The sequence below is a fragment of the Carlito syrichta genome, unplaced genomic scaffold (assembly GCF_000164805.1).
Source record: "Carlito syrichta isolate Samal-C Ts95f unplaced genomic scaffold, Tarsius_syrichta-2.0.1 Scaffold301962, whole genome shotgun sequence".
Taxonomy (NCBI): Eukaryota; Metazoa; Chordata; class Mammalia; order Primates; family Tarsiidae; genus Carlito; species Carlito syrichta.
In genome coordinates, this window is record NW_007246058.1 from 32686 (window position 1) to 104774 (window position 72089).

General features: G+C 35.4%; 1 protein-coding gene and 1 pseudogene across 1 annotated transcript in view; both read right to left on the minus strand.

The window, feature by feature from the left end:
* Window positions 1-39736: 39736 nt before the first annotated feature.
* LOC103258117 lies at window positions 39737-40854 on the minus strand (annotated as a pseudogene).
* Window positions 40855-69010: 28156 nt separating this feature from the next.
* Window positions 69011-72089, minus strand: part of LOC103258118 (teneurin-1-like) — a 3140-nt gene continuing 61 nt past the window's right edge. Inside the window, exons 2-3 of the mRNA XM_021711254.1 lie at window positions 71192-71452; window positions 69011-69156 (exon numbers count right to left, since the gene is read on the minus strand). Of these exons, the coding sequence (XP_021566929.1) occupies window positions 69011-69156; window positions 71192-71452 (407 nt within the window). The remainder of the gene's footprint in view (window positions 69157-71191; window positions 71453-72089) is intronic.

Sequence of the window (72089 nt, forward strand, 5' to 3'; positions counted from 1 at the left end):
CAACACACCAAAAGTGTGCCCTTTCACTTTCACCCTTCCTACTTGCTGAAATTAAGATGTAGCAGGAGTAGTTTCACCCACTCAGATGATAATAATGGTCTTAGGGTATGATGGAACAACATGAAGAGTTGAATCTAGGCTTCTGCATAGTCACAGACTGTGTGTCTCTGAGGTGTTTGCTCACCCACCATAGACTGTTACATGAGAGAGCAATAATTTTTGTTGGGTTATTTTTGTTACAGTGACTAAGTCTTTTACCCCAACAAATGTAGTAAGTTTAAAGAACTTATTACATATGTCTGCTGCAACCATGCACCTGTGCCAAAGTACTCCTCCCCATACTTTAGGTCAAAACTGAAATGGAGCTTCACAAATCCCTTCCCAATTTACCTCCAAGCTTTCACCAGCTGAACATAACCTTGCCTGCCCTTTTCTCACAGGACTTCTCATTTTCTAACCTCATATTGTAAAGTTTGTTTGTGTATGTCTTATCTCTTTTACCAGAGCAAGCTTCATGAGAGTAAGTTCATATCTTATTCTTCTGTGTAACCTCTAAAGTGCCAGTACTGTGCCTCTCTCAAGAAGTGCTTATTGTCAATAAAAGAGTGGAATATTTGAGTTTCATCCTGTTTGTCTATAATCTACTGTTGTAGTCGAATAAGCCTGGAGCAAGTATACAATTGTCATGGGCAAGAGAATCAGAAAAGAATCTAGGACTGTGGGAAAGGGCTCATTAGTAACAACTTTTGTATCCTTACAAAGGCTTACTAGAGTCAAATGCTAATAGTCCACATACCATTTTGACTCTAATATCTACATCATTATATTAAGCTGCTTTTCTTTAACTTGTCTTCATTTGTCACTACTATTTCTATATGTGGCAGACATCTACATGTTTTATTTGGTAGTAAAGAGAAATAGGCATTGGTTAAAAAGAAATAGGGAGATTCACCTAAAAATTTTAAAGAAATTATTTAGGTTGATGTGAAATCTGGCATGAAGAAGTTACCATTTGAGCTAAAGCTGATCTTCAAATAAATATGCTTTAGAAATATATGTAAATTTAATATAACAAATAAATATGTTTACCAATTGATGCATGAGATCTTGGGCTGAGATTTATCTTTTGTTTCTGCTATCACTCTAAATCAATGTAAAGTATAACATGTTAGAGATGAGTTAGTTGAAGCTCCATGGTTTTATTTCCAGATTCTCTTTTCTGTTCCATTGGTTTATGTATCTAGTTTTGTACCAGTACCATGCTGTCTTAGTTATTATAACCTTGTAGTAAAGTTTGAGGTCTGGAGGTATGATGCCTCCAGCTTTGTTTCTTTTGCTGAGGATTACTTTAGCCATTTGGGTTCTTTTTTGCTTCTGTATGAAGTCCTGTGTTGCCTGTATTTTCCTTTCTAGATTTGTGAAAGATGATGCTAGTAATTTGATAGAGATTGAAATGAATCTGTACATTGCCTTGGGTAGAATGGACATTTTGACGATACTGATTCTTCTAATCCATAAGCATGGGTTGCTCTTCCGTTTGTTTCTATCTTTCTTGACTTCTTTGAGCAATGTTTTGTCGTTCTCATTGTAAAGGCCTTTCATCTCTTTGGTTAAATGGATGCCGAGGTATTTTACACTTTTTTGTGGTTATTTTGAATGGGATTGTGTTTTTGGTTTGGTTCTCAGCCTGTTTGTTGTTGGTGTATAGAAATGCAACTGTTTTTTGCACAATGATTTTTGTAGATTTTATTGAAGTTGTTAATCAGTGAAAGGAGGTTTCTGACTCTCAAAACTCTCCAAGGTTTCTAGGTATATAATCATATCATCTACACAGAGGAATAACTTAACTTCCTCTTTTCTTTTTCGGATACCCCTAATTTCTTTCTCCAGCCTGATTGCCCTGGCTAGGATTTCCAGTAATATGTTAAATAGGAGGAATGAGAATGGGCATCCTTTCTTGTTTCAGTTCTTAGGGGAAATGCTTCCAGCTTCTGCCCATTAAGTATGATGTTGGCTGCATGTTTGTCATAGATGGCTCTTATTATTTTGAGAAATGTTCCTTTGATGCCTAGGTATTTGAGGGTTTTTATCAAGAAAGGATGTTGGATTATATAAAAATGCTTTTTTTTTTGCGTCTGAGGAGATAAGCATGTGGTTCTTGGTTTTACAACTGAAGCAAGCTTTGATTAACAACCATTTACACATATTTTCATCAATGTTTTTATTTCAAACAGAGAATTATCTTAACCTAGGGTTATTTTCTGAAATACCAGTTTTTATTCTGCTCTGATATTAATACCTTTGTATTTATAATGGTTAAAGGACACATTAGAATATCAGCTTTTTGAAACACATTTTTTACAATCCTCAGATCTGTTAGGAGCAAGCATGGAATGGAAGCAGTGCCTAGTATATGCTATACTCCTATACAATACTACTGTATACTCCTATACAATAGTATATTTACTATTGTATTGTTTTAGCCACAACTAAGACATAAATTTAATATCTAGTGAGTATTTGCAATTTATGAGTAAAGAACCCTCTGTGAAGAAAATTTGATGTACTTTCCACCTGCCCTTTTATCAACATTAAACAAACAGTATATTTTAGTACAACTCACTTCTGACATTTATCAGTTGCTTTTATTTGTTTCTCTGCCAACCTCAGCCGTGTCAGCAAGACTTCAGCATTATAGCAACAGCAGTTCGTGTCAATTAGACCCTTTTCAAATAAACTGCTCTTTTTAGAACTATACACATTTGTGGTTTCTTTTGCCCATGCCAGCTCTGTCATGTCTCCCATTTTTTCCTCTCTTCTTTCTCAAGTAAACGTTGAAAAGAAAAAAAAAAGAACTGTCTGTAATGAATAATTATTTTAGAAGTTGAGGGCTAGAAACTAACCTGTCCTGTATGTACCTATACCTCTCCTTATTGAACCAACAGGAAGGAAGGAAGGAAGGAAAAGGATCCACAAAATGCATGAGTGTAAGTTGTTGGTGGTTTGAAACACACCATGATATTTTCTTGTTGTTTGAAATCAGTATTAATGATTACAGTATACTTTTAAGGCCTGAATTAATAACAAGTGATAGAATTCAATTTTTTCATGAATTATTATGAAAGTAGTAGATGGGGAATTTTTGTCTTGAGGATTCCGCCCACACTCTACCCACACACATATGTACAAATCGTCTAAAAAATGGCTTCAAGAAAGTCTCTCTCTCTTTTATTTAGCAAGGCAGCTATGCAGCTTGCCATCCTGGGCTAACAGCCAGAAGAAGATTATGGCAAAAAATAATCACCTTTGCAACATTAAGGAAAACATGAAACTGGCACTATGATTCAGGGGCTTATTTCTTTCCCTATAAATATGATACCACTTTAAAAAATTTTATTTGGGAAATGGTTTCCGCAAGATGTATTTGAAAAAAAAGAGGTTTTCTTTTCAGCAAATAGCTAGAGGTGCTGAGAGATTACCTGTTAAAACTGTGTAAGGCATTTGACTACTTAAAAGAGAATTTAGTGCTGATGAAAGATGCCAGTTTGACAACCATGGAAAATGAAGGAGGCATTCTTTATTCCCAAGACACATCATCTCAGAACGAGGAATCATCTCTTATGGTTAAGAGGGTCACACCTTACTGGTTAATATTCATTGAGAGTACACACATGCCAGTTGATAGAAAGATACACATGATACACAGTTTGTGTCCTCTCAGACATTACATTCTTCAAATCATCATATTCCTAGTCTCTGGGACATAAGATACAAGACCAGTGATCTTGACTTTAAAAGGGACCAAGACAATAAAAACTGGGGGTGAGGGAGTCAAAAGAAGGGTAAAACAGAGCTCAGTTTAGATATATTTGCTGTTTTCTGGACGTGTTCTTTTTCTGTAAACTTAAAATGTTAGGACTGTTTGGACTTGTATGGTATTCTTGTTACTTAATTATAATCGGTGGGCAATATTCATCACAAACCCTATCTAACCCTACCCCTCCTACAAAAAATTATACCCCCTTCTTAAATACTCATTCCTCCACATAAAATCTGAGAAAAATCATTCAGTCCTAGTATTTAACACATAGAAATATCCATGATACTTGGGTCACCTAGATAGTTAGGTGGTCCTGGCTTAGTATAAACTAAGAATGAGTATGGAAAAAATATATGTATATATACATATATATTTTGAATATATATGAATAATTGAATATATATATAACAATTCCCAAGGGAGTTTATTTGTATTAGCGAATTAGAGAGTAGGGGAGAGTCATCTTTGAGTATGTGTGTTGTATGCAAATTTGTGAGTAGAAGATGTTTAGGGCTAGAGATAAAGACTGAGGATGTAGCCTGACATGATACATGTCTTCTGCCTGGCTTCTTGAGTCCATACATTGTTAAGTTCAGCCAAGGAAAGTTGAAGGGACTGAACATAAGTGGTGCTGCTTCAGAAACTGGGAGACAGAATTTGACACAGAGCAGGGGAGGGGGCAGTTTTTCCATTCTTACCTGGAACGTATTATGGCTCTGGTGACACTTTGGAGCCCTGAATGGGAAACAGTCCACTCAAAGAGAGCACCATTAGTTGTGGCAATAGCAATAGTAAGGCCACCTTGATTTATTTCCGTGTAGTAACCATCAACATGCTTTTTAGAGTAGAAACCATGAAAAGAATGGCTTTGAGTATTTGAGATACTTGGTGATCCCAGAAATAACTACAGAGATACAAGTTGTGAGAAGTTGTAATCCTGAAAATTGCAGGGAAAGGCTATGTTTACTAGGATGTTAGGGTAGTTTGAGTACAGATATTCATATGACCTCATTTTTTCCCAAACTGATGAAGGCCTATGGCACTTGTATAATGAAGAAAAAATTTCAAGAAATTTTCTAAACAGTCTGTATCACCACTCCTATCTCTTTTCTACATTAGTATTGTTACAAAATCTGGACGCTGAACTCCATAAGCTCTCCGAGGGGAGCAAAAGCATCACATATATGTCAAAAGCCACTAGAGTTCCACGCTGGCTTTGGTTTGCTTGTGTTCCAAGTTTTTAGGTGTTTTCTTTTTGAGCTTCTGTGGTTAATGGGCTGTGATGATTTAGTGTAGGATCAGTTCAAAGTTATTTTTTGCCTTAAAGGACAATTTTTGAAGATCTGTGTACCCTTATCTTTTTACCTTGTTCTCAAAACAACATTCTTACAACGTTATTCTCTATCTCTTGAGTGCTGTATATCTGGAGACCATTTCTTTAGTTTCACAATCCACTGCACCCTTCCTCTGCCCCTCCTCTAAATTTCTTCTTAGGGCCTTTGACTGAGAGCTTCCCTAGACATCTTCTGTCTCCTAATCTCTTACTCAAAAATTCTGAACAAAACCTACAGCATCTGTATGTTCAGCTGATTTAAGGGAGCTCATTGTATGAGTATCCCACAGGCTGCACTAAATATTGAAGTGTGTTTGTTTGTGACGAGAAATGGTACTCAATAACTTGCAAATTTGGAAGCGGCTTCTTTTTCATTATCATATTTTATTCATTAGCAAACAGAAGGCTGAGACTTTAACGAACTTTGTACTAACAGAACTGTGTTATCTAAGGAACTTCACTCACTGTTTATCCAACAGTCCAGAAAAAAGCAAGTCTGCAGTCTATTAGGCTTAATGAAGAAGAACTTCAAAATTTTCTTTAAAACAGAACAGTACTTCAAGGACTCTAATCCACTGCTGTTTTAAAACAGTGAAGCCTAAAGTTGTCACCTTGAGAACTAACAATGTAACATGTTAGTATAAAACTTCAAATGGATTGGCATTTATTGTCTTATTAAAACTGTGCCTTCTATGATGTCATCTGAGAATAATGTGGGGAAGAAAAGAAAACATTAAAGTAGGTTATGGTATGGCAGCAATCAATGACTTTCTGCTCTCTCCAAATACATGCTTATCTCAGAGAAGTAGTTCACTAACTAGCACTTTGTCACAGGGCTCACTTCTCGTTGTCAATTCAAATGTACCTTTTGTGCTCTGAGGGATCTCTTTGCTTCCCAACGACTTTGCAAAGACACTAAAAAGTTTAGTTACCATGCATAATATACAATGCAAGTTACCTGTATGAATTTTTAATAGTGTTTTTCTTGATCACATCCCAGAGTCCCTCAAGATACAAGAAGAGTGGAGGAGACCTTATCCATCTATCTACCTATCTGTCTGTCCATCCATCTATTTATGTGTCCCTCCTTCCCCCCTCTTTTTTGATGCAACCTTTGCCACTACCCTAGGTGCATATTGATAATAACAAACCTAAACAAGATTTGAGCAAATAAAAACTTATGCACCTTAGGTCAATTGTAAAAACAGAAATAATTGCCTGGACGAAGACTTTAGCAGAGGCAAAATGAGAGAAATACATATTGTAAAGGGGGTCATAATTATACCTGAATAGACAATTGTTGTGAAATGGTCAATATAATGGCAGTGTCTTAGCCAGCCTCATCAGATTGATCAATAACTTTTGTAAAATGGGAATAATAACAATTCTTATCTCATGTAAAGAATTTTGGAACTTACTTATGTAAAGCTCCTAAAACAGTGTCTGACAGAAAAGTATGCAATGAACATTAGGAGTTATTATTATTAATTATTAGAGGTAATAGAAAATATAGGTTGCATGCATTTTTGCCATCAAAACACATATTTTTTTGATAGAAAATAGCAAAAAATAAAAAAGATCTGAAGAAAAGTTCAATGGAAATTATATACCCTGTAATGACAGGTGGAAATTAGCAAGCACCAACAGCTAAATGTTAGGTACACATTACAGGTTAAATTGGAGAGTTTATACCAAAGAAAGTTGAACTTCTATAAGTAGGCTGCATTAGTTCAATAGTTATTTACCAACATTTTTCAATGATAGATCTACCAGTGGTTCCCAATGATCACTCTAGTTCTGGAGAAGCATTTCATGGAAAATCACCACCATACTTTCCAAGAAGTCTCTGCCCAGGAAGATAACTGAGTTGAATGAACCACAAGGGAGCTTTTACACAGCAATGCTCATGTTCTTAGCAGTATCCCAGAGTTGGCAATTGAACCAGATGGACTCTGCAGTCCACTTCAACTTTAGAATCCTATGATTTTTGACTCATAATATTCCTCCTATTTGTATTACATTACTTGCATACTTAAAACATTTCATTAGCTTTCGGTTAAAACCTATGAAGAGTAACTCCTTGCTTTCAGATATCTCAACGATCTTCCTTAACTTTTCTTTGTTTCCCTGGTTCTCTACCCCACAATCACAGCTGCTGTTCCTATTTTTTAAACCATGTCCCCAAATGTAAAAGTAAAAATACGATTGTACACTCTTTTCTCTTATTATTGAGAAACAATCATTTATACCCTCTTCAACTTCTCAAGGGCTTTGACAGCCATTGACAACTTTATCTGAAAATAATTATGGGAGTTATTGGAGAGTATGTCCTTTCTTTCAACCCCTGTGTATAACTGATCACCAAGTTCTGTATGTTACACATCCTAATAGTATACTAATATTAACCATTTATTAAGCACTCACACCAGGCACTGCATCATATCACTGTAGGCTCAAGGAAGTTAATAACTTGCTCAAAGCCACAGAAATAGTAAATGATATTGCTGGCGAAAAAAACAGCTCAGAGCAGTCTGAGCTCTGTGAGGTATACAGGCCCAGAAAGACTTGAGTATGGGACTTCAGGCATACCCTCCGTCATCCATGTCTGGGGGCTATTGTTTGAAAGCCTTTTGTTCCTGAACTGGCTTCCTCATCACTTATGTTCATGTTTCTGAAATTTGTGATATAAGGAACAATGTATAACCAATTTATAGCTTGTGTTTTTTTTCTTTTGAATTGTAGTCTCACTCCATAGCCCAGGCCGGCTTATGTTATTTTAATGCAAATTCTTGGTTAAACCACTGAGGAAGTCCCTCACCTTTCCATTTAAAAATCTACTTGTATCAGCTGCTAATTGAAGTGTATATTCAGAGTAAATCGAGTCTATGCTCCCAGGCTTCAATCCTCATGCTTGGCACAAATAAACTCTCTACTTATATTAATTCTGCCTCAGTTTATTCCTTTTAGGTCAACATTGGAACTGCAAGTTATTTCTGGGAGACTCCAAAGCCCATGCTCACACTGGTGATGCTGCCTTTCCCTGTCACTTTGCTTCATTTTCCACAGTTTTAGTTCAAACCAATATTCCTCATTTGACCAATAAAATAACCTCTAAATCGGCTACCTTGTTTCCAGATTTAATCATCCCTCATCCAATCTTTAGTTCAGGCTGTTGTTAGCTTTAGCTTACTGAAATACAAATGCAAACATGACATTTTTGCATGCTTTCTCCTGTCTTCAGAAGAAAGTTTGAGGTCTGTAGATAAGAGAGAAAGGCCTTTATAAAATAGTTTCTGCCCAGTTCTCTTGCCTTACCTTCCCCGCAGGCACCTTTCACTCTGATTAAACTAAACTAGTTTTACTTTCTTCAATAATTCCATGCCTCTGGGTTTTTGCACATGTGACTTCCACTGCCTGAAAAGGTCAACCCCATTTTTTGATCTAGCATACTTTTGCCTGTCCTTGAAGATTCCTCAGCATATAGAAGGTACTCAGTAAATATCTTTGACTAAAACAACAATAATAAAACTACTTCCTTTTAAAAGTTGACATAGGGATGTACATGGGTAAATACAGTAATCTAATTTGCTAAAATGCTATAAAAAGTACATTTGGGGCTTATGCTTCTAGCAATTGTTTTCCCAGCTTTGACCTCTCATCTGTGAAATGTTGCCCAGTGAGCAGATCATAATTATGAAATATAATATTTAGATATTAGGCAGTAGAATCTTTGCTATGTTCATTAAATATACATTACTTGATATTTATAAATGTTTTATATATATTACAAAATGTTAAAATACATTTCTGCTCTATGAATTAATTCATTACAACATTCGACTCTAGTTTTTATTAACCTCTTACCCTAAGTGTTAATATTTTCCATCCTATTGGGAGCAATAGGACACATTCTCCACATTAACATCTAAGAGGTCACTGATTTGTTTTCAGTTTGTCTGGTCACTGAGAGTTGGCACAGAGTTACCTTCATAAATGATTCAAGTTAATGGGAAATATTAAAATTAAAGAAATAACAGCAAAAATGAGGCTCCACAAGTGAGAAATGGTCATCGGAATATCACTCCGCAGGGGAATCATTTCACGTAGCCATTTGTTAAAAGTAGCTTCAAGGACATAGGAAAGAGGCATAGCTGTTGAATGTCCAACAGGGTGGTTTTTGAGGTAGTGAAGCCGGGTTTAAAATATAGAGTGTTGGCTGTTGAAGGTCATGATAACTTTGCCAATAAAATGATTTTCCATTGACTATAGATGGCTTAGTGATGTAGGTTTAAGGGGTGAGCAGGTGAACATTTAATTACAATTCTATACCATTAAAGCACGTTCAACATAATTTGATATTAAGCATTTCTGTCTAAAATATATTATATTATTCCCTATGCCTACACCAATGCTTTCTATCATAGAATACACATATTCATGGATGATAAATATATTTATGATTATGCAGGATAACAAGTCCATCTTCCTTTTTAATGTATCTTTTCCTTCTAAGTCTCATGCAATACTCTTTTGCTGTTAGTGTCTAAACCTTTCCCCCAACTTCCTAACAGCTCTTACTAAAAAAATGTTATATCTTCCTTCTCATTCTCCTACTGCTTCCCTCCTCTCACTCCTCACTTGGGTACGCTTTACACGTCTGACCACTACCTTTTATCTCTAAATTAAAAGTATACTAAAGTATTGATTTTTTAATACAAGTGAGATAGTTTCCTTGTACTTTTCTACCTCTTGTATATCCAAAATCTAGAAAATTTATAAAAGTTCAAAATTCAGTACATGTGGTACAGCCCCCTAAATATTCTACATCACTGCCTTATTTGCCTGACTGTTGGCTTGTCTCCTCATAAAAGTAGACAATTCTCTGATATCTAGATTTAACATTATTTCTCTGTGTTGTCTCACATTTCAAAATCAGAATCAAAGCATGGTAAAGCTGGTGGTGCCCTTGCCAGTAATCGGATTCTACATTCACAGATGTTGAAATTGAAGCCCACAGAAATGAAATGACCTGCTTAAGAAATCAAAGACCCTCCACACTCTCTCTTTGTTTGCTATTATTTGATCTTTGCTTTCCTCCTACTGCTTTGGTTTTCCGGGTTTTGTCTTTGCTCTGTCACTTTCACAGTATTTGTTTTGGATATTTGCTCTCTATCTGGATTTGGACTCTTACTCTACTGATTCCCATTTGTTAATGTCATGACTTGTGGGGTCAATCAGGTTATGTTCCCAGGTTTCACACCTGTTTCAAGCTGGTATAATGTAAATTGTAGTCTAAGCCTTAGGTTTTGTCATCCAACAATGACACACAGATCTTATTTGTCCTATCATGTCCTGATCAGTTAGTTCAGTGACATAGACACTTATAAAAGAGTTTATAAAACTACTTCCTTCACCTAAAGGCAATTATGTCAAGAGGGGTAAATATTGCTCCATCAGCATAGGAAACAAAGGCAGAAGTTTTCTGCTAGGTGAAAATCAGTCAGGTGTAAAATGGATTATGTTTAAACCATATAAATGCCTCCAAACATTTCATATTACCATCCATCTAGAAACCTTAAACAATTACATCTGAGTGAATGTGACACAGTCTCTTCCATATCAACAATGTCTACTGGGCCTATGGGATGACAAAAAGAAACTGTTAAAACTCACCAAGATGTTGATGATGAAAAAAATATTTTAAATGCAGCAACTTTCTAATTATAGGTTAGACATGAAAAAAAGTAGAAACACTTTTGCAGCACTGCAGAGATGGATGTTAACTGCAATCTTGTTAGGTATAAAAAACCAAAAATGCATTGCCAAACATTTTTCATTTTACAAACATGTATTGGAAAAGTTTGCTCCCTAATCTTATTCACAAACAGAAAATACATTGCTCACACTTAAAGAAAATGAAATCAAACAGGATAAAACATGAGCAAAGAGGCTTCAGACATGTCCCCAGGCATAGCCGCTCGTCAGACTTGTGAAGAAGAGCAGTCCTCTAGCTAGATACATTCATTCCTCAACTGGGCAGACGGACCTGGGAAATGCATAAGCAATTAGCTTTTGTGTTGAAGCTGAAAGAAGAACAAGAGAAAAAGATGTGTGCCACATCAGTACGATCCCAAATAAATCTTAGTTTGCCCTGTACTCATAGAGATACAGTGATATTTTTAGAATTTGGGCAGAATTTTTAATATATTTGGAAGTTATATCAAAGAAGGGAGGAGCACAATATTTGCACTTACAGAAAGTATCTGACTGCTCATTAACAGAGCATAAACTAAAGTTTTCCATAATTTGTTTACATTTTAAAAATTGAAATAAAAGAAAAAGATTAGAATAATTAGAAAATGATAAAGTGAAAAAACAAGACAAAGTGACACAATATATTTTCAAGATATACAACTGACATAGGAACAGTATCTATGTATAAAGATTTTCCAGAAGTCAATTAGAAAAACACAAACTGCTCAAAAGAAAAATGAGAAAAGGACAAAATGAGGCAATTTACAGCAGATGAGACCCTAATGGCAAGTCTTTATGAAAAGATACTTAACCCCACCAGTAATTCAGGGCAATGCAAACTAAAATCACGAGTTTTTATTTTACACCCATTAGTCTGGAAAAAACAAGTCTGATAACACCAAGTGTTGGTAAGGATGTGGGGAATCAGAAATAGTTGTGTGTATATATATCTCTCTCATAGGAATGAAAACAATTACTTTGGAAGACAACCTGGAATACCTAGTAAATCTGAAGATGAAAACAATTGTACTTCTGGTTATCTATCTAGAAAAACACTTGAATGTGTTACCAGGAGATAGGCACAAGGAAGTCCATTGAAGCCCTGTTCATGTGATTTAAAAAGAAGACAATTTCAATGTCTTTCAGTAGAGGAAATAGATAAACTGTGGTTTATTCATACAGTAAAGTATTACACAGCAATATATTGTCTAGATCTCTCTGTATCAACCTGAGAAATCCTCAAATACAAAATTGATTGAAAACATCAACTTGAAAAGTATGTACAATATTTATGCAAATTTTAGAAGCAAATCAGTTTTAGTAATTTATAGTGATGAGTACTTAGATAGTAACATTATAAAAACATGCATGGAATGATACAAATCACATCTAACTTCAGGAGATTGGTTAACTTAGGGAAGAAAAGAAGGGAGGTGGAGCTTTACCCAAATCTGTATTTTTTTTTAAAGAAAGGGTGGTATGAAGCAAATGTGGCCAGATGTTAATATAAGTTTAATATTAATTGCGGTCACATAAGTGGCATATTTTCTGCACTTTTCTAATATGTTTAAAAGGTTTCATACAGAAAAATTAAGTAGGTGTTTGGATGTGTGTGTGTGTGTGTGTGTGTGTGTGTGTGTAGAAAGACTAGGGACAGAAAATAGTGTGCTCTGTGAACAAAAGGTTGATGGAAAGTTGGTGATTAGACAGAAGTGACATCAATAGCTCTGTTCATCTAATGAAAATGTTTCTCAGCTAGTCATAAAAAGGCACCTTATTCAGAACAGAGAAATTAAAGAAACATTATCTTTACAGCATTTTTTCTAAGTGAAGTACTTCAATGGTCATTTTAGGCATGGAAAAAAAAATCCTTTAAAATCATCTGTCCCATGTCCTTCAGATATAATTACCCTCAGTCCACTTTGTCAAATGATTGGACCTTATCTCTTTGGTACATCACAAGTGAAGGAGGTCCTGCTGTTTTTAGTTCTGCTTATAGTAAATCCTTGATGGTTTCACAGCTGAGTGACAGGAGTGGATAGAGTATACAGTATTGGAGCCTTGAGAATTCAATCTCTAGCAATGACTTCTTATAAGTTGGACATGTGGCTTGACCTCTCTGGACCTCTGTTCTTCCATCTTTCAAATGAAGATAATAATATCGACTACCAAGCACTACTTTTAAAACATATTTTTTTCCCTTGAATGCCTGCTATTAGATACATGTAAGGTGCGTCACAATCAATTTATAATAATGATGTCATTGGAATCTATAGCATCATATTCCCTTATGAGTTATTTGGTTACCTTCATCAACTAAAGTCTCTTGGAAGAGGCTCAAGACTGATCTGCTTCATAGTGAGTATTTTGAGAGTATAATATAACTATAAAGTATTTATTATGTTTCCAGACTGATCATTATCTAACTTGGAGCATTAGCTATTCAATTTGCAATGAGACTTAATAATAAACATAGCAGAGACACTACAAAAAATCAAACATTTATTTAACTTTAAGAGTTTCTGAGTACAAATTACAGGCACACATTATGTTAGATTCTTAGCTTTAGAAACAGCTTAAGACTAATCCCTTGAGTGTACATTTATAGATAAATGCACAAAAAATAATGAGGAGAGGTATCATATAACTGAAAACTACATGAATCTGTGAATGCACATGGCACAACATGAAATGCCCTATGTTCATATCAGAAACTGCTGATATGTTTTCTTCAGATTAATCAAGTCCTGCTTAAAATGTGTGCTAATCAGTACCTAACTACCTATTTGAACACCTCAAGTGAAACTCTAGATGCTCAACACTAATTAAATTTGCCAAAGAAGAGCTAAAAAAAAATCTGGGTGTATTTGTGTATAAATATATACATATAATTTTATAATACAATTTATAATTTTACTTAGGCATTAGTGTTACAGCAAAGTTAATATGTCATTTTCCTTTTGCTTTTCAGTTCAATTTCTCTAGCAGAACAGGAATGAGGTTGGAATATAATTTACTGTGCTTATTTCAAGGTGATTTACACTTTTCTGTTAATCAAAATAGGGACATAGTTACCATGGAAAAGATATTTCTATGGCTAAAATTACCTCAAGAAATTTTGTACCTGAGGGTTCAGAAGAGTAAAACCTTGTCATATAACTAGATACTTTTTCGTACAATGACAGGAAACGAAAATAGTCAGAAATAGTTAGCAGTCTCTAAACATTACCCTCAGTTGGATGGAGAAAGTATTTCCCCTTGTGCCCTTCTTCTTCAATGGAGAACACACACACACTCAGATAAACACATCATTTTTTGTCCTTTTGGTTAAAGAAAGGGAAAACATGAAAGCAAAAAGATAAGCAATAGAATTTAAACCAAAACGAAACTCAGCTATAACAGTTAGGGAGCTTGGATTTTGTAAATGAAAGTGAGGACTCCTGCAAAAGCAAAAAGACTTCCTCGGCTTGCAACATGTGTTCCCTGTTATTAGGAAAGAGTGGACAAAACTCAGCGCAGAGGAGTACCAATCATGCACAATTGCTTCTGTACCGTTCCTGGTAACCTGGGGCTTCTCAAAAGCTCTGCATGTGCAGCATAGGTTGTGACCCATCTTGGCTAGCAGGTGAGTAATCTGGCTGCCCCTTTCTGAGGATGATTTTTTTAAAAAAGGAATGGATTTGGAAAGGATTCAACAGATATAGAATCAACATGCCACCTACTGGTCCTTTTACCTGTAGTCAGGATTCACTGTCTTTATCACCTCATATTCTCTTAAACCACTGACCACTTACTGAACAGGAAGGCATATGATCCAGTGTCATCTAGACGGAAACAGAGGCCCTGCTGGGGATTATATAAACTCCAGATGATCTCTAAACAAAATCTACAGGACATATGGAGAACATGTTGAATGACTTTATCTTTCATGCATAATCACCCCAGGTTGACTTTTTTGTTGTCCATTTTTCAATAGCAAGTTATATTTGTTATTTAACAATGGGCCTCTAGAAAGTCAACTTGCAAGTCTCATACTTGAAGCGTATCAGGGCTGAGTATAGCCAAAATCATGACATGGGTGTTTCCCTTCACTATCCCTCAGTTTTCTATTTCTCTTTTAATACTTCCTCATCACTCATTGAGATTTCTGTGCTCTGTCTACTGCCTAGAACTCCATGTTACCATGACCTAGTACCTATTGTACTTTCTGATGCAAAGTATGTGATCAACAAATATTTTTGAGCTGAAAAAAATGAACAAATGTAAAACCCCTGAAGCCTGTCAGAATTTCTCAGGGGTCTGTTAAATGACAGGAGAAACCAGTTAAACTCATGGGTTTTAAATAATCAAAGACAACAAGCAAATGTCACCTATCTTGATTTGCAAGCAGCAGATTCCTTTGCTGATACTCTATTTTTGAAAAGGAAACAGCTGGAAATTGAGTGAGAATTATGCTGGGTCTTAGGTTGGGCTACCAGAACAAACATTATAGACTGAATGGCTTAAACAACAGACATTTATTTTCTCACAGTTCTGGAGGCTAGAAGTCTGAGATCAGGATACCAACATGGTTGAGTTTCTGGTGAGGGTTCTCTTTCTGGCTTCCAGATGGCCACGTTTTTACTATATCCTCAGATGGTTGAGAGAGAGGGTGTAAGCTTTCTGGTGGCTCTTTTTATAAGGGCACAAATACCATCATAAGAGCCCTACCCTCATGACTTCATAAACTTAATCACCTCTCAAACACCCTATCTCTAAATACCATCACATCAAGGGTTAGGGCTTCAACATGAATTTTGAGAGGGGTACAATTTATTCTATAGTATGCTAGTTTAATTTGCAGGCTAATTACCAAGGATTTCTAGCCCATAGATCAGAGTATAAGGGGACTATGATCCTGGAAAACAAAACAAAACAAAACTCCACCAGTTTTTTTCCTGAGTCAACTGAACTCCACAGAATTCCCTGGCATCATATTGTCAGTCATTTTATTCAAGGCTCCTTGGATCCAATGATGCCATTTCCTGCAGTCTTACTTCTAGGTCCTTTCATTAAGCATGAACAAACTCATAATAGTGGAAGCTTCAAATACAGTTTGCTGTCATTCAGAGTATTGTTTTTGATTTGTCCAAGCTTGAATGCAAAAACAAGTGATTATGTACTAGGTATTCCTAATGACATACTAGCCATATTGGAATTAGTTAGCCAACAGTGCACCTGTAAGAAACAAATAAAACTTGTTTCCTTTAAGTAGTGCTTTTCTCAAAAAGAGCTACCATTTTTATCCAACATGCATTTTTGTCCACTTTTCCAGACCTATGCCAACTTCATTAGCCTCCTGAGTAGCTTTACTAAACATTCTGCTCATCTAGAGGCCCTTGTTCTGGCTGCTATTTGCAACCCCTTCAGTACTTGAGAGTCTAAAGAACGTGCTGTTTGCCACTCTATGCAGAACCTAGGAGTATATTAACTATAGTTGCTTCCTGTTACCTCCTCACTTCCTCTGCCTCTTTCACCATCTCCCCCATTTCAGAGATCTGTTCGTCACCTCAAAAATCCTCCTTATTTGTTCTTCAGCTGTTTTGAGTAGAAGCGAATACATTTATTTTTCATTATTGCATAAAATACTGCAACAGCCCATTGGGAGAAAATTCAGATATTTTTCTTATTTTTTCAATCAAAAATTTCTTTTGTTTTAAAGGAGGGATCCAAACTTGATTGTGTTTCATTTTTATAAATCAATAGAAGTCATGCAGCAGACCTCAGTTGGATTTCCCTACCTCTTAAGCAGTAGCACATGGTGCTTGTTGCTTCATTCACTGGGGTGCCTGCTTTGTTAAGTGTGTTTTCTTCATTTTGTGTTGTTTAACTTTCTCGAGACTTTATATTTTATGTTCCTCTCTTCCTGGGATGCCATAGGAATGCAAGGAACAGATACATTCAATAATTCATTACCATTAACAGCCAGAGTGGAATCAAGAACTTCATCGTCTTCCAGCTTCTCTGTTTTGTTCACAGGAAAACTACATTATGCATGAGTGGTTCTTCTCACCGTTCTCTCTAGATGCACAGTTCATGTAAGATACTTATCTTCTTTTAGTTCAACTCTGTGGAATCTTTACTTAGACATAGGCAAAGCTGCTCCTTTACTGCTGTCCCCAGAGTTTATGGCACTGGATATTTTAGCCAAGTGGAAAGCAATTTCGAATACACAAAAATAAAGAAATATTTGGCTATTTGTAGCAAACAAACTATTGTCAATGTGTATTCCAGGTTATCTTTCTCAATGTATTTAATTGCTCAATTCAAGAATCTACTGCCAGGCAAAAATCACTTAAGTTCTTATAAATGAGTGGGCTATGGTCTATAGAACTACATTAAATTATTAAGAGAAAATTCCCATTTTGCAATATTGCCTTTGGTGCTCCAAGCAGTAGTGTCTTGGTCTCGATGGACTGTGTGGTTGTTGGCTGTGGTAGTGGTGGAGGAGATGGGTGGATCATTTTTGTGCTATGTTTTGAGTGCTTCCAGTAAAAGATTATGTACACTAAAAACTAATGATAGCTAAGGCTTTAACCATAGACCCTTCCACAGAACTAATATTTCAGGTTGAAAAATTATATGTCACTGGTTGTGGAACTTTGACAAACGTGAATAAAGGTTGTGCTCAAAGTAAATTATGTTCTTCACCTGGTGTTCTGAAAATAGACTATCTGCCATTGGTGCTGTATTTTTAGGGAAGTATCTTTGATTAAGTTGATGCAGATGGTATTTATTTTAATATATTTATATTGCATTTCCTCTCCCTATCCCTCCTGACACCCAACTGTTTCTCAAAATGCGGTCCATGGACAACCTGCATTAGAATAACCTATGCAGCTTGTTAAAATTGCAGATGCATGAACCTATCATCGGCCAAGAAAGAATATCTGAAGCTGTGGCCTAGAAACCTGCATGTATGAAAAGCACCCGACTGGGCTCAGTGGCTTAGTCTATAATTCCAGCACTTTGGGAGGCCAAGGAGAATGGATTGCCTGAGCCCGCGGGTTTGAGACCAGCCCGGGCAACTTGGCGAGATCTCATCTCTATAATAAATCAAAAATTAGCCGGGTATGGTAGCGCGCACCTGTAGTTCTGGCTACTTAGAAGGCTGAGGCGGAGATTACCAGAGCCCAGCAGGTCGACGCTGGGGTGACTGTGAGCATGTGTGCCACTGCACTCCAGCCTGGGCAACAGAGCGTGACTTCATCTCAAAAAAAGAAAAGAAAAGCACCCAATGTGATTAGTAGACCCATTATTATTGGAGAATCACTGCATTCTTGTAGGAGATGGGGTAAAAATAAGACATATTTGTAATTATTTTAAAATTTAAAAATTATGGTTTCTTTTATTTTGAAAAGCAACACAGATTAACTTTGGATCTGAGCTTATCAAAGAGTCATACTATAGCAAGAAAATAAAATGTAATACTCTTTTATTTTTTCACATTTTAAACTAAGGCACATATCTAGCACATTGCCAGTATTTTTCCTGGACCACTGCTTCTCAAACTTTAATGTGCACACCAATCATCTGGGATTCTTGTTAAAATTCAGACGATTCAATAAGTCTTGGGTGGGTCCTAGATTCTGTATTTCTAACAAGACCTCAGATGGACCATCCTTTGAGTAATAAGATCCTTTAGTACCTAAGGAAATGTTTTTGATTTTTAGTTTGTGTAAATTTGCAGAAGCTCTGTGATATCTAATATATAGTAACATTATTTTCTGTGAACAAAAAACTGCATTAAGGTCATTTTTATTCAGGGAATCATGTAAGTTCCTTGTTTTCTTCTTTCTCTGACTCAAGTAACCCAGTGAGGTTAACTTTGCCTTCAACATCCTGAGTGATTAAGGATGGGACCTTACATGGGACCTTAGAGTGAAGCAAGGAAAACCTACCAGGACTTACCTCCCTCTTGCCTTTTTTTTTTTTTTTGATAAGATGGAGAAATTACAGGGTAAAATTGGGTGTGAATGGAAGGAGGTAGGGTAAGCGTCCGGAGAAAGTGGCATCTAACTTGAGATCTAAAGAATGCATAGAAGTCTGGAAGGCTGGAAACGTTATGGGTGAGTGGATGATTGGGAAGGGGGAGGTAAAGAGAAGAGGGTAGCATGTTCTAGGCACTGGAAACAGATTATACAATGGCTTAGAAGTAATACAAGTTTTGCATGAATATATACTTGGTCAAATTGTGGTCTTCACAGAAAATATACCTAATTTATTCAGACCCAAAGGAGAAGGCAGTATAGAATTCCAGGTCTTGTGACAAAAGTATAAATATTTTTCTTCTTGGGAGGAAATGGGGTAATTGGAGGGAGGTTAGGAAGATATATGCCCCACAATACTAGGTATAAGCCTTGCCCATGGTACAAAGCAGGGAAAAAAAGTAACCTTTAGTACTTTTGTCCTGATAGGAAATTGCTGACCTGCTTTTTTTGATTGGGAAGAAAAACGACATCGGTGGGTGTCAAGCAGCAAGTGGTGACCACGGTTTCTTTAAAGACAACATATGAAACACTGAAAATTTATTTCCCAATAAACTTGACTTTCTGAGTTGAACCACAAAAAAGTGCCATATAATAAAAGCATAAGGAACAAGGATATTTTCAATTGCCATTAAATATAATCCAAGTGAAGTGATTCACCATGGCTCAGGTGCAGGTTTCTGTGTCAATACAATTTATAAGGGTTCGGCTTTCAAAAGTATACTTCCATTTGACAGTAATTTCCTTTTTTTATTTTGTTTTGTTTTAAGTTAACTACAATTTTCAATCACAGTTATCAATTCATCACCTGGATGAAGGTGACCCAGCAGTCCTTTTTTATCTAATTCCTGAGGTGCCCTTAGATTATCTTTCACAAGCAAAGTTAACAATGATAACAGGAAAAATAAATTAATTCAAAGATGAGGGTTTATCAAATGCCATCTTCTGAGGGTTGCATATTTTTTTTAAACATTAATCAAATAATCTTTTGAAAAAAGAGGTCTGGTTATCCAGAATTATCTTCTCCTCCAATGCATAGCTAATTCCATAGTCTTAATTAATAAGCCTTTCATGATGAGTTTTATAAACAAAGCTGCCATCAGTTTGCCAGTCAAGTGTATTCTTTTAGTATTTTTGAGATACATTTGTATTTTTAAAAAGAATTAAAAATTTTATCAAATTAATTACAATAAATGATGCAAAATTAGCATGGTAAATGTTAAAAGAAATATTTTACAGCTAAATAATGCTAAGAACGATAATTTCTTAAATCAGCATTTCCTAATGCTTGGGGATGTTAGTGAGTGTTTTAAGAGAGAAGAGTTATCAATACAAATAAAGTTGGGGAACTTTGTATTGAACAGATCTGTACAAGTTTCTTTATTATAGGACTTCTCAGAGCCTTTAACATACTGGTGTATACTGTCAGTCGCCAAGAGTGGGCTATATGGTAAGCAGCACTTCCTGAACATATGGACTGTTTTTCTTTGGAGTCTAATGTAAAACTAGGGCTTCACTGTAACAGATTTTTGGAAATTAGAATATGTGTGAAATAACAATTGATTTCTAAACTTAAGAAATGGTATAAATTTTGTTCAATCATTTCTTTTAAAAATTGCTTGTGTACAAAATACCTCAAATTTTTCAAAACACTGTTCACTAATGTTGTTCTGTAATCAGCAAGTTTCAGTGTTGCAGTGTAATGTGTCTGTAACTTCTGTATTGGACATGTAATTCAGGGTGATTAAACCAATTGGTCTAAGCCAAGATTACCACTTTACATGATCGATCCACAAATTGTAGACATAATGAATTGAAAGTGTATGCGTGCAAAGCAGAAAGCATGGAATAAGAAGGTTTATTTGCTTGTTGTCTTCCTCCTATGAATTCTTACTCAAAAAAACCTAAATGGGAGTAGTTATAACACAGCTGTCAGAAATTGGATAAAATCGAGTATTTCTGCAGCATTCATAATTGCTTTCAGAAGACTGGACAAGAAATACAGGTCTTCACAAATCACGATGGTTAGGGATGAAACTTGAGATTCTGAGTAGGCTTTATAATCAGCAAATTGAAAAATCTTCATGCAGCTCCTGCAATAACATTCTATAAAATATCCTTTGGCATTATTAAATATTATCAAGGCAATTGTATTTCTTTTTCGGGGGGATACGAATTGTGACATGTTTTTCATGATAGCTCTCAGCGGGCCTTTTAGTACTCTGATAGATAACCTAGTTTACAGGTCTATTTTACTTGTTTTAAGAGGTCTCTAATCATGTAATCATAGGTGATTTGGAAATGGCTTTGAAGAAGGACTCTTAGAGCTATTGAATTAATAACATGCATTATCAACATTCCATGATATTTTTTATACATCCAAAATGTTCACTCTGTAAATGAGCTTGTCTCATTTTCTCTCCCTCTTCCTCCTTCCCTAGACATGTAGGTATGTGTGTATAATGTGGGCTGAATTCGAATAAGTATTCTAATTTATGTAACACACAAAATGTCATCTCTTGATTTAATACAGCCTTGGAAGTAATTTTCAAAAATGATTAGTGTACCTAAATTTTATGTAGCCAACCAAATGGACACTGCCCAAGCCAATAGTTTCCAGTGCTCTTTCACTCTTACTCATTCCCACTCTCATCGACCTATATTGAGCCCCCTATCAGTTTACTAAGACTAACACATTCCTGAGTTCGGAAAAAACCTCAGTATGAAAAAACGGAGCGCACTTGAATACTCTCTGTTGTTAGGATTGTAAACATATGTAGTCTTGTGGAGGACATTTTCGTAGTATTTAAATAGCAGATATCTTCCATTTATTTTCCTATCAAAATGTTAAATGTGTATACCCTGTGACCCATCAATTCCTCTTCTGGGAATTTATTACTATAGGATAGCTCCAAAAGATGCATAAATATATACGTACATGGAATTCATTGTAGTGTTGCTCATAAAAGTAAAAAAATGAAAAATCTACAAATTGTGAATACATATTAAAAATAATATCAAGCAACAGAAGTAGCTCTATATACACTGACATAAAAAAAACTCCAAGGATCATCATTAGGAAAAAAAGCAAATTATAGAACAATGCACATAGCATTACTCCATTTATGTTTTAAAAATGTTAAAGAAGAATAAGTTTCAAACTGTTATCATTGAGCACTTCTGGATAGAGGAATGGATTAAGACAAGGTGGGGGTGAGAAATAAAGGACTTTTCCATTTTATACTGTTGTATGATTTAATTTCTCTTTTTTACAATGAGCATATAATCATGTGTTACTTAAGTAACTAATATCTTTAAAGTAATATTCTTCTTCAATAATCTCTAAAACAGCTTCAAAAGTCATACACTCAGGAAAAAGAAATGTGAGGCATTTAATATTTAATTCTCATTAGGCACGTTGAACTATTATCAGGGGATACTAACTATTATTAATCCTAGATCTTAGGCCAGTGAATTATCTATAATTTCTTTGAGTACTGTGGCATGCAGGTCCTACCATGGCCCCCATGTTTATGTCATTATATAATCGCCTCCCTTTGAGTGTGAGTGCAACCTGTGACCTGATTCTAACTAATAGGTATGGCAAAGGTGATGGGATATCACTCTCATAATTACTTTACTATGTATATAATTTACATTTATATATGGATTATTTTACTAGCACATAGTAGTAAAATCTCTCTCTCTCTCTCTCTCTCTCTCTCTCTCTCTCTCTCTCTCATGCTGGCTTGGAAAAAGCTGCCATACTATGGGTAGGTCTAAGGAAGAAACCATGTGGCAAGAACTGAAGAGCAGCTTCTGGAAGCTGAGAGTGACCCCTGGCTGACAGCTAACAAGAAAATGGCAACTTCAGTCCTACAATCAAAGGAATTGAATTCTGTCAACAGAAGAATATCAGATCAGCAGATGAGACCTCAGCCCCAGCTGGCATCATGTTTTCAGCCTGCTGAAACTCTGAGCAGAGAACCTAGTGATTGTGTCCAGACTCCTGACTTATAGCAACTGTGAATAATAAATTTTTGTTGTTTTAAGTCCTTAAGTTTGTGATAATTTGTTTCACAGCCATGAAAACTAATACTTGTTTGAACAATCAGTCTGACGTCATACTAACTAGTAAAAGACAAGAGAAAGCATTCAATCAGCTATGTTGTATACTGAGTCCCTCATGCCAAGTCACTATCCAATGCAGACACTTGAACTTTACAAATCACTTTCTGCACGTTAGGCATCATCTTATGAATTTATATTCCTCATCTCACACAATTTTCACACTACTCCTGTGAAGTGGCTATAGATGAGGATGTTGTGGCCTTAAGAGGTTATAAAACTTGCCCAAAGTGGTAAGGTTAGTGGGTAGCTATCCCAGGATTCATATTCAAAGCCTGTGTTTAGCAGGATGTAAAAACGAATGAAAATAAATGAATAATCCAATATTTAAAATCCCACTTCTCTTTCAGAATATACTAACTACAAAAAGGTAGTGGGTCTAATCCAACCTCTCTTTCTGCAAATGCTTTACATATCTAGCACTCATTTTTGGTGACTTAAAATAAAAACTCAGTTAAGAATTATTACACTAGAGCCTGACTACAATGTAGCTCATTATCACATGGCTTTATATATTCTACCTCTTTGAATTATATACAAATACAGTAGTGGCTGATAACCCATGTTAGAGATAGTTTTGTTCCTTAGCATTAGGAGAACAGTGAGCTTTTAAGCTCACTCGGGCTTTCTTTTAAAGAAAGTAAAGTCTACAAAACTAAAAAGCCAGAAGTGCAGAGCTACATACTGGAATACAACACAATCAATGTAATCATCAATAGGCAAGTTGAGATAAACATCATACTGACAGGATATGTAGCTGAAGAAGACCAGAGGAAGAATGACTCAATTTTATTTTTCCCATGGGCAAAGGCAGAAACAGTGTCATCATGAACAAATTAAAGCCCCACCACAAAGCATTTGTACAATGTGCCATGCCAGAAAGCAAAGGGCAAACCACAAATCTCAACAGATAATAATTAGGAAAAAAAGGTCCAGAAAAAAGCACAAATACTAGGATAAAATGATGTTAAGAAATATCACTATCAATTGTGATGACTCTTCTAGAATGTACATTTTGACTGATTTTATAGGTTGTGATTTTCTTACCACAGGCATTTGGAATTGGCATTCAAACGCTGGAAGAGTCAAGTTTAATTAACTTAAACTTCTGAATAAAGAGATAACCAGAGAGCAAGAAGGACTTCCAATGCTATAGCTACAATTTGCTGTTCAAACTGCAGAACCATACACACTGCTGTTTTTTATTACCTCTTCACCTTGTCAGCTGAAAATTGCTGCCACATCAACAAAATGATCTCTGTGATCCAAATTTTATTCCATTTATCACCTCCTCTCTTTTCTGTTTTCCCATCTGAATTAGTACAATGTCTAATTTGGCCCCTGAGATTAAAGAGTGAGGTCAAAAGGAGAATCCTGAACTTTATAAATCACTTTCTGTATGTTAGGCATCACCCTATGCATTTACATACCTTATCTCAGTCTTTATTCACAGGACTCCAGGAGGAGTCCTGAGGAATTCAGAAAATTTTCACCTTAGGCCTGGCCATTTTAGGATGAGAATGGGTAGAAAAGGAGAGTACCTAAGGGGCATGAGTGTGCATATGTTCATAAATGAACAGCATGATAATAAATTTATGACATTCAGAAAACCCACGATCAAGTTCAAATCTCCCTGTCCCAATGCCAGTCTCACTGTTTTTCTATTTGAGTTTTATGTTCCAGTCCTATTTTCTCATATTGACTCAGAGCATAATCCTCAAGTGACATACTGAGTTCTTGCTACTTGACTTATTTAAAACCCATTCAACCTTCAAAAGCTGCTTCCTCTGTGAAGTCTTTCCTGATGATCAACCCCCCTGAAGCAGTCCTGATTGCTTCCACTTCTCTATTCTTAGTCCATTTCCATTATTTCTATTATATGATGATCATCATATCATCCCTTATACTATTTCTCTTTTAAGTATGTGTTCTATTTCCTATGCTAAACTATTTTAATTACTTGGGAGCTGGGAGCTCATGTTCTAGTGAAAAAAAAATAAAACATATAAACCAAATTTTCAAACATAATGCACATTTTTACATTCATTGTTTCTAAAGATGTGGGGTACAATTCAGCATTAGGTATACAAGTGGTTATTGTACAGGTAAAGTTTGGATTTCCCTTTGGTCCTATTTCACTTGGTTTGAGATCAGGTACACATATTGATGAAGTGTGCCCCCCCGGTAGTTTCCCACTATATCCCTTTCTTATAGTATTATGATAATTGTTTAGGATTTGCTTCTGAGTGGGAACATGTGGTACTCAGTTCTTTGTTTCTGTGATAGATCACTGAGTATTATAGACTCTAAATCCATCCAAGTTGCTGAAAAAGCTCATAATTTTGTCATTTTTTTATGACTGTGTGATATTCCATCATGTACATGTACCACATTTTAAAATTCAGTCAATTTTTTAAAGATATGGGGTACAATTCAGGATTAGGTATACAAGTGGATATCATACAGCTAAAGATCACGCCTCCCTTTGGTCCCCACTTTGCCTGGTTTGAGATCATGTACCCTTATTGATGTCAGGTTCCCCCCTACCACCTCACCGTGTCAGTATCCTGCTACTGCCAATTCCCTTTTTATAGTATTATGGTAAAAATTCAGGGTCCACTTATGAGTGTTCTTAGTTTCTGGGATAGATCATCAGGTATGACGATCAAAATTCATTCAAGTTACGTGAAATCCACGTTTGTCCTTCTTTTTGGCTGCATAATATTCCGTCATGTATATGTACGACATTTTTTTTTATCCAGTCCGGTTTCCATGGGCAGCACAGTTAGTTCCATGTTTTTGCTTTTGTGAATAGTGCTGCAATAAATATGTGTGTGCAGGTATCTTTTTTGTAGAATGATTTGAGTTCCTCCAGGTATATTCCCAGTAGGGGGATTACTGGGTCATATGGAAGGTCAATTTCTAGTTCTTTTAGTAATCATCACACTGTTTTCCATAGAGATTGGTCTAGTTTGCATTCCCACCAGCAGTATAGAAGCGTTCCCTTTTCTCCACATCCTCGCCAGCATCTGTTGTTGTTTGTTTTATTAATGGTGGCCATTCTTACTGGGGTTAGGTGATATCTCAGTGTGGCTTGATTTCCATTTCTCTGATGATTAGTGAGGCTGAGCACTTTTTCATGTGTCTGTTGGCTGCCTGTACATCTTCTTTTGGAAGTATCTATTCATGTATTTTGCCCACTTTTTAATGGGACTGTTTGTTTTTGTCCTTTTGGCACATTTGAGTTCCTTGTAGATCCTGGATGTTAGGCCTTTGTCAGATATACAGTGGGCAAATATTTTTTTCCCCATTCTATGGGCTGTCTCCTCACTCTCTTGATGGTTTCTTTTGCTTTGCAGAAACTTTTCAGTTTGATGAGGTCCCATTTGCCTATCTTATCTATTATGGCATGGGCACTTGGGGTTTTGATCAGGAATTGGTTGTCAGTTCCAATTTCCATAAGGGTGTTTCCTGTATTGTTTAAGGTTCTTAAAGTTTGAGGTTTTATGTTTAGGTCTTTGATCCATTTAGAGTTGATTTTTGTGTATGATGATAGGTAGGGGTCCTATTTCAATCTTCTGCATGTGGTTAGCCAGTTTTCTCAGCATCATTTACTGAATAGGTTCACCTCTTCCCAGTGGTTGTTAGTGGAGGCTTTGTTGAAGATGAGTTGGTTGAGAGATTGAGGTTTTGCTTCCAGAATCTCTTTCTTGTTTCATTGGTCCATATGCCTGTTCTTGAACCAAATACCAGGCTGTTTTGATTATTGTAGCCTTATGTTGAGGTTTAAAGTCTGGAAGGGTGCCATATCTTGCTTTGTTTCGTTAATAATTGTTTTGGCTATTTGTGATCATTTATGTTTCCATATGAATTTCTATATTGTTATTTCCAGGTCTGAGAAGAATGATGTTAATAATTTAATGGGTATTACATTGAATCTGTAGATTGCCTTTGGTAAGATGGATATCTTAACAATGTTAAGTCCTCTTATCTATGAGCATGGAATATTTTTCCACTTTTTTTGTCTTCTTGAATTTATATCCATTCCACTTTCAGTGAACAGCATAGTTGGTTCCATGTTGTTGCTATTGTGAATAATGCTCCAATGAACAAGATACTGCTGGTATATTTTTCATAGAATTGTTTTGAGTACCTCTGGGTATATTCCCAGAATGAGGATTGCTGGGTCGTATAGCAAGTTAATTTTTAGATCTTTTGGGAATTGTCACACTGTTTTCCACATAGGTTTTACTAGTTTACACTCCCACCAACAGTGTAGAAGTGTTCCCTTTTCTCTGCATCCTATCCAGCATCTGTTGTTTTTTGAGTTATTGATGATGGCCACCCTGACTGGAGTTAGGTAGTATCTCAGTGTGGTTTTAATTTGCATTTCTTTGATGATTTATGAGGCTGAGCATTTTTTAATGGATCTGTTGACTACTCGTATGTCTTCTTTTAAGAAGTGTCTATTCATAACTTTTGCTCACTTCTACACAATTTAATAGGGCTGTCTGTTTTTTTTTTTTTAGTTTCAGTGTGTTTGAGCTCCTTGTAGATCCTAGATATTAGGCTTTTGTCAGATATACAGTGGGCAAATATTTTTTTCTCACTCTGTGGGCTGTCTCCCCACTATCTTGATCACTTCTTTTGCTTTGTAAAAGCTTGTAAGTTTAATGGGGTCCCATTTGTCTATCTTATCTCTTATGGCATGGGCATTTGGGGTTTTAATCAGGAATTGGTTGCCTATTCCAATTTCCATAAGTGTGTCTCCTGTATTTTCTAAGGTTCTTATAGTTTGAGGTTTTACGTTTAGGTCTTTGATCCATTTAGAGTTGATTTTTGTGTACGGTGATAGGTAGGAGTCTTGTTTTAATCTTCTGCATGTGGTCAGCCAGTTTTCCCAGCACCATTTACTGAATAAGTTCTTCTCTCCCTAGTGGTTGTTAGTGGAGGCTTTGTCAAAGACGAGTTGATTGAGAGATTGAGGTTTTACTTCCAGAATCTCTATCCTGTTTCATTGGTCTGTATGCCTGTTCTTGTACCAATACCAGACTGTTTGATTGTCATAGCTTCATAGTAGAGTTTGATGTCTAGAAGTGTATTACCTTCCACTTTGTTTCTTTTACTGAGAATTGTCTTGGCTATGCATGGTTGGCTATGTTTTCATATGAAATTCTGTATTGTCATTTCCATGTCTGAGAAGAATAATGTTGGTAATTAAATAGGTATTGCATTAAATCTGTAGATTGCCTTTGGTAGATAGACATCTTTACCATGCTGATTCTTCCAAGCCATGAGCATGGAGTATTTTTCCATTTGTTTGTGTCATCTTTGATTTCTTTGAGCAGTGTTTTGGAGTTTTCATTGTAAAGGTCTTTCACGTCTCTGGTTAGGAAGATGCTGGGGTATTTCTTTTTTGTTTTTGTTGTTGCTATTGTGAATGGGATAATGCTTTTTATTTGGTTCTCTGCCTGTTTGTTGTTGGTTTATAAGCATATGATTGTTTTTTAATGCACATATTTTCAACAGAGATGTGTGACACAGAATGCTGTAAGGTTAAAGATCAAGGTCATTTACTTTGTGATATCTGGAGAAGGCCTACAGAGGAGCTGGTATCTGAACTGGCTAGTAAATAGTACTTAGAAGTTTGCCAAATGTATTGGAAGGAAATTGACAGTCTAGGTAAAAGGAACTGTATACATAGAGTTGAGAAAGAACATGGTGTACTTATAGAAAAAGTGAATAAATGAATGTGCCTGTAGAGTTGAATAGATTGGAAAGATAGATTGAGGCCAAACTTTATAGAATATAAGAGCTTATTTCATAGCATAGTGGATAGTCATTGAAAATTTCAAGAGGGAATTAGCAAGGAAAGATTTTTGTTGATGAAGGAATAAGAATTTGACTAGATCTGGGTAGGTCTCATGGTAGAAAAAACAGTTAGGTGACTATTGTAATATCACATTTGAGAAATCATAAGGACTGGAGAGAGGTGGTAGAAATGAAGAAAAAGAGATATGTTATAAATTGAGTTAGGAAGTAGAGTTGTTAGAACTTGGAGCAGAATTGGAGGGAGGGAAGACAAAGGAACCTCAAATACATTTTAAAATGCATATAACTTGGGAGGCTAAATGGATGTTGATGCCATTAATTAAAACAAGGTATACAGGAAGAAGAGAAGATAACTATTAATTGGTGTTGTGTTGAGTCTGAAGAACATGTAAGTAATTCAATAAATGCCCGGTAAGCAGTTACAAATAGTGCTGGAGGAAAGTGAGGATTAGAGATCTAGACTGAGAAGCCACTGGGAATATTTTAAAACATAGATATGGATTATATATTTTTTAAGGAGTACAAAAAATAGAGAGAAGGTCCAAAGACAGATACCTGGGCATCATTAATACCTTTTAAGGGTAGAATGATGAAGAGCCATCAGTAAAGGAGTCTAAAAAGGTTGAGGAACCCAGATAAATTACTCTTCTTAGGAGAATGATTGGACAATAGCACTAACTTCTACAGATAGTAGGAGAACTAAAATGAGGACTGAATTTAGCCATAATGTCAATGATGATCTTTAGTACTATATCAGAGTAATGAAAATAAAAGTCATTATCATCAGTTTATTCATTTTATTCAATATGTACTTATTTTACTCCTTTTATGTGCCAAATCTTATTTTAAATTATACAAATTTAGACCCAAATCTCTACCCTATAGAGTTTACATTATAGTGGAGAAGGAAGATACCTAATAAGACAAATAAGTCAAAGCGTGTTATGTAGTAACAAGAGCTAAAATTAAAGCAAGAAAGAAAGACTGGAAGTAATTGTGTGGATAGGGTGACTGAGGGTTGTCATTTTAGATGGTGTGGTCAAGAAATGTCTCACAGAGTAGGTCATAGTTGAGCAAAGACCTGAAAAAATTAAGTAGCAAACCACGAAGAATGAGGACTGAATGGTAAAGGAGGGAGCATTAACAAGGCAACAAACAGATTAATAAAGCAAATGAGAGGGCATTGATGGTGTTAGCTCCACACAAGGTGGAGAGGGTATGTCATCAAAAACACAGAATGAGAATTGACATTGAAAAAGAAGAAGAGAGGATAATTCTGACTGTGAAATCTGTGGTAAAAACAAATATAAATACAGATATACTGAAGGTGAGGAGGCAGGAGATGGAGGAAACTTTATGATTGATGGTCTCTTTTTCTTCTATGAGGTAGAAAGCAATGCTTTCTGCTGTCTGTGAAGGTGCAGGTGGAAGAAGTAGTTTGAAGAGAGTGACATTAGATCAGTAAGAATGGGGAACTGGAAAGGGAGCTGACTAAAGAACAAAAATAGAAGGACAGGTGGGCAGTTTTAAGGGCTTGGCTAAGATTGGATATTATAAATTTACAGTGGCATCAATCAGGTATGTGGTTTTCTTTGGTGGTGATGAGCATAACAAGAAAAAGAAGGAAGAAATAAAACATCAAGAGAAGTTGAGCCATGGATGACAATTGGTAAAAAGGTATAACACAAGGAGATCAGTGAGTTCATGGTTGAAATAGGGTTAGTAAGAAAGAAAGCACAAGAAGGTCTGAAGAGTAGACACAGCTTGGGAGATGTGAAGGCCTTGAAGAAACCAGAGATAATTTAATGAGAGGGAATTAGGGGGGAGAAGTAGAAGTTGTGGAAGTGATGGCAATGACCAATGACCAGAAATAGGTCAAGAAGTTATAAAGTTAGGGTTCAGATCAACTATCTGTTGGAAAATTAAGGCAGATTAGTTCAGATAAATGTCTTTTCTACGAGAAAAATACATTTATCAGTCCAAACCAAAAATAAGAAAGTATAAGTCTGGCACATGTAATACCATTCTCATGGTCCAAGAAACATTAAAATGCCAATTATAAAAAGCCTACTACAACAGAACAACAGAAAATATGTTTTGAAAATACTATCTGGGGATGGATTCTCAAAACCTAAAGACATACTTCTACTAAATAGATGCTCTAGACTGTTGTTAGGCAAAATGGTAGAAAACATTTAAATTTAAATAAGAATTTTTAAAATAATAAAACACATTAACTCTGGGCAAATAGGATAAACTTATTCAATAAAAGATAACATGAGTCCAAGCATACTGCATTAAACTCTGCCTGGTAGGATAATAGAAAAATGTAAAATTGAATTGGATTAAAAATGATCTTTTTTTTGCAAATGGACATGTAAAGAATATTTTATACTTGAGGACTAAATATTAGCCAACATCCCTAAAGAAAACAAAATCATTAGTTCAAGTCCACTTTATAGTCTTATTACCTATGTACTTTTCATTGTTGTTATTTTGAGATGTTCTGGCTTAATTAAATTTATTAGTGCTCACAAATAAGTGCAAGTATATTTGCTATTTCACAGGTCAGTGCCACTTTCATATACTTTGCATTTGACAATTGAGATCCAACGTTTTTTGTATTTACCTAAGTCATATTTCTTAATTGAAATTAGGATAGACCTCAATTATAGAAGCACACATTAGATTTTCATTTATTACTTTTCTGTCTTTTCTTCCCTGACTTGGGAATTACCTGCTATTTAAAATAGTATATATACAAAACCATCTTTCCGAGTCATTATTGGACATGACTTAAATGTACCGCTTTGTGTGAGATTTTCCACCCTTAGGAATAATTCCATACACACACATACAAAAGACTAAAATCTAAAGCTTGAGGAGGCTTTATAATGAGCCATACTGGAAATATAGACTTTAAAGTAAAGTTAGAGTTTGAATAAGTTAAATGAGGGATATCTTTACTGTCTTTTCTTTTAGGATTCCTTGAGCCCTTCATTGTATATGGTTACTTATCAATCTTCATTTTGTAATCTACAGTTAAGTTTTCTGAAGGAGCAAAGTCACAGGTGAAGAGGAAAAAAGGAAAGCTGAAATCTCTATTCATCCCTCTAATTCAGATTGTGTTTTCCCATCAATTGTACATATTGAATTCTTCTGGAACTAGCAGTCACAAGTACAAAAGAGAAAGAAAGACTGGGAGGAAGGGAATAAAGACAAGGGAAAGGAATATTTGTGTACACACAGTAGGGAAGTACTTTGGAGAAATTTTCCCAGCTCATACATGTTTGAGGAGAAGTGTGGGAAGAGACAAAGGAGGAAAGTCAGCAATGAAGTAATCATAGGATGAGAGTTAAAGTGTCCTTCCATTTAGGAGCTATGAAGGGGTGTTGTGTAAGATGGTGGGAGGTTTAGCTGTTTTTTTTAATAGGTCACCATTATATATGATATTATCATATTGTGTCCTATAGACACATTTTATTAATTGCTATTTCAATTCTGGCTGCCGATTATTCTTCCTTCTGGAACTGTTAAAGTCAAACTTAGTAAAGCAGGTCATATGAGAAATGAGTCTGTACAGGCTTTCAACTTATTCCACCATTTTCCATAGGGAACATTTGAGTACTCTTTCTTTGGACATGTCACTCCAGAGAAACCTTGTCATCTTAAGATTATCTTTAAAATACAGACAGAAAAGCCCATATGAGTCTCCTCTGTAAAGAATGCCTTAAAATTCCTTACATTATTAAGTGATACATCTTAGATTAAAATATCTTTAACTAATAGATGAAAATATTAGATAAAACACCTTAAAATATTAAATTAAAATGCCTTAAATATCTTAAAATGCCTTACATGTAAGTGCTAAATATTAGATTCCTGGTACAAAAGAAATATTTTGTAACAGGAAAGTTTATTCCCAAGAGAAGGGGGAAATATACATAGTGAAATTACTGTAGTTATTCTCAAGGTGATGAGCTGTACTAATAATTAATTTTTGCTTCTAAAGGTCAGTAGGTTAAAAACAGAAGTGTCAACATAGGGACTTTTATTATCCAACATTTGATGGGGTCAGCCAATAAAATATTATTCTTCAGCTATCACTTAATAAAAACGAACATATTTCTGGACAGTGCTTTCAAAAAATCAGGTAATGACCCAATAATTAGTTGTGAAATCAATGTATGGAATCATGTAGGGCATGTTTAAAACTATAGAATGGAATGGAATGGCACGGCATGTACAGAACAGAACAGAATAGAATAGTAAAACAGAACAAGTCAGGATAGATTAGAATATAATAGAATATCACAGTGTATTTCATGTAGTAAGCATAGGCACTGTTTTATGAAACTTTTGTGTACATACAAATTGTGTGTACTAGTTGCAATGAAAAATGTATTTCTTACTGTGGATCATAGCTACAAGTTTGAAAGTCGCTGTCTTAGAAGCTGCCTTTACATCTCTCAGAGAGTAGAGAAAAATCTTTTCTATTTATTTAATTTTTTGAGTTGGAGTTTCTCTCTGTCGTCCAGTGGCACACTCACGGCCACTGCAGCCTTGACTTGCTGGGCTCAGGTGATCCTTCCACTTCAGCCTTCAAAGTAGCTGGAACAACAGGCATGCACCATGTCTGACTGATTTTTTGATTTATTGTAGCGATGAGGTCTCGCCAAATTGCCCAGGCTGGTCTCGAACACCTGGGCTCAGGCAATCCTCTCATCCTTGTCTCCTAAAGCATTGGGATTACAGGAGTGAGCCACCGTGCCCAGCTCGAAAAATCTTTTTCATGATCACCGATATGATCCGATTAATTTACTCTGAGGGAAAACCACATTTATCTTATTCTCGGGAGAACAAATAATTTTCAGCTGGCAAAAATAATACGTAGATGTATATCAATCTCCAAGGTGATTTTAAAAATCAGCAAGATGGAGCAATAGAAAATTAAAAGAAAATAAAGAGAAAGCTCCCTGTGAAATCAGGACAAAATTGGAAACAATCCAAATGTCTGTCATCTGGTAAGTGAATAAACAAAATATGGTATATCTATACAATGAACCACTCTCTGGCAATTAAAGTGAATTTAACTGATGCATGTTATGACATGGAAAACATCGAAAGACATGCAAAGTGATAGAAGTCAGACACAAAATGGCATATATTGCATGATTCCATTTGTATGGAATGTCCAGAATAGGCAAATCAATAGAGACAGAGAGTAGACTAATGGTTACTTAGAGTTAGGGGATAAGGGAATAGGAAGTTGATAGTTAAGTATAAGAGTTTTATTTTTTGAGGTAATAAAAATGTTCTAAAATTGATTGCAATGATGGCTGCATTTTTAGTGTGAATACACTAAAAATTATTTAATTGCAAAAGCATTTTAAATGGGTGAATTGTATGCCATGTGAACTCAATAAAGCTATTTTTAAAAAACCTAGAAGGGGATTCTTCCACAAGGAGAGGCTCAGAAGCAATCTGAGTATTAAACACAGGTCAGAAAAACAAAAACCAAAAAACAAAAAAACACCTGGTGAGCTGCTTTTTGTTGTTGTTGTTTTGTTTGCTGGTCATTAGTTTTCAACCTTCTTTTCATAAAATCATACCTTAAAGTTTTTTTAATAAACCATCCCTCTTCAACCCTTATATGTTTTGAGTGAGGTTGACTGCACTCTTAGCACTACAGGTAGGCCTGTATGTCTAAAAAATCAGCAAATCTTACTACCCTGAGCACAGTGACTGATTCAGGTTTAGGCATATTACTGGACCAAAACCAATGACATTCACTTAAATATCCCCGAGGGTTTTTAGGAAAAAGGAGTGTGCTTTTCTCCCTTTAGAGAATTTTCTGCCACCATTGCAAAACTTTGCAATATAGCTAGCATTCAGAGAGTAGAGTTTAGCTAAGTGAAAAGGAGAAATGGGAACCTGATGACATAAGAGGGGCCCTGATCAAGTCATATGTAAAGCTGAATAAATATACATATGGAATTTTTATATTAGTCAAACATTCACCTTTTTCTTAGGCCAAATTGAACTGGGTTATCAGTCACTCACAAATGAAAGGAAACTAACTGATACATGTACTAAAGTGTGAATGTACACAAGATATATACACAAGAAAATAAAGACAAATACAAGATGTTTGTTGTAGGAATAACAAGACGTGCTAGAAACCACACAAAAAAGCATAAATTCCTTGAAAAAATGTATCCATTCTGCTACAGGAGATTTCATTAACTTCCTATCACTTTATCAATTTAGTTCAAATGCAAAGCCACCTTATAATCACAGCATACAGAATTTTTGCAGAATTATATCTAAAATTAACTCAAAAAAAATCAGAGTTGCTGCTCTCAGTTTCCAATCATATTGATATGGAAACAAAAACAAAACAGGGACCTAATAGTACAGTTCACAGAGTGTATTTAATTTAGTAACACTTCATTAAAGATATATATTTACAAAGCCGTCATACAAGGCAGTTATTGTCTGATTAGAACAAGCATAAATAAGGGTCTAATTAACAAATATGTTACCAACTACCCTCATTGCTGAAATCAATGAACAACTATATATATTGTATGTCTACATTAAACAAAGCATTGTGTCAAGTATTGTGGGACTGTCAAATAAGTACAAAGCATACTTCTTATTCTCAGGGAACTTATAGACTAGTTGGGGAGATGGGAAAATATATGCAGACACATGCATATACAAAGAACAATGAAAGTTAGTACAAATAGTTTAAAAAACAATTAGTGATGGTACAAAATAGTACTGCAACAGTTTAAAAAAAAGATTAGTGTGAGTTGGAATGACAGCAAGACCCCTTATGATTCCATATATGTGATACACTTTGAAGAAACAAGAGGATAAGCAGAGAAAAGATTCAATCCCATTCTTAGTAGAGCCACCCAAGTGCAGTAAAGAAGAGACAGAATTGACTATAATAGAAACTGTGTATTGAGAAAATAAAGTTGGAGAGATTAAAAGGAGTCTAATTATGGATTATTTCAAATACCAGAAAGGGGAGTTCAAAATTATTATAAGATACATTAGGAAATTGAAGAGGATTTTAGAATAAAAAGTGATGTGATAGAAGTAGAGTTAAACAACCTAAGTTTAAAGACAGAATAGGCCATGGATTGGAGAGGAAGAAGCAATGTGTGTTAGGGTAGCCTTGCATAACACTGTTAGAGTCATACAGTCGTGAGGTGATAGAGGCTTGGACTAGGTTGGTGCTAGAGAGAAGGCTATCCCTTGTTATGGATATGACTGGAATTTCAAAAGTATAATACACAAAACTTAGTAGATACAGGGATTTAATCTTTAGAGTTTAGAGCCTGAGAAAATAGAGAGACACGACAGTACAAAGTATGATATAGCTTTAGGACTCAAGGTCTGGGAAACAAGAAGAATAGCAGGAAATTGGGCAGGGCTGAAATCAAGGTGTAGATTAGCTGAACTCAAGGACCCTCATCCAATCTCATTTCTGCTGTTGCTAGAGTTTAGTTCATTGTGGTTATAAGACTATTTTATTGCTGTTTGTTGACCAGAGACCAGCGTCTCTCAGTTTCTAGAGACCACTCTTGGGTCATTTTCCCCCTAGTTGCCTCCTTTTACACACCGAATTCCTCTCATTTTTCAAATCTCTCTGACATTTCTTTCTGACACAAGCTCCTCTATGCCTTTCAAGGACACATGCCACTATGTTAGGCCCATCTGGATAATCTGTTAATCTTAAAGTCAACTGATTAGTAACCTTAATTACATCTGCAAAATACCATTTGTCAAGAGACGTAGCATAATCACAGAAGAAACATGAGGTGGGGAAAGTGGAGATCGTAGGGACCATCTTATCATTTTTTTGTAACAGATATTTTGTATGTTTTGTGAATCATTCTGAGAATTTCTTTCTTTTAGTAAATGAGCATATTAATTAGGATTAGGTTCAGTTCTAAATGAAAGAAATTTGTTTCTTAAACTAAATAGAAGTTTACATCTCTGTCATGTAAACATATAAATAGGTAGTCCAAGGTTGGCATGACAGCTTCATAATCATTAAATCATTAGTGACTCAGGTTCTTTTCATTTTATTGTTTTGCCACCCTCAACACATAGCTTCCGTCTGCGGTACAAAATGACTGGTACAGCATCTGTCATAACATGTGTATTCCAACCAATAAAAAAAAGAATAGAGAGCAGGAGAGCAAAATAATCTGTAAATATTTCCTGGACATTGTATATACCCTTTCTTCTTATATCCCATTGGCAAAAACTTAGTCACATGACCAAACTTAGATGTTAGAAAGTCTGGAAAATTAGTTTGTCTATTCTGGCAGTCAGGAGTCCAGTTGACACCTGTGAGTTCATTAAGTAAGAAGACTATAATGGATATTAAGGAAACATTATTTCTCTGCCACAGTATGTCTATTTCATTAACTTCATTGATATAATTGCTTTTTTTGAGCTTCATTACATCACAATTTATGCTTTCTATATATTTTATTGCATTTGGTCTCAATTGATATGGTCTATGTTTTCTCTGTTTGTTGTGTATATTATTGTGTGCACATTTCTTCAGATAGTGTGGGAATTTGATATTACATTTTTAGTACCACTAGCACCTGTTAACAGTTGCTTAGTAGTCATAAATTCATAATAAATACATTTATTTATATCTCTATCTTTAAAATATTTTACACTTTTGTAACCAGTATCCAGGGCTGGTACTAGGAGAGGCAAGTGACACTCCTAGGACACAAACTTTAAGAAGGCATTCACTCTTATATTTGTGTAGGGTTGGCACCTGAGAGTAAGTGCTACTTTAATTTTTGTGCCCTAGGTACCTTGCCTGCCTCATATTTCAAGGGTTTTTTTTTCCCCTTTGAGGACTTTGTAGATGCTGATTCACTGTCTTCTGGTATTGTTTACTGTGAAGTAATCTCAGGGCACAACATGAAGGGACCCAAAACCCTCATAATTTATTTATTATTCTTATGTGGTTAAACTTCAGTTACCTTCAATGTACTCTCAATTTGATGCAATATACCTATTGAGATGCTTTTTCCACTGTTCAAAAACAGTTTTTGAACTCATCCATTTTGATGCCTTTTAGGCTTCTGCCTTTTTTTTGTTTCACCACTTCCCCATTGGCAAAACGTTTCCCATTGAGGCGTTTTTTTTCCTCTGGGAAACAACAAAAAAAGTCTCTGGGTGAGATTGGGTGAATAGAGAGGGTGGAGCACGGGGGGCGGGGGGGGGGGAGTCATGCCATATTTGGCCAAAAACTGCTGAACACTCAGCGAGGTGTGAGCAGGTGTGCTCCTAAATCACTCATCATGAAATGGGCAAACACACTAAAAGGCTCTCCAAAAAAATTCACTGAAGTCAAACGCAGCTTCTCACAACAATGCTAGCTGGCACACTGGTGCTGATGGGTTCCTAGAACACTTACCTAGTGAGGGAAGCCTGTATTACAAGCGGCCCGCCCTCCAAAAGATAATTCTGTTTTTGGGGGTCCCCATCGTGTGCTATGTAATAGTTTTTTTCTGAATATACTAACATTCTGGATGCCAAGTTACTTTCTAAGGGTGTGTCTCAATGTTGTTCATTCTTTTAGCAATTTTCCTGGGCGATGTCATGCTTTTGCAACCTGTAAATTTATGTTTTCATAAAATTTCTAGAGTGTTTTCTTGAATCATGTATTTGCATTTCTTTTTGTTCCACTCATTTGGTTTTCTTCTTTGGGAATAATATTTGCACTTATGTTGGATCTCCTTTGCCCATCTTACATATATTTCAATTTATTTTCCATTTCATTTTTTAGATACTTGAGGACTTTATTCTTCACATATTCAACATAAAATACTGACAACAAACAATAGTGGGAAAGACTTTTCAGCAAAGATCTGGAATCAAAGTATTACTCTGGTCAAACACTACAAAGAAAACAGTCATGTGAACAAAAAACAAAAGCGTTTAACAGAACTTTTAAGTTTAATGACTTAATTAAGAGCAAGCCATCTAACCTTCTCTTCTACCTATGGAGAGAAGAGTAAAAATGAATCAAGAACTTCTTTTCGTGAATCAGCTTAAAAACAGGAAGGGGAGAATGGGGAGGGAGCACAATGGTTGCTAATGGAATGTTATAATGAACAAGGTCAAGGATTTAACAAATTTTAGGTCTCTACATGTACCACTGAGAACTGTATCATTAGAAATATAAATGCATAGAGATATAAAGCATATGGATTAAAAACAGATCTTGCTATAGTAACATATATTGTATGTCACTTTCCTCTCATTATGAGAATAACAATATAAAGATCTAGTTTGCTCTTTTGCCTGGTCCTCCTAAACACTCCACTCACAAATGGTCAATGTCGACCTTAATCAGCAGTTGTAGGACAGAGGAGACCCCACTGCTGTCTAGATTCAGCACCTGGTAGGCCTCACCTATCCTCCATGTTGTGTGTTCCCAGAACTCCAGCAGTAATGAATTACAACTTATTGACTCCACAGGCAAGTCTGAATACTTGAGATCTAGCTAGAAAAAATAGCAGAGACAAAATAAACCGGAATTCATAAGAAACGCAACAGGAAGATTTAAAAATGCTCCCAGTTCAAGCCAGAATTAAGGTAGCTGTTAGGTCCCACCAGTTTTGCAGAGCTGTGGATGTTTTGCTGTTGTTCTTTGAAAAAAGAAGAATCTATCATAAGCACATTCCTTTGAGAAAAATGCCATGTTTGTTAAATTTTTGCAGCCATCCTCAAGTTACTTTAAATTCTGTATGTTGTTCAGGGGCAGAGCATATGCTGGTTAGGATGTATTCACAGCTGATGCATCTCCAAAAATTTTTTCATGAATGTGGCTAGCTTCTGGATATCTTCGAGTGTGATGACCTTATACAGAGAGACCCAGATGGCACCCACAAACCTATGCCCTTTCAAGGAGATCATATTGAGCTCAAGAGGTTTGTCAAGAAATGTTGTTTTCTAAAGCATTATCTCCTTTGGCATTGCCAATGCGGAATGGAATATTCATCTTGCTCCTATTTTGGGATTCCACCGAACATATGTAGAAGCCTTGAGAATGATCAATAATCTCATAAATCATTTGGTATTTGATGAAGTTTAGCTTCTCCACGGCTGCGATACCTCTGTTGTTCTTAATCCACTCCAGGAACAAGCTCATGACATAAATGCTGATTCATGGAGGCATGCTATACAAGGAGTTGCTGTCAGCCAGCACCTTGTATTACAGGACCGAGGGGCACTCTCTGAGGGCGAACCCCAGCAGGTCATCACGGACGATTACCACGGTGACACCAACAGGGCCAACATTCTTCTGGGCCCCAGCAAAAAATCGCACCAAACGTGGAAACATCCACTGGCTTGGATAGAAAGTTTGAGGACATGTTGCAAACCAGTACTACTCCCTTGACATCAGGTATGAAGTCAAACTCCACACCGTGCATGGTCTCATTTGCACAATAATGCACATAGGAGGCTTCCAGGTTGAGATCCCAGGTACTTGGATCTGAAATTTTTGTATAACTTCCAAGTTTAGGGTGGACAATATTCACAGTCCCAAACTTCTTAGCTTCTTCTGCAGTCTTAGCTGACCAAGCGCCTGTCACCATGTAGTCAGCACACCCTCCTGCTTTCAGACCAATAAGGTTTAAGGGGACACCATTGAACTGGTCAGACCCACCTCCTTACACAAAGATCACCTTGTAGTTGTCAAAAACAGCTAACAAGTCCTGCAAAAGATTCTCTGTTTTGTTAATAATCTTGGCGAAATCTGATGACCTGTGGTTCATTTCAAGAATATTAATGTCAACTCCTTTGTAGTCTAATAATTCTTTTTTTTTAATCTCGAACTACACCGAGTGCGGCAGCTTGGCGGGTCCAGACATGAAGTTTACCACCTGCTTCGTGGCGTCCATGGTGAGGCTGCAAGGTCAGCGAGTCTACCAAAGAGGACAGAAAGCATGAAGAGCGAGGGGTCCCATGGCCACTGCAGTGCGAGTCTCTTTCCATTTCTTAAAAACTGTTTATTTCGATAGTTTTCCTTGCTTTCCCAAACTTGTTCTTCATGTGTCATACTGTATTTTTCAGCAGTATCTGTTCTCCTTCATGTCACTTCCAATGTTTGCTTAATTATCATAATTGCTTATTTTTTCCTTTTTGTTATTTTCCTGAGCTCTACTATATCAAGCTTTATTCCTTTCTGTTATTTAATGAAAACATTAATGAGACATGATTACTTTTCTTTGAGTCCTTTGATTTATGTACTATGTCATTTCATGACAATATGTTTTATTTCACTTTGTTTTCTTCTTGGGGACAACATTTCTTTGGTGGGTGTTTATCTGTGATTTGTTTTTCCATTCATTTCCTTATTTTTCTTGTAGTTCATTTATGTAGATGCTGTTGTTCTTCACTCTAGAGCACTACTCATTTTTAAATGAGGTTAGTTCTTTCTTCAAGTAGGGGACAGGCCAAGACACTATTCCTGACGAACACAAATTCTCCATGGTTCACAATGAAGCTCCTTTTAACATGCATGATGTGTATGTGTGTGTGAGAGAGAGAGAGCACGAAAGAGAGAGAGAGAGAAGGGAGAGAATAATTTTAATTTTATTTACCTCAGTCAGTAAGTATTGGAAGCTATAGGGTTACTCAAAATTCAGTTTCTCTTCTCTCATTCCTCAAATTACTTCTGCAAATGTGATGTGTATAGGTTTCCTTATTCAGACTTCAATTTCCTTTGGCCCATGGAAGCTTCTACCAACGGTTTATATATCCTATGTCCATTTTTCTAAATAAAGGATTATTGGTTTAATTCTACAGTGTGAGCTGAGTATGAATAAGTATGCTCTGTTATGTCTGAAAACTGGTCTTCTCTAGGCAACTTCCTACATTCCTTGATCATTACTGTACTTGGCAGCCTTTATCCAACTACTGTGGTTCAGACTTCGTTATTCTATTTTTCATTTTCTTTATTTCAGTAATTTTAGAGAAAAGACAAGGCAGGACCAACTTTACTCTACCAGTTTTATCCTAAAACAAAATCACCTTGAGACTTTTCCTTAGGCCATGAATGTCTTTCTTCTCTGCCCCATGAGAAATTCCTACTTATTATTTAAACCTTAGTAAAACTGGCAAACTCTCTAAAGTTTTATCTGAATTTTTCAAGACAATTTAGGTACTCCTTCCTATGCATTTTCACTGTGTTTTGGACACAGTCAGAGTACAGATCATATTGCATTGAGTTGTAACTGTTTACATTTGTCTTCCTACGAGTCTGAGTTTTTGAGGGCAAGGACTGTAATTTATAATCTTTAAAAAAAATCTCCAACCCTTGCTTGACAAATAGTAGTATTCAATAAATATTTGTTGAATTAGTGATACATTTCAATCCATATTCTGCAATGCCGTAATAGCCGTCTTTCTAAAGCACAAATCCTATCATGTTGACAAACAATTGGTGGCTCCACCTTTACAGAAGAAAAATATCCAAACTTTTTAGTGTAGTACATATGAACTTGCCCAGGATTCTCTTAAAGTATTATCTCTTACCTGTCTCTGCTATCATGCTATCACTTAGCCGCACTTAATTTCTTGCAATTTCTAGACTATGCCGTGCCTTTAATGTCTCTGTGTTTTTCTGTTCACTATATAATGTCCTTCATTTTCTTTTTTGCCTCGTAAATGCATATTTGTTCTTCAAGGTATAGTTCAAATATCACCTTCTGTGTGAAATCCACCCAAATTTCTCCAACTTATTTTTTTCTGTCTTCCCATTGCATACATTTTGTATGTCTCTATTTTAAGACTTACCGTATCACACCATAATTATCTATTTATATGTCTACTCCTCCACTCTGCTCACTGATTATGAACTTCTCAAGGTCAAGGAAAATGTCTAATTATTCATTTCTGAGTCCACAGTACTGTGCACATGGTAGGTACTGACAAATGTTTGCAAAATAAATAAATTATAGTGGTGAAGCAAATTCTAATAAATGCTAACAGAGGTTTTCACTTTAATTTTTAAAAGCATTTTTAAAAAATACTTTGGATTTTCCAGACTCTTCAAATGACTTCACTCAAGAATCAGTTCTGGACATAAATAATGACTTGTAGAAATCATTTGATGAGTTTACTCTTATAGAACTCTTCCACTACTGGCACTTGCCTACTAACTTGCATTTGAGTTTCCCCAGATGTGGTTTATTTCAGTAATCTTAACTAATGAATTGGATCGAACATACAGTGATCCAATCAAACCCGTGGTGATTGGCTATCTTGACAATTGGGAAAAAATATTGATCTTCTTCTGGTCAATTGGCTGAGTTGTAAAGAGAAAGGCTAATAATGTCATCAGAATTACTTTTATCAGCACGATTAAGTCTAAGCAAGCTGTTAAGATAGAAGGCTTGTGACATATCTGTTTGTAATCCTTATCTTTCCACCTATCTCCCCATATCTTTCCTATAACAGTGCATTGTTCCCAGAAGGAATTTTAAAATGCTTAATAACATAAAAGGTCTCACAAAATGGTAATTATATTTCATACAGTATCTGAAATAAAGCAAATTCAAATATTTCCGTTCATTATTTTAAGGTCTCAATGATCCTTTTCTCTTTTTAACCCACTGGCATATGAAACACGCTGTTAATTTATACTAGGAAATCTTGTCAAAATGACTTGGCCTATAGATAATTAAGATTGCAATATTTATAGTTAATAGTCCCAATCATGTATCTATAATAAATTTTGCTCATTTAGAAAATGCTGTCCAAAAGAAATTCATTCTTCTTCTGAGTCAGCAAAACTAAGTTTAACTGAATTTCTCACCAAAATTTCTTCTTTTATAAATATGTTTACCATTTCTAAGCTAATTTTCTTTAATAATCTTTTGGTTAGAGATGCCTGGTAATTTAAATACCAGGGGTGCCAAAAATGTATATACATTTTAAGAGATGTTATCTATGTATTACTTTTAGTTCGCTGTAATCAGAAGTTTCTAGAGGCTGATGGCGACCACTTTGAGTACCTCTTGTAATTGCAAAAGTCAAATGTGACTTGTATTCATCTTTTGTTATTGGTATATGTTGAGTATTAAAATTTTAATACAGCTTTTTCCTTTCTTAAAATGTGTATACTTTTTTGGCACCCTTTGCATTGGGGTCAAGATGAGCAATTAAACACATTAGGGCTTAGATTTGGTATGAAGCACAATATATAGGAGAACATTTGTTATTATTTAAAATGTATGTCATTTCCAGAATGTGTGTGTGTGTGTGTGTGTGTGTTTTCTGTTGGGTCCATGAGTGGAGCCTAAATTGAAGCAACTTTCCTTTGCTTAAAGCTTCTAGATTCTCCATCCCCATCACAAGGTCCCAAAGCTCCATCTTCTTCTCTTATGTGGGCATAAAAACTCCAGCCTCTAGATATTAGGACCTATATCTTCTTGAGCTATCAAGGCATCTTCCTTCCTTCCTCCCTCCCTCCCTCCCTCCCTTCCTTCCTTCCTTCCTTCCTTCCTTCCTTCCTTCCTTCCTTCCTTCCTTCCTTCCTTCCGTCCTTCCTTTCTTTACCAAAGGCCTCCTTCTGATTTGCTTCCTTCCTTCACCTCCAGAACATTTATTTTCCATCTTTCTGGCAATTTCTTATCAACATCCTTGGAGGTTTTTCCCAACCTTCTGTACCGCTAAATGTCAAGGTGTCCCCAGGACTCCTTCTTATACCTTTTATCTGTTTTTATATCTACTCCTTAGATGATCTCATCCGGCATCATGGCTACAAGCATCAAGTATTTGGTTTTTTAATGTCCATATCCCTCTTGGGTTAATTAAAAATACTTATTTTATCATATTTATTTTGGAAAATGTGACATTTGACATGACTAATTTATTTAACAGAAGAAGATGAACAAATTGCTGACTTAATATTTCTGCCACATGTTTCACATATTTCTACTACACACCTATCACATAGAATAAGAGTTACTTGATGAAGCAATTAAAAATCATAAGGCATTAGAAAAGAAGCAATGCTACATATTTTTCCTTCAAAAAATGTAAAATTGCCCTTACATATAAATGGTTAGTAAGTTTTAATTGCATCATACATAGAATCTACTTTAAATTAACCCAACTAGCAAAAAACTCAAGCCCAGAAAATCGTAAATTTGGGGGGACAGTAATTATTTACATTATAATGTGATGAGATTTTCCAAAAGAGTCCTTATAAGTGATCTCATACAGCAGGTAAGACTATAAAATGATTTGCATACAATGCCTTAGGAACATGCCCCATGCATGTAATGAGACACCTGAGTCTCAACAGAGCACTTAACAATCCACATTCTTCTTAAACCAGCTGGCAAGTACTTAAATGTACCGTGATAAGGGAGCAGTGCTACAGCATTAAAGTTACAAGACCTATAAACATATTATTGGAGAATGATTTTCTGGAGCAAAACAAAAATTGAACTGGCATAGAGAGAGAAAGAGCCAGAACAGTGAAGAACAAGCAGCAGTCCTTTCTCATCCATATCAGGACTGTGTAATAAATTACTCTCTTCTCTCTCATAGTGTCAGGAGAAAACGATGTTTAGATTAAACCTCGCTAAGGCCTAAAAGGATAATTTGTCAGTATTTTCCAGTTTACTACCAATGCAGTATTGATTTGCTAAGGCCCTTCTTTCTATTTTATTTACACTAATTCAATCTGGAACAACTGAAACCCAACTTGTTGGAAAGCAAGATATTTCTTTATTTTAAGGTCCACAGGCCCAAAGTATAAGGTACAAGAAAATATACCCAAATTATTCTTTCCAGTTCTTATAGGTAAAGAAGAACCCCTTCGTTGGAGGCAAATTATTAGAGAAAACTACTTTTCTGCTGAAATTTACCTTGGGCTAATTTATTTTTATAAAATTACGGTTCTTAGGAGAACGTGATAAAAAAAATAAAAAGTTCCAAATGTCTGCCCAATTTAGCACACTCGTGACTCTAGTTCTAGGCAGCTGCTTAGAAACGAGAAGTAAAACAGAAACATCTTGATAAACCATCTCATGGCTGAAGCTGATAAAAATGACAGCATTAGTTTGATGTACAAATGACAGAGCTCAGGGACAAAACAACACTTGAGGCACAAGACAAAATTACTCCCCAAATCCTTATTGTTCCCTCGCAAGTTACACAACACAAACGGTATCTTATAAGATCCAGGAATAAAATAAAGACAGCCAGAAGTTAAAATATTTATGCACATATGTTGAGGGCAAGTAAAAATATGTATGAAGTACTTAATCCATGGAGCTAGCATTGTCTATTTCCTTTTCTTTCTTCTTTTGTGACTTTTGTTTTATTCTGTTATGTTTTTGCTTCCTTAGGTACCTCAATGTCAGCTGTGGCATTGTTTTAACTGCAAATAAGTATGAGAAGACTGGTAAAAGTGTCATAAAATGATGGGTTTATGATTTTTTCAATGTTGAAATGTTGAACTTTCATGTGTCACTCTTTTTTCAAATTTTTATAGACATTTCTGCAAACTCTGACATGACTCAGGATTAGTAAAATCTCACTTTAACATCTTACACTTTCTTATGCTAATATTACTTGAGGTGTGACAGTCTTATAAATTCAAATCTCAACAATTTTTGATGAGATTTATTGATCAATTCTAATTGAAATGCTATTTAAAAAATCAATTGATATGTTATTTGATAAAATATAGTTGTTTCTTCATAAACAAAAGGTTCAATAATTTCCACTGGAATGCCCAGACAACTCAGTCAGAGGACATATCAATTTAGGCGATGTTCTAAGTGAATCAACCAACTAAAGAATTTTGATTGACTTGCTTATTTTCATAAATCACTCAAAAATACACATGCATGAGCCTATTTATTTATTTATTTATGTACATTCAATCAAATTGGTACTTGATATTTCTTAGTCTTAAAATGAACTGTGCTGACTATAAAGTTTTCCTACAATACTCATTTGACTCGTGATCTAATTATGATTGAATATGGCTATGTCTACATTCATTGATTTGGCATATCAATTGCAGTGTTTGTCCATGCACAAATTAGCTTTAATATTTTACCTATGAAGGCCAGTATAATCGCAAACAGAAACTAAACAAATTCAGGAAACCAGAAACTAGTTCTGGCTGATTCAGCTATTAACTTGAGGATTTAAAAACTACTGACTTATTTTGCTGATTGACCCAAACTTTCAGAAATCAATCTGGTTTATACATACAGACAGAAACCTTAAAAATCAATTGCAAAAAAAAATGGTGCATATCAATCAAAACAGTTATCTAGTTCTGTGTAAAGATATAGTAAAATATTCTAAACCAAAAATTAATTTTCTATATCCATTCATTCAAAAGTATTTGTTGAATGCTTGCTAAATAGTAGCTTTCAGGACCTCAAAGAACAAAACACACAAGAATTCTAGTCCTTGAAGAACTAATAACTCTGGTAGGGGGAAACAAACATTAAACTATAAGCATAGTACATATGAAATTCATATAGAAGTTGATACATGCTATGGGAAAAATGTAGAATAAAGGTATTGTGAGTTTGAGGCTAAGGGTACAAATTGCAGTGTTATGTAGTATGAGTCAAAATAGGCAGCTTTGAGGAGACATACAAATAAAGGCCTGATGGAGGTGTGAGAATTAAAACATGCAATATCTGGAGCTAGAAATTTCCAAGCAGAGGAGTCAGCTAGAGGGAAGTCCCTAAAGCAGAAGTGTGCCCAAAGTTTTTTTTTTTTTTTTTTGGTTTGTTTGTTTGTTTTTGGAGATTGACAAAGATGTCAGTGCCACTGGAGCAGAGTTAAGGAAAAATGTAGGAGGTGAGGTAACAGGGAGCTGATAAGGGAGGCAATTGGCTTTCAGTGAGAAGCCAACTGCAATATTTCTAGCAGAGTGAACTTACATTTTTGTTTACTATTTTATTATTTTTGTTTTTAATTGACATGATATAATTGCACGTTTATGGAGTACAGCGTGATGTTTTGATGCTTGCATACTTCATTTAATGAACAAATCAAGGTAGTTAGCACATCTATCACTTCAAACCTTTACTATTTCTTTGGAGTCTAACTTTCAAGATCCTCTCTTCTAGTTATCTTTAAACATACAATATATTGTTATTAGCTTTAGTCACCCTACTATGCAACAGAACACCAAAGCTTATTCTTCCTCATCTAACTGTAACTTCGCACCCAATTGACCAACCTCTCTCCTTTCCCTTTTCCCTTCCTGTCCCCAGTCTCTGGCAACCACTATTGTACTCTCTACTTCTATGAGATCAATATGAAAGAAAAGGAGGTTAACGTATAACAAGAAAACATTTTGAAAAGATCACTCTGGGAAGCAGGGAGACCTGCTAACTGTCAGTTTGATTAATCCAGATGAGAGATGATGGTGGCTTGGACACAGGTGGTAACAGTAGAGTTGGTGGTAGAATGAACAAACAAAGTTCAAGGTTTCTGATGTGAGCAAGTGGTAGGATGGAATGCCCATCAACTGAAATGGGGAAGTCTGCAAATGGGGCAAATTTTTAGGTAGGAAGGAGTTTAGTTGTCGATGAGTTGGATTTTAGATACCATTAGACATCCAAGTCAAATTATTAAGTAGTTGAAAGTGGATGTTGGCAGAGAGGTCTTGTCTGAGAAATAAATTTTGGAGTCATTAGTATATTAGATGGTGTTTTAAGCCTCACGATCATATGAGATCACTAAATGAGTAAATATAAATGGCAAAGACTTGAAGAATGAGCACTGGAATATGGCAACATTAAAAGGTCAGAGAGGAAAGGAAGAATCAGCCAATAAGATAGAAAAGTGACCACTGAGATGAGAGAAAAACTAAGAGAGCATGGTATCCTGTGAGCCATTTGAAAGAAACATAAAGAGTTTACAAGTTCTTTAGGGAACAGGACACCGCCTTGGTTTAATACTTCATTTGTCTTTGTCCTTGTTCAGTAGTGGTAATGCACATTTATAAATCATGTGTTAGAAGAAAAATGTTGGGTTGTTCAATTTTCTTATGGTGAAAGGATTAAACAATTACATAGAATTTTTGTACAAGTCATAAAATTTGTCCAACTTTAGAAGAATTATTTCAGCAAATGTAAATTTGCAAAGAAACAATAAAAGTAAAAGACAAATTTTCTCAGTAAACTAGTTTTATACTTACAAATATCAAAATAAATGGAAAATATTTAAGTACAAATTTCCAAAGGATAGTGGTCATACAATTAAAAACAAAAAGTTAAAAGCATAGACTTTGGCAAATAAGAAAATTCTATTTTAAATAAACCATTTAGCATAATAGTCATTTGTTCATGGAAACACAATTATGTATACACTGGCAAATTATTAAATAACAAAAGGAAAATAGCATGGTATATATTGATATAAAAGGTTTGAAATTTACAACTGTCTTTTTTACAACTAATTTTGGCGGGCAACTTTGAAACATAAAACTGCTTGTCTGTTGAATAGCAATACTTCCGTGCATTGCTTCGTCAGTAAGAAACTTGATCTCTAAACATAGCTTTTCCAAGTAAACAGAAAAGTATATCCCTTCTACATAAGGGGTTCTAATTTTATGAGAACAATTAATATAAACAAGTGACAGTAATGTAAAGAGCAAAACATTACTCTTAGTCAAATAGATTTGTTTCCCACTCACTTTATTTTCGGAAGGAGTACATGCACACAAAGCTGTGCTAAGGAAGTAAATAAAAAGCTAAAACCGGGGATTGCCATAAATTTATAAATTTAAAATCCTGTTCAATTCTTTTTTTTAAGAAAACGGTTTTTAAAAAAATTATTATTTTAAAATATTGGAAAGAGTCCCTTTAGGTGGCAAGTATTGGTTATTTTAAAAAGTGGTCAAGAAAGCAAGTGAGTTGTATTCATTTCTTTCTGATATCATTTTTTAAAAATTTATTTTAAAAACTACATTAAAATAAAATAAAAGTAGAGAAATAAAAAATTATGTCACATTAAAAAATTTAATAGCATGCGATACAAAAATCAAAAGAAACTGAAAAGCACATAGAGAAAAAAAAATCTCCTTACAACTCGTGTCCCACAGCCACCTAGTTCCCCTCCACAAATAGAATCAAAATTATTCATTTGTTGTGAATATTTCCAGAGAAATTATATGCATATACAAGCATGCATGCATACAGGCCCATTAAAAATCACACATAAAGTATAGTATACTGAGCATCACTGTTTTCAAACCGCAGGTTGTGACCTATTAGTGGGCTATAAAATGAATTTACTGGACCACAATTTACATTACAAAGACATGAAAGAAAATATAATAGAAGAAAAAATGTCAGTGTGTTGTTTCATATTAAGGGTAGGTATTGTCTTATGAAATTTTTGTTTCCAGTTTTTATTTGTAGATTTATTGTGAACTTGGTTACATGGTAGAATGTATTTCTTACACTGAGTCACAGACCAAAAACAATTCCACTATTATATACAATGATTCAAACCCTGTGGGCTTTGTTTAATGATGCACCTTGAAGATTGTTCCACTTCAATACATACGCGTACAGAGCTGTCTCATTTAGTTTAAGTCCAATTTATTTAAAAAATTTTAGACACCCATAAAAGTATATAAAGAACATTATAATCACCCATGTATCCCCTCACTTAGCTTAAGAAATAAAATATTATAAATAAAAACAAGAATAAATAAAGTGTCAGTGGAGTTGAAATGTTGAATCCCCTGTGCAATTTCCCCTGAGTCATCCAACTTTTCCTCCTATCATGTATGGTCTCACTCTTTTTAAGGCTACAAAGTATTTCACTGTAAACATATCAATTTTTCAAGTGGTTTCCTATTGATAAATGTTGATTAATATCACCAACTTTTTTGATATTTCAAACACTGCTACACTGAACACCTTCATACATACTGCTGCATGCTCACTGAATATCTATAAGATATATTTCAAGAAGTGAAATTGCTGAGTCAAAGGAGATATATTTCTTGCTAGATATAAACAAATTTTCTTCTATAGCGACTGAGTCTATACTCCTATAACCAACGTTTCATACACATTTGCCAAAAAAGTATATCATAAACTTTTATTACTGCCAATATTATAGGTGATACATGATAACATCATTTTAATATGCATTTCTCTTAGGAGTGAGATTAAACATTTTTTCATATGTTCAAGAACCATTCCTATTTCCTTTTCTATGACATGGTAGTAGTATGCTTGCATTGCTATAAAGAAATACCTGAGGGTAAGTAATTTAAAAAGAAGTTTACTTAGCTCACGATTCTACAGACTGTACAAGAAGCATGTAATCAGCATTTCCTTCTGGTGAGGGCCTCAGGAAGGAACTCACAGTAGAAGGCAAAGGGGTGCAGGCATCACATGGAGAGAGAGAAAGGAAGCAAGGGGAGAAAGGTACCAGGCTCTTTTTAACACAGGAACTAAGAGTGAGAACTTACTTCTGTGAGAAAGACACCAAGTCATTCATGCAGGGATCTGCCCTCAGAATCCAAATGCCTCCCATCAAAACACGCCTCCAACCTTGGGGGTCAAATTTCAACATGAGACTTGGAGGGTCAAATATCCAAACAATATCATGCATATATCCATTTTTAAATTTTGTTATTGGGATTTTTTATTGTTGATTATAAGTATTGTTTACATAACAGGAAATTAACTCTATCTTTGTATGCTACATGTACTTAGATAGGTAGATAGATAGATAGATAGACAGACAGAGACAGATAGGCACATATATATTTCATGGGACATTAGGGGGAAAAATCAGAATTGCCTTTTGGAAGGTAGCCTCTTGTAGTATACTTTGGAATTTGTTCCTCTAGATCAAGCAGTCAATAAAATTTTTTATCTCCAAGCTTTGAGAAGGTTGCCACACGAATTTTGGAAGAAACGTCCCAAGTTGTGGCAAACTGGTGATTGATTCTTCCACCATTTTCAATGCACCTGCCCACAGCGCTGAGCATTCAACAGCTTTTTACTAAAAGCAGCATGACCTCCGTGCCCCCTTTCCCTATTCACCCAATCTTGCCCAGCGCAAATTTATAGTTTCTTGGTTTCCCCGGATAAAAAGAGTTGTCAAAAGGAAACGTTTTGCCGATGTGGAAAAGGGAAATTTAAAAACGGCAGAAGCACTAAAAGACTTCAAAATGGACGAGTTCAAAACCTGTTTTAAGCAACGGGAAAAGCGTCTTGATAGGTGTCTTACATCAAATGGAGAGTACTTTGAAGGTGACTTAAGTTTTCATAAATAATTTCCAGGTTTTAGGGGGTCCCCCATTTATATAATTAAGTGTAGTCAAATTTGACATTTTTGTTTATGGTTTCTAACTCTTAAAAAAGGTTTTGTGTGTGTGTGTGTGTGTGTGTGTGTGTGTGTGTGTGTGTGTGTGTGTGCCTATATCTAGAAAAGCTTTTCCTACTCAAAGGTTGGGGCGGGGGGACTCCCATATTGCTTTCTAGTATTTATTTTCACATCTGAATATTGAGTCATGCCGGGCTCGGTGGCTCAGCCTGTAATCCCGCGCCTTTGGGAGGCTGAGGTGAGTGGATTGCCTGAGCCTGCGGGTTCGAGACCCACCTGGGCAACTTGATGAGACCTCATCTCTACAATAAATCAAGAAATCAGCTGGGCGTGGTAGTGCATGCCTGTAATTCCGGCTACTTGGAAGGCTGAGGCGGAAGGATCGCCGGAGCCCAGCAGGTCGAGGCTGTGGTGGCCGGGAGCGGCCACTGCACTCCAGTCTGGGCCACAGAGTGAGACTCCAACTCAAAATAAAATAAAATAAAATAAATAAATAAATAAATAAATATTGAGTCATCTAGAATTTATTGTGATGCAGGAAGTGAGGTAGGGCAGGAACCAAATTTATTGCTTTCTAGATGGTTATCCAGTTGTCTTAACACCTTTTATAAACAATTCATGTTTTTTATATTAATTTGAAATATCATCTTTATCATATACTATACTTCTACTTGTATTTGAGTACATTTCTAGTATTCCTCTTCCATTATAACACTTTGTTTATCCATATGCTAGTGCCATACTAATTTATTGACAATAAACTTAAATCTATTTTAATATCTGGCAAATCTACCATCACTAGATTACATTTTCCATATATTTTCAAAGTATTCTTACATGTTTGTTTTTTCTATTTGACTATTAGAACCAGTATGTCAGGGTCTTTACAAGGCCAATTAATATTTTTTAATTGAAGTCATATTAAAATTATAGCTTAATTTAAGGAGAACTTTTATGATTCTGAAATTAGTCAAGAATAAGTTATGGCTTTCTATTCATTTGTGTTTTTTTCTATGTTCCTCTATAGCACTGTAATGTGTATGTGAGTGTATGTGCTTAACTTTTGCTAGTTTATATTTAGGCATTTTGATTGTCATTGTTGCTACTATATTCATTTCTTCAACTATATTTTCTAATAGTTTTTTTTAATGGAAGAAGACTGTTAATTTGGTGTGCTAATTGAGTACTAAACGAACTTGCTGAATTATCTGATTGCTTGTATTTGTTTTATAGTCTTCTTACAATTTTTAGATATACAATATTTTAGATAATAACAATTATACCTCATTGATTCTAACTTTATTTCTCTTATTTTGATCTCTTTTCTTATGATGACAGTTATTACTTTAATAAATTTAAAGTAGTTCATGTAGTAGACTTTAAAAAATTTTTAAATTTTGTCCCCCGCTTTTTTCGATTGTGCTATTTTATTGCCCCATCCATGAAAATTGGCTCTTGGACTTATGCATTAGTGCTAGAATTTTTATGATATATAGTTTTTTTTAAAACAATCATTCCAGTTAAGTCAAAAATTTTAAAATGTCATTAGAAAAAAAATGAAAAAAATATTCAACTCCAAAATCAATAAATGGCATACAATTTAAAAATATTATTTTAAATTATTTATTTTGAAATAGGTAATCATGTACAGAGTGAAAAAAATATCCAAATAATACAGCATTCAGAGAAAGAATGTCTTCTCAATTAATGTATTGCAGATCTTCAGACTCCCATTCCCCTCCATGGAGGTGACCATGTTACCCATTTCTAGAGGAAAAGTGTTAACTGGAATGGTAGTTTATCTCCATTTGTGATTTTCTGTTGAAGTTGATGTATTACAAATTTTTTCTCCTTTTAAATTTTAATTCCTGACCTGAAAGATTTTAATCATTTTCCACTGGTTCCTAACAGTGCCTATTTTGCCAAAACAAAATAAACTCACTTTGGAATGTAAATTATGACCTCTGAAAATCACTGACACCTCAAGTTTGGCTCATATACTCTATTGACTCAAATTTAAGATAATTTGAGGTTATTTGAGAAGAATCATGGATCATTTTATACTATAAGGAAACCTATAGATCCTTCCCAGAGGCCTGTATGTTCACAAGTATGCATTCATTATTATGTCCAATTTCAGGGGTTCGCAGAGCCCTTGAAACCCATTCGTGGACCTTTGTGGAACTGATTTATTTATTGGATTATTATAGTTGACCCTAGAACAATGCAGAGATTAAGGGTGCCAACTCCCAAGCAGTCAAAAATCCATGTGTAACTTTTGACTTCTCTAAAACTTTACTGACTGGAATCCTTACTGATGACATAAGCAGTTGATTAATACATATTTTGAATATTATATCTATTATATAATGTATTTTGACAGTAAAGCAAGCTTAGTAAGTGACAATGTTATTAAGAAAATCATAAGGAAGATAAAATATATTTACTATTCATTAAGTGGAAGGATTGTCATAAAGCTCTTCATCCTCATCATCTTAGCACTGAATAGGCTAGAAGGAGGAGAAACAGCTGAGGCTGATCTTACTGTCTCAGGGTGACAGAGATGGAAGAAGATATATGTAGAAGTGGACCTGCACACATCAAGGTCTGATGCTGTTGAAGAATCAACTGTATGTTCATTCTTTATATATTTATTGGGTTCATACCTTTGGCCAAAATGTTTTTTAGATACATCCATGATGAACTTGTTTTCTTGACATAACTCAGAATCTAGCTGAGGAGGGGGACTTACAATTAAAGCCCAGTATGATGTAACTATTATTGGGATAGTTCAGATCATCAAGAAAATGTAGAGGAGGAGCAATCTCATCCAGAGATCTGAGAATGGGACCCAGATTCAAATTGGAGAACTGATCCAGAAGAAGCTGGTGTTTTAGGTGCCTATCTCTACACACCTACAGGTCATCATCCTTCATGATCAAGGGTGAGCTACAGAGTGCAGGCTGCTGTGTGGAGGACCAGAACCAACTATGCAATCTAAGACTACTCCTTCTTAATGTGTTCCTCAAGGCTTTCAGGCTTTTTTTGCGCGGGGGGGGGCTTCCAGTCTTAAGTGATGATTTAGTAGCTCCTGAATTATCCCTCGAATAGTATTTCTTTTTATATATTTTTATTCATACATAATATTCATATATATTTATGAGGTAACATATTACATGCATACAATATGTAATGGTCACGTCAGGGTATTTGAGATATCTATCATCTTGAGTATTTATAATTTCTACGTGTTTGGAACATTTCAAGTCCTCTCTTCCAACTATTTTGAAACATACAATATGTTTTTGTTAACTATAGTTACTCCATTCTGCTATCGAATATCAGGACTTATTCCTTCTATCTAACTGTACGTTTGTACTCATTAAACAACTTCTTTTCACATCTTCCCCCAATCTGCTTCCCATTCTTTCCTGTCATTCTACACTCTACCTCAATGAGATAAACATTTTTAGCTCCCACATATGAATGAAAAAATGTATTATTTGTCTTTCTGTGCCTGGCTTATTTTGCTAATGTAATGACCTCCAGTTCATCTATGTTGCTGCAAATGACATGATTCCACTGTGCATATATGCCCTACTTTCTTTATCCATTCATCTATTGATGAAAAAGTCCTCAAAGGGAAACATTTTGCTGATATGAAAGAGATGAAACAAAAAATGGCAGGAGCATTATTGAAACGCATAAAAATTGTCAAGTTTATAAACTGTTTTGAGCAGTGGTAAAAGCATCTTGGTAGGTGTATTGCAGTAAATGGAAAGTACTTTGAAAGTGACTGAAATTTAAATTTAAACATACAAGAATACATATACAATGTCATATAAATAAATTCTGGGGTTTTTTGGGTCCCCCTTCATATGGCCTTATATTGTGTTGACTTGTGTTTCTTCTATGCCTAGTTTGTGGAGAGTTTTTACCATATAGGGATGCTGAATTTTATCAAATGCATTTTCTGCATGTATTGAGATGATCATATAAATTTTGTCCTACGTCCTACTGATATATCACTTTTATTGATTTGCTATGCTGAATCATCCTTGTGTCACTGGTATAAATCCCACTTGGTTGTGATGTGTAATATTTTTGATGTGCTGCTGAATTCGATTTTTTTTAGGATTTTGCAACAAAATTTCTCAGGGATATTCCCCTGCAATTTTCTTTTTTTGTGGTATCTTTGTCTGGTTTTAGAATCAGGGTAATGTTGGCCTTGTAGAATGAATTAGGGAGACTTCCCTCTTCCTTGTTTTGGAAATAGTTGAAAAAAATTGGTTTTTGTTCTTCTTTGAGAGTTTGGTAGAATTTGGCAATGAAGCAATCTGGTCCTGGGCTTTTCTCCGCTGAAAGACTTTATTACTGATTCATTCTCAGTATTCATTACTGGTCTGTTTAGGTTTTATATTTCTGCCTGATTCGATCTTCATAGGTTGAATACAGTCAGGAGTTTATCCGTTTCCTTTAAGTTTTCCAGTTTGTTAGTTTATCGTTGTTCATCATAGTTTCTGATGATCTTTAATATTTCCATGGCATCAGTCTAATGTCTTCCTTTTCATTTTTGATTTTTCTTATTTGGGTCTTCTCTGTTTGTTTGTTTGCTTCCCTAGGTTAGTCTAGCTAGCACAATATTGATTTTGTTTATCTTTTTAAGACACCGACTTGTCATTTTGTTGTTCCTTCATTTTTTTTGGAGGGGGTCACTATTTTATTTACTTCTGTCCTGATCTTTATTACTGCTTTCTTTCTACTAATTTTGGGTCGAGGGTCTCCTTGCTTTTATAGTTCATTGAGGTTCATCATTAGATTAATTATTTGATCTATTTCTACTTTTTGATGTAGTCATTTATTTCTATAAATTCCCTCCTAACACTGCCTTTGTTGTATCATATATGTTTTGTTATGTTGCATTTCAATTTTCAGTTTAGTCAAGAAATTTTTAATTTTCTCTTTAATTTTTTCCTCGACCCAATGGTCATTCAAAGCATGTTTTTAAATTTGAATGTTTGTTTGCTAATTTTCTGTTTAGATGATATGTCTAATGCTGAAAGTGGGAAGTGGAACTCTCCAAGTATTATTGTATTAGAGTCTATCCCTCCCTTAGATCTGATAATAATTGCTTTATATATCTGAGCACTTCATTGTTGGGGGGGCATATGTATGTTATATCCTCTTGATGAATTGATACCTTTATAATTATGCAATAATTTGTCTTTTTTAGAACTGATTTTGATTTAATGTCTGTTTTATCTAATGTAAGTGTAGCTATTCCTGTTCAATTTTTGTTTGCATTTGCACAAAGTATCTTTTTTCATTTCTTTATTTAAAGTCTAAGTATGTATTTTCAGATGAGATGATATCCTTAAAGGAAGCATATAGTTGGATCATATTTTGTTTATTCATTTATGTAGTCCATATCTTATAATTGGAAAGTTTACTCCATTTACATTTAAGGTTATTATTGATATGTAAAGGCTTATTCCTGTTATTGCATTAATTGATTTATGGTTGCTTGTATACCCTTTGTTCTTGTGTTTCTCTTTTATTGCTTTTCATTGTGGTTTGGTGGTTTTCTGTAGTGGTAACATTTGAATCCCTTCTTTTCCTTTTTTGTGTGTTTGCTCTATCAGTGGGGTTTATAATTGCATGTGTTTTCATGATGATAGATATTGTCATTTTGCTTTCAGGTGTAAGACTCCTTTAAGTATTTCTTGTGCAACCAATCTAGTGGCTTATAATATAGCATCCCATTCTCTCCTGGCCTGTAACATTCCTGCTGAAAAATCCATTATTAATCTGATAAGGTTTTCTTCTTATTATTATTATAAGTGATTAGATGCTTTTCTTTTACTGTTTTTAGAATTCTCTCTGTCTTTGACTTTTGATGGTTTGACTATAATGTGTCATGGGAGAAAAATTTTTGAATTAAATATATTTAGGAATCTCTGAGCTACATCTATCTGGTTGCCTAAATCTTTTATGAGACTTGAGAATTTTTCAGCTATCATTTTATGAACTAGGTTTTCTATCCCCTTTTTTTCCTCTTTACATTCTGGAACACTATCAATTCTAATATTTTGTTACTTCATGAGGCCTCATGTGTCAGGTAAGCTTTATTCTTTCTAATTGTTTTATACTTGGACATTTTATTTTGTTTCATTTTTTATTTTTATTTTTTAGTTGAAGTCTCAGTCCGTCGCCCAGGCTAGAATGCAGTGGCATGCTCACGGCCACCCCAGCATCGACCTGCTGGGCTCCAGCAATCCTTCTGCCTCAGCCTTCCAAGTACTCAGAACTACAGGCACGCCCTACCATGCCTGGCTAATTTTCTGTAGAGATGAGGTCTCACCATGTTGCCCAGGCTGGTCACAAACCCATGGGTCACAAACCCAGGCAATTCTCTCGTCTCGGCTTCCCAAAGTGCTGGGATTACAGGCTTGAGCCACCACTCCTGACCTACTTGGACCTGCCTTCAAAGTTCTGAAATTCTTTATTCTGCTTGATCTGGTCTATTGTTGAAGCTTTTGAATGCATATTGTATTTTACTTAATAAATTTTTCAGTTTCAGAACTTGTTTGGTTCCTTTTCATGATATCTATTTATTTGGTAAATTTCTTGTTCATATCCTGAATTTTTTTTTCTGATTTTTTTAGTTTGTGTCCTCTTGTATCTCACTGAGTTTGTTTGTTTGTTTGTTTATTTATTTATTTATTTATTGTTGAGTTGGAGTCTCACTCTGTCACCCAGACTGGAGTGCAGTGGCCGCTCCCGGCCACCACAGCCTCGACCTGCTGGGCTCCAGCGATCCTTCCGCCTCAGCCTTCCAAGTAGCTGGAATTCCAGGCATGCGCTACCACGCCCGGCTGATTTTTTGATTTATTGTAGAGATGAGGTCTCGCTGCCCAGGCGGGTCTCGAACCTGCGGGCTCAGGCAATCCACTCACCTCAGCCTCCCAAAGGTGCAGGATTACAGGCTCAGCCACCGAGCCCGGTGACTGAGTTTATTTAATATCATTATTTTGAACATTTTTCCAGAATTTCATACATTTCTTTTTCATTGGAACCTGCTGCTGGAGTATTGTGTTCCTTTGGAAGTATAAAATGTTCTTGCTTTTTCATGTTTCTCTGTCCTTACATTGATATCTGAACATCAAGTGTAACAGTTGCCATTTCCAACTTTTTAAATTTGATTTCATAGAGAAGAACTTTTTCTGGAAGATGTATCTATGGCGTTGGTTGGGTAGGGAACTTTGGCTTTTCTTCTGGGTGTATGCAGTAGTATAGTTTCCATTTGATTGTCTGGGCTGTAAACAGCATCAGTGGTGTCTGGGATAGCCTGTTTCTTAGGGTGCAGTTGTTAATGGAAGTTCTGGTGAAGTTTTGTTGGGTACAGAAATGTCAGGTAAGCCAGTCTTTCAGTCCCAGTGGTGGCAGTGGCAAGCTGAGCATACCTGTTTTGGGGTTTCAAGGTGACATAATCTGGCACCTGTGTAAGCGGGTCCTGATGGGCTGACTCTCAGGTCTCCAGATTACCTGCTTGGGTGCCAGTACTGACAACAGTGGGCTGGGTGAGTGGGTTCATCCTTGAGCTGCTGAGGAGAGGGTGTGGCATGGGCAATGACAATAGCAGAGGTAAGATAACACTCTGTTAAGCAGTCAGTCCACTGTGTTATTGGTGGTGGCTGCAACAGAATGGGTGGCTCAGTCCCCTGGACCAAAGGTGGCAAGTAGCAGCAGGTTGGGTGCACTCAACTTCAGGATTCTGGGAGGTGGTTTCAGTTGTCAACAGTAGTGGTCTGGGCTGGGTGATCCTTAGTACGCAAGGCAAAGATGCCTGGACACTGAGGATGGCAGAACCAGGTCAACCAGACTCGTCCTCAGGTCTTTCAGTTGTACATGCAGGCATTGGTTCCTTGTGGTAGGCCCCTGGTGGAATGCTTAGGTGGGATGTCAGTAGCTGCATTGTAGTCCTGCTACTTGGAAGTGTGAGGTTGCTTTCAGTAGCAGCAGCTGTAGGCAGGCAACTGGGAAATGCATGCTTTGGCCCCAGGTGCCAGCTGAGAGTATGGTACCCCGTCCTCAGGTTCCTAGTGGCTTTGCTGGGGTTGCTTCTAGCAACTTATGTTTCAGCCCTGGTGGCAGTAACTAGCTATTGTGATGGCTACAGGGAGATGTCAGTTGTTTTCCAGAATTATGGAGATACAGGGGCATCAGGACCGAATGTAGTCTGGTGGGGACAGGGATCTCAATATAATACCTTTCTGTAGCTGCTTAGGACTTGGTTAGGGTGTGTGGGACCCAGCCTGAGGTTCCTCTCTGCTCTCAGAAGCAATGTTATTACACAGTCTTTAGGCAGGCAACTTTGTATGTTAGTCTCAGGGTCCACGGGGGTCCAGGGGCTGTCCTGTGACTGGGACTGCAGAAGTCCGTGGTGAGAATTTGGACCACTGAGGGTTACTTACTTATCCTTTCCCCACATTGGGAAGCATCTCCAAGCTCCCAGCTTATTCCAGCAGAATAGATTGCCTTGCTTCCCTTTCCTTTCTTACTTTAAGTTTTTCCTGCCACTTCTCTCTTGAATTCCAGTGATCTCTCTTCAATGATCTATTTGGAGTGAGATTATCTACTCGCTGTTTTGGTTCTTCTCTGTGAAGGAGGCGAGTACCAGATGACTCTAGTCAGTCAGCTTCCTTTCTCTCTCTAATGACATGTGATTTTAAACTACATACAGTCATGTGTTTCTTAATGATGGTGATACATTCTGAGAACTGTACTGTTAGGAGATTTCATCATTTTGTGAACATTACAGAGTATACTTACACAAACCTGGATGATTCAGTCTACGACCCACCTGGGCTATATAGCCTATTGTTCTTAGGCTACAAACCTGTATGACATTTTACTGTACTGAACACTGTAGTCCATTGTAACATGATGATATTTGTGCATATAAACATATCCAATCATATAAAAGGCACAGTAAAAAACGGTATTTTAGCCGGGCTCGGTGGCTCAGCCTGTAATTCCGCGCCTTTGGGAGGCTGAGGTGAATGGATTGCCTGATCCTGCGGGTTCGAGACCTGCCTGGGCAGCGAGACCTCATCTCTACAACAAATCAGAAAAATCAGCCGGGCGTGGTAGCGCGCGCCTGTAATTCTGGCTACTCGGAAGGCTGAGGCGGAAGGATCACAGGAGCCCAGCAGGTCGAGGCTGCGGTGGCCGGGAGCGGCCACTGCACTCCAGTCTGGGCGACAGAGTGAGATTCCAACTCAAAAAAACCCACAAAAAACAAAAAAAAACCAAAAACCGGTATTTTAATATTATGGGACCACCATTTTATAACACATATAATACCTATATATAGTCTGTCATTGACTAAAATGTCATTATATGGCACACGACTGTAGGTTTTTTTTATTACATTTCAAATAAGCACACAATATTATAAAGTAAACTAGTACCCGTGAGGGTGCACCAAAATGACCACTCTCATGCTTTGCTAATAGGGGAGTATGAATTGGGATATAATTTGATAATATATAGCCAGAGCCTTAATCAAAATATCTTTGAACCCAGCAATTTTATTTGTAGAAATCTACTGTAATGAAGAAATCAGAAATAAATCAAAACTTTGATCACAAAATGTCTATTTTACCATTTTTATAGTAGTGAAATCTTGAAAATGTTAATATCCAAAAATAGTGGATAGTTAAGTAATGCTACACCTTCTTAATTAATATACTTAAAGTAACATTTAATTAAGACTTGGCGACATGGAAATCATCTATATTTTAATTTAAGTGAAAAATCAGGTTGAATGGATCCTTATATGGTAACATGAAAAGTAATGATGCTAAATCATGAGAAAGTGTGATTGATATATTGTTTTGGAGAGAATCCTGAGATTCTCTTTTGCTTTCAGTATTTCCCAATTTTCTTTAATAATCTTTTTATTAGAAAACCTACTAACAAAACACAAAAACAAAAGACCTACTAAAAGAATAGTCAACTTGCTTTCGAAATAGCAATGATTTCACTTTTCTCTAAAGTTATTGTTGCAAAAAGTGATCAACTAGAGTATGAAAAAATCAACTGCATGCATTCAGATTGTGGGCTATTCTGCATTTCATTTCAAACATCCACCAAAAAATTTAAGTCTGACCAGCAATCTCCTGACTATCTATCAAAAGTGAAAGGATGGATATTGCAAGGAAACACAAATGGCTTAACACAAAAAGCATTCTCAGAACAGAAAACAAAACAAAACAAAACAAAAGCACATGTCGTAACTGTGGCAATTGAGACATCATTTTCAAATTCAGATGACAGTGCTGTCATTTTATTTTTAGTGAATATGGGATCAGCCATATTTCTTCCTACATTTTCTAAGCTTTAAAAAAAAGTCTGATAATAAGCTATCTCTGTAAGCACATTAACTCATTTTGGTTTCTATCACATTAATGTATTGAAGAAGTGATTAAATAATATATTAGGATAAATTTCAAAAACTAACCTACATAATACTAATTATTTTAATCTCTACATAATTTATACTGTATTTAACTTCCACATGCAAGTTTGTTTTCATGTAAATATATACATGATATATGCTACATGTATGCATGCAATATATCTGCATTATTTATGCATAGACAGTTATAGTCTATTTTTAAATTAATTAAAATTTTAAGCAGTTTACTTTTCAAATTGTGGAGATTACAATACTTCAAAAAATGATAAGTGTATATATGTTAAGAGAGAGAGAATGATCCTTAAACCATAAAGTACAAATAGTTGAATTTGAACTTAACTATTTGTATCCATATCATGAACCTATTTCAAAAGGCAAATGTCAAACTAGGAAACATGCATAAAATTTGGGCAAGATTCTTTTTTCCTTTAACATATGAAATGTTCTTGAGAATTAATATGAAAGTTCAAACAGAAAAGTAAACAAAGTTTGTCAGAAAGAAATTGAGAGAAGATATGCAAATGACCATTAACATAAAAAGATGATCAAGCACACTCATATTACAAAATAATAGCAAGAAGAAATATATTTTATCTAGAAAATTGAATATTAGAAATCTTTTTCATCATTGCCAGTGCTGATAAAGATATGAGAAAGCATTCATGTACACGAAATCATATATCATTAGTAGGTGAATAAACTGGTAAGTCTTTTTTAAGGGGGAAATTTCATAATACATAAAAAATTAAATTCACATATCTTTGACCTATCATTTTTACTTCTAAGAAATTATGCAAAAGGCATGCAAAAATGTGTATAAGGATGTTAAGTGCAGCACTGTTTTTAATATCAAAGCACTGGAAACCTAGGTGTCTATCAACAGGGAACTGGCTAACTAAAAAATGATATATACAAAATCAGAATTTTATCCAGCCATTAAAAAGAAGGAGCCAGATCTATACTATCAAGATATACTATTAACCGAAGAAAAGTTATTGGAACTTATCCCAATTGTACATGCACAGAAAATTTTGGAAATGATACATAAAACACTATTAACACTGACTAGCTCTCAAGAATGACACTTGAATGATGGAGGAGAATATTTCATGTTTTCACTTTCAATCTGTTTTTTGCTGCTTTAATTTTTAAAACAGTGGCTGATATTACTTGAATATTAAAAAACTAGTTAAAAATTATCAACTGAAAAAGAAAATATGAGCTTGTTGTACCTACCTTAATATTGGCTTGAAGTTCAATATTATCAAAGTGGTTTTTAATTGTAAAAGTATCACAGTCGTCACAGAAGTGTTTCACCCAAACATAAAGTAGTCCCAATGATATACACACTTCCTCTGATAGCCCAACATCTCCAAAGGAGCTGTTATAAAGTCAACTGCACTGTCTCATACATGTCTAATGGGTCCAACAGAGCCATTCGAATGTCAGTTATATGGCAGGGCTCTTGCTAAAGCCATTAACAAGTCATTGCATTGTTTCACACACTTCCTTCGACATTCAGATGGTTCCTGAGGAACTGTTATCACTGCTATGGAAGGGTTCTATGTAACTTACATTACCAGGGGAAAACAAAAAAGCAAAGAAAAGAAGTGTAAAACAAACAAACAAATTTCCTCCATTAAATGTACACGAATGGCCCCACATGGTCAAATATCAGAAGGAATAACTTCTCATTTGGGCATAACCATTATCTGTCATTTAAGAAACCCAGGTGTTAGGCTAACTGTTTTCTCAAAACTCCAGCTGTTCTTTTGAAGCAATTTAGGGTCTGAGAATGGCATACTCATGACTATGATGGCATGGTGTTTACTGGTAGCTCATGCTGTATTATCAGGGTTCTGTGGCATGCAGTACAGAAGCAATATGGAGCAGTACTAATGGATTTCTTGGCTGTTATGGGATTTTATCAGATATTCCATTACCTATAAAGTTCCTGAGCAGCACATAGGAAGCTCAGCTGCCCAACAATCATGATAATCAACAGGGCTTCTGAGTACTAGTTCAAATCCCAGCTCTACCTTAAAGGGCTACTACAATTTCAATAGGAAATACAATAGCACAAATTAATCCTCAGAGAGGTCTGAAGTGCTTCAGTGAATTTCCTCTTATAGTCTTCTATGTTTAGCAGAACAAGAATGTTGGCTATTAAAATGTTGTATTATTTAAGGTAAGACAAGTACAAGGATTTCTACCTAGTTTGAAATGAGCAGAAAGTGGACTGGACTCTGCTAGGCAAGAGAATTCCCCAAGACATTAGATGTTTCAGAAGCCGCATTGCATCTCTGTCTAATCCTTGATAACAGAGATCTCATTTGATAACACATATCATACAATATGCATATAAGAGATGAATAGTGATAAACAACCACAAGTGACATTAATTGAGCATTTAATTCTAATAGACATACTATAAAGTGCTATATATTAATTTTCTCATTTAATCCTCACCAAAAAAACTTCCAAAAACTTTGAAATAGGTAATGTTTTAATTTGCCAGACAAGAAAACTGAGGCTTGGAGAGCTTTAGTTACCTGTCTAAGGACACACAGCAGTTAAGTGGCTGAACTAGGGCATAAACCTAGTTATTATACCATGGTTATTCTTAACCACTCACGGTATAGAGAACATTATTTAGATTGCATTAATATAACCATTTTAAATTTAATAAATGGTTTCATATCTCTTGTGCTCTCAGAGCAAGAGGCATATATATTTATCATGTTACTAACTGAACTGTATTCAAATTCAGTTTTTATTCTCTCTAGTAGACCTTTTTGGCTATATGTGCCCACTTGACATTGACTGCACTGCGTTGGAAACTGCTTTGAGAATCAAATGGGTGGGCTTCTAAAAGTCGCACTTATATTACTGACCCTATTTCTGGTTACAGCTGATGGGACCAGTGGTAAACATCTGACTCAAGCTGGGAAAATTATTATTATGTCTCCTTAGAATTTGTAAATTGCACTAAGAAACATCCAGTAAATCTTAGCTTCTTTTTTCAACAGAAGAAATATAAATTGGGGTTTAAGAAGGTATGAGGTTTCATGCCTGTCTTGTGGATGGAGATTTAGATAAAGTCAATCTGCTGAGATAGGGTTGAAGAAAATGGGTTCAGAAGCAATGTGCCGGAAATTCTTCTAATCTAGCCCCTTCTTATGTCTAGCCACACTCTTGCTCTGATTCCCATGACATATTCTCATATTGTTTTAACAAATTTGTTTTTTTGTATAACCAAGCTCAAGTTGGTTTCTGTTACCTATAATAAACAATCTTAACTAATAGGGCATCAATCTCTCCCATCAGACCGTGGCAAAAATTCCTTGAGGTTAGAGTTTGTGTATTATTCGTCTTTCATATATCCCCAGTCTCCAATACAGTATTTGGAAAAGAGAATGTGCTCAGGAAATACTGTTTGAGCAGAAATATCATTATCACCAAGTCTATAACTATAAATAATTTCTTTGCTATTTATACTTTATTAGTTAAAGGTTATAAATGTTTTTTTCTACCTATCTCTCTCCATTTAGCTTCTTCATAAACAATTTCATTTTCACGTTTTATAATCCAGCTGTTCCATTCAGGCCATATGTGAAAAACACATTTTTGGAAATTGATTATTCAAATTTAGCTGCTGATGCAGTTTTCCCCTCCAGCTCAATGTACAGTCAGATGTAATTATTGAGGGATACCCTAATCACTGAGGTTGACACACAAATAGGACTGTCAAATTCTAAGAAATGCCCATTAGATCACCTGTCAGAGGCAGAGTTGGATGTTAGATGACCAGAGGTCTGACCCAATATAGTATTTCTATCCTTATAAGCCTCATACAAGATCATAGAAGATGCACACAAATTATATTATCTCTCAGTTTAGTTTTTTTTTTTTTTCCTCAGAGCAATGTTAATTTCTCATTTATTTAGTGCCCATTGTGTTCCAGGTCCTGTTGCCAAGTACTGAAGCTACAACAGTAAATAAACCAGACCTTCTCTTCAAATAGCTTTCAGTCTAGTGCTCATTAACCACCAATGTGAAAATAGAAAATATATAACTCTAACATTAGCCTATGATGAGTAGAAATGTAGTTAATAAGGTAAAATAGGAAGGAAAAGGAGTAGAATAAATAAAGCATGATGGCTGATATCAAAGTATCACCCAGGCATTGATTGCTCACAGGTCCCAGGATGAAGCTAACTTGAGTGAATCTGCATTTTTCCTAATAAATGATTAAAATTCAAAAAATAACAAAGGGCTTTCTTGGGACAAATTCAAGGGAATGGAAACACAGTGCATTAGTGTCCTGATAGCCTGTTAAAGCCTAGACATCCAGATTTTATTCTGTTACCTGATGGTCTCCTTTCCCTGTACTTCAGGCTTTTATGTCTGTTTCAGTGTTGAAATTAAGGATTGTTTGTTATAAGCCTTCACAGGTTATAGCATGTCAGACAAATTCAATTAAGCTAACCAAATAGAGTTGGTGGGATGAGAAAAAAAATTCTTAAAGGCTTGCTAATTAATGGCATGAAAGAAACAAGTCCTTATAGACATGATTTTGGAAATTTAAGTAGAAATTTTGTCATGTTCTCCTAAATAGAATTATAAGCATCCAAATCACTCCTTAGAATCATTCTCAGTTAGACACCTCATCCAAATGAACAATTTCTCCTATGTTCACTTTTACATCACATTCACAGCAGGTGAGGCGTAAAACATTCTAAGATGGTCCACGATATTGTGCCCATTGCCTCATCAATAATCTAAAACTCAGAAAGTATAGGAAAACAAAAACAAAACAAAATGTCACTGACATTAATTGAAGTACAAGGATGGGGTGGCATGGAGTCTGAGGTGGTGAAACATATATATCAAAAATAGTTTAAGCAGTTTCACTCTTTTCAAATATAATGAAAGAGATGCCCTGCTAGGCATGCTTTCATAAATGGATGAAATCAATGGGAAATATGACAACATTTGCACACAAGCACCAAGTTCAATTCATTGAAAATAACTTGTTTCCTCAAATTAATGTGCTTTTGGAAAGGCCATTTACACTCTCATCTAAATTCAAACTTCCTCTGCAAGAATCTATGGAAATGTTGAAGGCGGGCCAGGCTTGGTTGTCATCAGTTAAAATTTGTGGAATCCACATTGGTGAAATCTTACCAGAGGTCATAAAAGAGACCCCCAATTTTGTATTCCTTATTTAAAATAGTAGAGGCAATCAAAGTAAGACATAGAGAACTCTAATCTGAGCAGAAAAAAAAGATGTTCAAGTTCACATCTTGAATACATACATTATCCAAGGGAGGAGACAATGGTTATTTAAAAAGCAATCCATTGCATTTAGTTAGCTGGTTTCTGAATTGTTTTAATACTTCCTCATATGTAAAATGAGGATAATAATAAAAACTGTTTCACAGAGCAGTACTGAAGATACAATGGGATAAAGAGATAAAGAGTGTGTTTGAAGAACTTGAAATGTTGTCCAGTAATAATAGTGAACATTCATATTGTTCCTATATGTAACAAGTACTGTTCTAAACCCTTATGTACCAGCCCCATCCCAATTTTGAGTAACTGTCCTGTAGACGAATGGGAGAACCCTTCCACAAGATATTTGAGAAGAGCCAAGCACAGACTCATGAAAATCATTTACAAATGTTGCTTGCAGCATCCCTCTGCAAAGGGCAAAAACCCAATCAATGAGCATAATGCAGGCAAAAGTAAAAGAACACCAATACCCTCTCACTGAAGAATGATACAATATAAATGCAGGTTTACAGAAAAGAATGAACAACAGTTTTTTTACTTGAAAGTGTAATTCATAATTGATGACATGGATAAAATATAATTCTAAAGTCAGGCAGGAACATCTGGAGAAAAAGACTAAAGCCATCTGCTAGGTGACATCTGAAAGTTATCGCGTTATCTGAACTATACTGAGTTAATGGTTAATGCAACATTTGTAGATATGTAGGAAGTAATAAGCCAAACCCAACTCAGCCTGATTTCAATCTCTGCTTCCATGCTAAAGTAGTATTTTTTCATTCCACCTAAAATCCTGTCTTGTTCATCTCCTCATCTCTCCCTTCACCCCCTTTCCTCCCCACCCCCACACACAAAGTTTTCCAAAAGAAAGCAAAGCAATAAGCTGCCACTGAGTTAATCCGACAGGCTAATTGACCAGGCCTGCATGTTGTTTGTTAGAGAACAGGGTTCCACTTTGTGGAGTGGCTGTTAGGGATGGAGTGAAGTAAAAATAATCTGTAGTCAAATATTTGAAAATACTTGCCTTGAGTAGAGCCAGCTTGAGCCTCCATATCACAACAAACAGGAGAGAATTTAAAACCTGTAATAGAAAAACATTTTTCTAATTAATCCTTGTTTAAGTCATCTGTGATTCCTCAAACTTCAACTCTTACCTTCCTTCCAGTGGCCCACTACTATACAATATGTTCATGTAGTGAACACGCATGTGTACCCCCTGAATCTAAAAAAAAAAAAAAATCCTTAATTTTAAAACAAAAATAAAATAAAAAACATATAAATACATCTTAAAGATTATTTTAACTGGACTGTATGACTGGACATTTATTTGTAAGTCTTTTGAAGTAGGGACACAGCCTTTTGTTGAGAATTACGCATCTAATGACCAGGGTACCCATTTATTTCTCACATAAACTATACCTGTCATATGTCTACAATTTCCAGGTGTATTTTATTTATAATAAGAATTTGAAGATACACTAGAAGAAAGCTGAGAGCCATTCTAAAAGTTTGATTTTTTTTCCTTTTGTTGCTACTTCCTATATCTGATTCAACAATAAAAACTTAAGCGCATTTCTTCACCAGTAAAAAAAAAAAAAAAAAACAAACAAACCAAAAAACACACACAACTCTATTGAAATATAATTCAATATCATAATATTCACTCTTTTGAAAGTGTACAATTCATTGTTTTTTAGAATATTCACAGAGTTGCATAACCATCACCACTATCTAATTCTAGAATATTTCTATCACCTCCAAAAGAAACCTTATGCTGAGGGGCTTCCAAAGGCAGAAAAATTGTGGAACCCAGTGGGAAACTTCTTTTTTTTTATTTTAATGTTTCAACCCAGTGAATTTGCTATGAATTCCTATGTCAAGTTTGAGATAAGGGAGAGTGAGATATTTTGACAATCAGGAGATCAACTACCACACCATTTCATATAATTTTGGTCATTGCTTTTCCTGATTGACAGATGAAACCGAAAAAAGTGTAGTGACTAGTTTAATACCTCCTAATTTCTATCCCAGTGCTCTTTTACCTTACGAACATGGCAACATATCAATTGTACGTTTCCCTCTCATTTCCACATTTTACTTCAAGAACTCAAGACCCCAAAATACTTGGAGATATTGCAAAGTGTTATGGGCTGTTATTTAGAAATTTATGCTCTAACTAGCAGGCAACCACTCATTCCTGATTATATCTCTCTAGCCAGTATTCCCTTTGGGCTGAAGAGGACAGAATAGAAAAAACTGCAAGTATAAGGTGGCCTGTTATCTCTCTGCCACCTGAGAAAATACTAATTAGCCACTGCTAACAGGCTAGGCCTTGTGGTCATGATGATGAGGACCTCTAAAATTTAGACAAACAGAATGATGGGTAAACTGGATTAACATGTTTAATAAGCATTAATGTGCTTTCTATGAAAGGATTTTGTTCTTTGGTAGGGATAAAAGAGCAGAAATAAAATAAATCAACCCCTATCCAACAAATCAAAAAGACAAAACTTTTTCTTTTTTTAAAAGTTACAAGGAAATAATATATAATAACAATATAATGATGCTGCTGTTGGTAATCTTATTGTCTAGAAAATGACTGATATTAATTCACCTTCTGTTTTTTTAAATCATTTCAGTCTAATCTTGTAACTTTTTTCTATACATTCAGCAAGTTACTTTGAATCAAAATAGTAAGCACATATGGCATTTGCTTGCTATATGATTGTTTCATCTCATTGTTCATATATTGATATAGAACTAAAATACATAAAATGAGTACTTTCTATAATAAATCCCACTAGTATTACTGTTGAAAACAAAGATGAAAAGAAAAGGTGAATAATGAATAAAACATGCACAATAGTGCTGATTATATGAGATTATTTCCCTTGTGGATTCACTAAAAATGAAAAGTATTTTGTCTATCATTGAAAATAAATGTCTATTTGCTGGATAATTAGGTACATGCCTTGTCCAAGAATACCTGCTAACTTGTATTTCCATTCTGCATGTTAAATGAAAGAACGGCAGATATAGTGGAGAAAAACAAAGCAAAGGCTAAAAACTGGAGGCTCTCTGTTTTTTATATAAACAGTATAGGTAGGTTTTATTACCATTTTCCCCATCTGACTTCCTTTCGTGGTCAGTGTCGGTCAAGGATAATGCAGAGTTGGCCCGACTGGACAGGCAAGAACTATGCTCTGATTTCATTCCCCTTATCCACATTCTTAGAGCATGGTCGGGTGAGGCAGCACCTTCCGTCTCTGTGTCCACATCAGATCCCATCTCCAGCTGATAGCCATGACGAGAAACACTGTGCATGTCTGTCTGGTAGCCAGAGCACAGAGTGTGAGAGGTTTCACAAAATTCCATATCTGAGAAGAAACAAAGTTCAGAGAAAAAGTTTAGAAGCATAAGGAAATATTCGATAAAATTCTACTTTTTGTCCTCATGCCCCTCTCCCCCATTGCTAGTAATTATGTGTTTTTGCAAAGTTAGAATTCTGGCCTTTTATTTATGGTAGCTAGAATTCTGTGCTTATTTTGCACTTCTGTAGCTTAAAATTATGCTCCTGTTGATTCTTACATGGTTCTGGAAAAAGCATGCCCAAAATAGCTTTATAGCTACAATTTTAGGTTGCACAAAATATATAATGAAATAAGTGAGTTTAGAGGAGTATAAAGTGTAGAGAGCTGTCCTTTAAAAGATATATCTCTTCTAGGAAGAATATATATGATCTATAGAATATACCTATGCTTAAAATATTAAAATTATTTGCTTTTCTAAGTTATTTCATACACATTGAAGTTAAGAATAAATAATTCAATGTGACAACTCTGAGAAAAAACATTAAGTTCAAATACACTATTCTAAAGTATTTTTCCTAAAATATTTTTCCTAAAACACATTTTCTTAAACTCTAAAATTATGAGTATCTACTATTATTTTCCCATTGTTTTTAAAGGCGTTTAAGGCCTACTTTATTATAATTATTCTTTCAGTTCATTCTTT